Source organism: Neofelis nebulosa, chromosome 10, assembly GCF_028018385.1.
Source record: "Neofelis nebulosa isolate mNeoNeb1 chromosome 10, mNeoNeb1.pri, whole genome shotgun sequence".
Classification (NCBI taxonomy): domain Eukaryota; kingdom Metazoa; phylum Chordata; class Mammalia; order Carnivora; family Felidae; genus Neofelis; species Neofelis nebulosa.
The window spans coordinates 8,173,860-8,245,948 of NC_080791.1; the positions used below are offsets into that span (position 1 = coordinate 8,173,860).

The window sequence follows — 72,089 nt, forward strand, 5'->3', positions numbered from 1 at the left end:
CTCTCCCCCACTTGTGCACATGCTTTCTATCTCTCAAATAAAAAAAAAAATTAAATGAAAAAAATCAAGGTCAAAAACATTAAATCAAGATGGTATATGCACCCCTATGTTCATTGCAGTATTGTTTACAGTAGCCAAAATATAGAAGAAACCTAAGTGTCCATCCATAGATGAATGAATAAAGAAGATGGAGATATATATATATACATATATATATATATATATATATATATATATATATATATATACAGAGAGAGAGAGAGAGAGAGAGAATACACACACACACACACACACACACACACACACTCACACACACACTGGAATGTCACTCAACCATAAAAAAGGATGAGATCTTACTATGTGTGACAACATGGATGGACCTAGAGAGTATTATGCTAAGTGAAATAAATCAGAGAAAGACAGATACCTTATGATTTCACTTCTGTGTGGAATTTGAAAAACAAATGAATAAACAAAATATGGAACCAGACCCATAAATACAGAGAACAAACTGATGGGGGCCAGAGGGTAGGGTTGGGGGGACGGTCAAAATGGGTGAAGGGGAGTGGAGGACACACGCTTCCAGTTACGGGATGAGCAAGTCATGGGGATAAAAGGCACCATTGGAGGGAATATAGTCACTGGTACTATAATAGCACCATGCGGTGACAGGTGGCAGCTATGCCCGTGGTGAGCACAGCCCAACATACAAAGATGTGGAATCACTATGCTGTTCACCTGAAATTATTGTAACATCGTGTGTCAACTAAAGTTAAAAAAAATTTTTTGAAGAGTGATGCCTCATGGGAAACACTACAGGCCATTGTTGGCTTTGAAGATGGAAGGAGGCAAAGAGTGTGGGTAGGCTGTAGAAGCTGGAAAAGGGAAGGAAACAGAGTCTCCCCTCGGGCCTCCAGGGGAACAGAGCTGTGCCAACACCTTGATGGTAGCCCAGCGACACCCACTTCAGACTTCTCACCAGAACTATAAGAGAAAAAAAATATGTGCTGCCTTAAGGCACCAAGTTTGTGGTAATTTATCACAGTAACAGTAGGAAACGAATACAGGGGATGCCTGTTAACATCTTCTTAACACCTCTCAGAATGACAGTTCTTTGGCACAATTTTGAGAGGAAATGCTATTCTGTCTGGACCAGGGGCTCGCGTCGGACTGGCAATCAAGAAATATTCTAGATTGAATAATTCGTGTCTTAAGTTTATTTATTAAATAAATAATCTCTATTATTAAATAATAAATCTCTGCACGCAGTGTGGGGCTCAAACTCACAACCCTGAGATCAAGAGTCACGTGCTCTACCGACTGAGCCAGCCAGGCGCCCCTAATTCATTTTTATTGTGTGAAAATGATTGGTAGTTGGTCCCTGGGCCAGCCCGTCTGTTGGCCTATTTATCCCACTACCTGTGTGTTTTTCATTTTATGGTAATAATTCCCATCAACCATTTTGAATATTGAAGTAACAATGTGTTTCCTTTAAATGATGTTATAATAAACAGCGTGAAATAGATTAGTGCATCTCAAAGTTTAATGGACATGCAAACGACCTGGGAGAATGCCCTTGAACTATAAATCTGATTCAGTAGGTCTGGGGTGAAGACTGGAAGTATGTTTTTTTTTAATGTTTCTTTATCTTTGAGAGAGAGCATGTGGGGGCGGGCAGAAAGAAAGGGGGACGGGAGATCTGAAGTGGGGTCTGTGCTAACAGGACAGAGCCCAGAGCGGGGCTTGAACTCACAAACTGGGAGATCACGACCTGAGCTGAAGTCGGAGGTTCAAGGGACTGAGCCACCCATGCGCCCCAGGAAGTATGTATTTCTAACAAGTGCCCAGGCCGATTCCACTGCTGGTGATCCGTGCACTGCACTTTAAATAGCAAAGAAAAAGAGCAAGACCCATGTCAGACCCTGCTGGATTCCCTGCTCTGGGATCTTTGTGTTCTCACAGGTAGAATCAGTGACAAAACCTCTTGGCCCCTGCTGTTCATGATCTTAAGCAGAAGATATTCAAGCAATTTTAGTGTAATACTTCAAAGACTCCATTAGAAGCTTCTGGTTCTTAATTTCAAAGTGAATATATTCTCATGAGAGACCATTGGTAAAACAGAGGAAGAAAGAATAATTTTAATCATCTTTGGCCCTAGCACCCAAAGATGCACCCTATTAACATTTGAATCTTTTTTCTTTTCCTTTTTCTTTTCTTTTCTTTTTAATTTTTTTAACATTTATTTTTGAGAGAGACAGACACAGAGTGCGAGCCGGGAGGGTCAGAGAGAGAGGGAGTCACAGAATCTGAAGCAGGCTCCAGGCTCTGAGCTGTCAGCACAAAACTCAGGAAAGGTGCGATCATGACCTGAGCCGAAGCTGGACGTTTAACTGACTAAATCACCCAGGGGCCCCTGAATCGTTTTCTTTCAAGACTTATTTCTCTGTATAGTTTCCGTTTTACATATCTGAAATCATGTTGCATGTGTCAATTTTTTGTCTGAGGTTATATACATACGTACATACGTACAATGGCAGATTTAATTATTGGTCACAATTCTTCACTCCCCTCTAGTGGAACGATGCATCCCCACTGTTGCCATTCTGGTGAAAAATGTCCAATCCTTCACTCCCTTCTGATAGAGATAATGTATTCTTTCTTGCCAAGCTGAGAGGCAAAGAGTACTTACCTGCACCTTGACTTTGAGCTTGGCCAGGTGACCTTAAAATGCAGGTTTTATTATTTATGTATGGCAAGGCCCACAGCTGAGGAAATAACAGTCATTGGAAAGAATGTTTGTTGTCCTCACAGTTGTCAAGAGAAGGAGGCATGCCACACCACTGGGTACACAGGGAAGCACCAGACTCGGTCAGGAGGTAGAAGGCGTGAGGAGGAAATGTGGGCCAGAGCTCTGTTGTGGTTTCTGTGGGAAGGAATGAGCAGGACTGGTGAGTCTGAATAATTTCAGTGGGCTCTGTGGTATGGGGGCTGTCCCTTAGTTGTCTGGTCCCTGGCCCTGGGGAGACTGGGGCAAGGGAATATTGGCCTAAGAGAATGGTAATGGAGATGGTTGGGGTAAAGGCCTCTGGACTGGTTTGCCTAAGAAAGGTGCACCGAGGGCTCTTGTTTGCTATCTCTAGGGCTTAACTAATTCTGTAGAAGCAGTTGCTCCACGGTCAGCAAGACCCAAAGTACCAAAAGCACAGAATACAAGCACACGGTTAGTAATACATCATGATGCAAGCAGAGGCCTGGAATGTGCTGATGTGCTTGGGCTTGTTCGTTGTCGGTAAGGAGAAGAGCTCCTACAGCCACAGCTGCGGGATGACCACAAGCGGAGTGGACGTGAACCCCGCTCAAGGCCAAGAGCTCAGGCAGCTGGCGCCCAGCCCCAGCCAATCCCCATGAGAGAGGAGCTGATGTTTATTGCGACATGCCTCTGAGATTTTTCTGGCTGTTTGTTACTGGCATTATTGTGGCAATGGCCAAGTAAGACAGAGATTAGTACTAGACACGGGGTGCCGCCATAATAAATCCCAAACGGTGCGCCATCAGCTTTGGGACTGGGGAGAAGGCGAGAAGAAAATCGTTGTAGGGGCCTAGGAAAATGTTGATCCGTGTCATACAGTCATGAAACATTTTCTTTAACCATCACTTGCAGTAAATGAAAGAACAGAAAATGGATGCGATGAAGCTGGAATGATGAGGAAGTTTCAAGGCAGTGTTGACAGGATAAATGGCTCGTTGCTAATTTGAAAAGGTGCTGTAAGATACAAGACATGGGGGCAGGGGAAACATGGCTGGTTTGCTCATAGAATTGAGAGTAACAAACATAGCCCAGAAGTCCTAGGATTTACAGGGGCGAAAAATGAAACTGTATAGAGAGAAACATTCTCTCAGCTTGAATGAAAAGTAATTGTGACTCTTTGAGATATGGAAATACCTCTGGATTCCTCCTCTTGAGACCCCACTTCCTTTAGGCAGGAAGCAGACTGAGAAGGCTGCCCAGCCACCAAATGGGGCATATTCTCCAATGCTGTCGTCAGATGTGGCCAGGGAGGGAATTTTGGCAAAGAAGGACCTCTCAAATTGTGGAAACAAGAGCCTGGGGAAAAGTCCAAGGGGTCTGGAGAGCTGTTCCCAGGGAGCGGTAATGGGGTCCAATCCAAGAACATTCCGTGCCCCCAAGATAGGGAACCCAGCAACATTTGCCTACCAGGATTTCACAATTACTGTAAACTCATGACTGCTCTCGGCTTCTCACTCTCCCCTACTAGAACGGGGGCGTCCACTGTGGTCATCTCGTTCCGTACCACTTTGGTATGTTGCACATGGGAGAAGACAGATAAGTTGTCCATTCGGTCAAAGGTCTACAGACCGAGAGGCATCACATCTGGAGTTGCCATAGATATAGCAATGCAATCTTTCTAGCCTGATGCCATCATGGAACGAGTTTTGGGGGTTGTGGGGCTGGGGGTGAGTATATGTGGAAGGGATGTGAATAACAGTGATGGATGCCAGACTGTGGTAGATTGAGAGATTGGTGCGGATTCTTCATTGCCCTATAATAGAATTATGTATACACATTGTTGCCACATTCTCACGGCAGGCAAAGGGTACCTCCCCACCCCTGGACTTTAGGCTTGGCCCTGTGACTTGCTTTGGCGAATGAGAAGCTAGCTGCCTTGAAGCAAGCGGTCGCCTAAAATGTACTGTGTATCTACTCTTGCCCTCTTGCTCTCTTTCACTGCAGGAGTCGGCCATGAGAAGAGCTTCCCCCTGGTAGCAGGTGCCCCTCAGCCTGGGCTCCAACACGAACACAGTGCCTCGTACCTGAGCCTGAAACCAAAGCCGGTTTTTGAAGCCAAAGGCAGAGCCACACCCCAGCTTTCCTGCAGAAGCGTGCCTGAGAAGTAAATGCTTATTGTTGCCTGCCACCCAGAATTAGGGCCCGTTTGTGTTACACAGCTTTATTGAGCCATAGCAGACTCAGGCATGTATCTTTCCATGCCATTATGTGTTCTTTAAGAACACTAGGGTAAATATATCAATTCCACTGAGTAGTTTCACTTAAGTAAAACTGGATTAAGTAATCCCTGGATTCTGAGACGTTTAGGTTTATCCTCAGAGTTTTATTTTGCAGTGGGAAGGAGGAAGAAGGGTTTCTAGTCTTCGCTTCTCTTAACAATCCTGTAGTAACATATTGGTATGTAAATGTTGTCCATACTTTCATTTTTTTCTTCTAGGGTTCAACTGGGTAATAGTAGCTGCCTCCTAAGGTTGTTGTGGGGATTAAAAGACATAAGATGCACGGAGAGCCAGGCATATTATCTGTCAGACAATTGACACTCAGCAAATGATTGTTTTTACTGTTTTTGGTTGTAGTCTTAGAAGCTGAAGAAAAACTCAAAGCTCTTGACATCAAATGCAAAGTGGTTCTCCAAAAGACTCACACCAGTTTAGGTGGCTAGTAACAGCGTGTGAGTTTCGGGGCACCATCAAAGAACTGCAACCTTTTAAACCTTTCACGATTTTAACAGGTAAAAAATAGTATCTTACAGGGGCACCTGGGTGGCTCAGTCGGACGTCCAGCTTCGGCTCAGGTCGTGATCTCGCGGTTCATGCGTTTGAGCCCATGTCAGGCTCTGTGCTGACCGCATGGAGCCTGGAGCCTGCTTCAGATTCTGTATCTCCCTCTCTCTCTGCCCTTCCCTGCTCGTTCTCGGTCTCTCTGCCTCTGTCTCTCAAAAATAAACATTAAAAAAGAAGAAGAAGAAGAAGAAAGAAGCAGTATCTCACGGATATTCTAATTTTTACACCTTTTATTGAAGAGGAGGTGGAAATTTTTAAATTTTTATTTGTTTTTGAGCGAGCGAGCAAGAGAGAGGGAGACAGCAAGTGCATGCGGGTGGGCAAGTGGGGGAGAGGCAGAGAGAGCGAGAATCCCAAGCAGGCTCCACACCGGCAGTGCAGAGCCCGACCTGGGGCTGGAACTCACGAACTGTGAGATCATGACCTGAGCCGAAATCAAGAGTTGGTCGCTCAGCTGACTGAGCCGCCCAGGCGCCCTGAGGAGGTGGAGATTTTTTAAGTGAATTGCCTGATGTGTAGATGCTCTTCTGTGAATTATCAGCTGACATATCCGTTTCCATACGTCGTTATTGAAGGTCACTTGCCTGAGATTCTCTATGGTCACAGCTCATGGCCCTCACCCTCGTACTCGGTCCTCCTGGTGCATATCGTACAGCATATCACCTATGGTCTGTTGTCCATATGTTGTGCCGAGTCCAAATCCCTCACCTCTAAGTCTCCACTCTGTTTTATCCCAATTTTACCCCACCTCCTCCTAATTCCATTCCCCCTCATGTGGCCAATCCCCCCATGTCTGGGGAGGATCTATTCCTGAGCAAAACAGCCAACTTGATTAAAGATTTTCACCCCTACAGTGTGTTTTCAACAGATCGTATTCTCTCTTATTTATATGTTCCTATTCTATTTATTCTACTTCTGTCATTGCAACATGATTTTGCAAAGTTCTTTTTATATTTTGCCATCGAAAGGTCACAAACATACAAGGCTAGTAAACAATTACCTCTGTTTTCCGAACTCCCCTGCCTCTGCCCACACTGTCCAACACAACCCTGAATCTTCTCAAAACGCATTAGTGGAGACAAAGGTTATTGCTTGTAGCTACTTACGCTCAATAGTTCCCCCAACACCAACCCCACTCAACCAAAATGTCACAGGCATTTGCTCCTTATTCCTGAGCTTTTTTAGTCCAGACAGCAGGGTAGGTCTGTGTTAACTTATCCGGCTGTCGTAGGAGGCTCTTGAAAAGCCATTTACAAAGGATTCAAGAAAAAGAAGTCCTTGCTAATGTAAGACAGAATTCTTAATGTATTGAAAGAGATTATCATGTGTCACTTGGAAATTCAACCTCATTTTTTCGAAACATAGCTCTTCCCTAAGTGTTCGTGGTTGTGGGGCTTTTTCCCCATAGGGAAATATCTGTAGCACATTTTTAATGCCCGACCAGCTTCCTCCACTGCTCTACCCTACCTGGCCTGCTGCCTTTCCTCCTCGCCTGACATCCCCACGGTGGTGCCCAGGGAATTCAAGCCAATTTGAATATGTAATCATGTGGAATAATAAGCTGAACTGTACTCTCTGGGGAGTTCTCTGGCTGCTCCCCAGTTCTCTGCAACTAGTTTCCTAAGTGCCTTTGAAAGATGCTGAGAACACCATGTCGCTGTTAACCTTCTCACACTTTAGTCATTTTCTGCTCACACTGGCTAGAAGCCCAGCTCCAGAGAATGTACAGGAAGTGGGCAAAGGAAGTTTCTCTCCTTCTGAGATGCACTGGGGCACACTTTCCACAGCCCGAGGGAGAGATTTGGGCAGGCTCTGAATCAACGTATTTTTAAAGCATTCGTTATTCCGACAATGGAGTTCCATGGAACCAGCATTTATTCCTTTCATGTAAATCACACTGAGTGCTCCCGAAACATATCATAATACCAGGAAGTAAATAACTATTGCTTTGTTTTATGAATATGAGAAATTTCTGGTGAAGATGCCTAAATATTGTGATTAATTTCCAATTAGATAAGCTGACGTGTAGGTATTTACAACATCAAAGTATTTCTCTGATTGAATCCGTTTCTAAAATGTAACCTAAAAGGCAGGACATTCGTCTTAAATAGCAATTTAAAAACAGATGCCTTGGTATTCCAGAATCCGATTTCAATACTAAGGTGATCAGTTTGGAGGGAAGAACCTCCGCGTGGATTTGCTAGTCGGACTAAAGTACAAAAGCACCTGCTATACCCCTTGAATATATGATAACAATGAACAATACCAGTAAATATCTGAATGGTACTCTGTATTCTTTCCTCTGCATAGTCGCATCTATGCAGTCACATTTAACCTTCAAAGCACATGTCCAGGAGACGGATATTATTAGCCTTAATTGTGGATGTTGTTGGAGCTGAGACTTTCTTTTATTGCTTGTAACGGTCTAAGAATAAGTCATCTTTCTTGAACTTGGACATATCCACTCAGGTCAGAACTCGTGCAGATCGAGCTTGAGCTATTTTTAAGGGGGACTCCAAAAGGCAGCTGCAAAGCAAGTGTCACAAGCACATGCCTTTTTGACTCAGCAGTTGAGTTCTACCTCATGCTTTTCTCCTTCTCCAAACTCGTGGAGCAGTGGCACAGAAGGAGTTGGGGACACGCTGTGTTGGGTGATGCGAGCCCCCAGAGGTGTATGGTAGGTGAAACCTTGCACGGGGCTCGGAACAAACCCCATCAATGAACATTCACTGATAACGGGGTTCTGTCAACATTTCAGAGGCTGCCATGACGCATCATAGTCCTGACCCCAGAGCCAGAGAATGAGGGAGCCAGGGATCGAGACATCCTGTCGAGCCACAGTCGGAGGAGAAACTGGAATGAAAGAATAGTTGGGCCTCGCCTGGCAGAGGGGTTAGACACCTCCATGTCGCGGCCAGAGGTTTCCAGAGAGGAGGCGGAGTTCCACACGGAGGCATCAGATAAACGTTTTCAGTTTGGGTCAGTATTATTTCTTTTTTTTTTTATTATTTATTTTTGAGACAGGGAGAGACAGAGCATTAACAGGGGAGGGTCAGAGAGAGGGAAACACAGAATCTGAAACAGGCTCCAGGCTCTGAGCTGTCAGCACAGAGCCTGATGTGGGGCTTGAACTCACGGACTGAGAGATCATGACCTGAGCCGAAGTCGGCCACTTAACCGACTGAGCCACCCAGGTGCCCCGGGTCACTATTATTTCTTAAGAACCTTGCCAGGCACTCTCAGATCTCGAGCCCTTGTCCCTCGGCATCTGACCCCTGCTGCTGTCTGCCTCCACCCCTGCCCGTGGCTTGTGTGTCCTTTCTGGCCACACAGACCAAAGGGCCTCGCCTAACATCAGTAGAATTATACAATCTTAGAATTGGGAGGACACTTCCATGCAAATACCTAAGACCCTATCTAGCTTTTTGGTTTTTGTTTTTTAATTTTGCTGCTGCAGGAGTAGAGAATTTAATGTGGGTGCGGTGATAGCCTCACTCTGACACACTTCTCCTGGCATTTCCTCTTTTCCGAGCATATGGATGACCCTGAGCTCATCACCTCAGAGAAGGGATCCAGCTGGTCAGAAAGCAGAAACGGCCCAAGAGCGCTTTTTGTCTCCGCGTCTTGAAGGGGGGAGCTTAGAGTTTTGGACCTGGCCTGTAGACGAAACGTGTGGGAGAAGCCGGGGTCAGAGAGGATGGTGGGTCCAGGAGCCAAGTTTCCCTTCTTTCTAGGCAGTGCCCCCCGGGAGGTCGCAAGACCCCCAGAGAGCAAACGGCTTCTCCCAGACTCGGCCCAGGGGTCCATCACCTCTTAAAGTTTCCCCGCCCTTAAGTGATGAAGCAGAACATCTGCGCGAGGCCCGCATCCTGAAGGGCCACGGCAAGGGCAACTGCAGTCTCAGGGTGACGCGGCTCCAGCAGGTGACTCAGGCTCTGAAGCGCCCCCTCTTGGTGACCGGCCAAAGCACATGTAAATCCCTCTCGGGCCTTTGCCTCAACCCCACGGAAAGAGGGAGAAACCCAAAATTACCTGAGATTGTTCTTCTTTTTTTTTTTTTAAGTTTATTTATTTATATCGAGAGAGAGAGAAAACCCGTGGGGGAGCAGCCGAGAGAGGCGGGAGAGAGTATGTGAGGCAGGCTCCGCGCTGACAGCACAGAGCCCGATATGGGACTCAAACTCGCAAACTGTGAGATCATGACCCCGGCGGAAGTCGGGCGCTCAACTGAGCCACCCAGGCACCCCCTGCGATGGTTCTTCTTAGCCTGACAGTAGGAGGATTGAACATAGAGTTGAGTTACAAGAAATGTTATATTTCTGGATTAACTGAGTGTGAACTAAGACGCCTATGTCTCCTGTTCCTATAAAACACCGATAACCACATATAATAAAAGGTTGAAATGTTACATGTATTATTGACAATATTGTATCAGTGAACCCACCATCTGCTACAAAATCTGAAAGGTGTTTTTTCACGCGTACCACTGCCAGTTGAGCTTTATGTGGTTCATACGTCCAGGTGGAAAAATGTTGGGTCAGTTTCTTGCTCTTTCAAAATCCATTCTTGAAAAAAAAAAAAAAAAGAGGGGCACCTGGGTGGCTCAGTCGGTTGAGCATCCGACTTCAGCTCAGGTCATGGTCTCGGGTTTTGTGGGTTCAAGCCCCATGTCGGGCTCTGTGCTGACAGCTTGGAGCCTGGGTCCTGCTTGGATTCTGTGCCTCCCTCTCTCTCTGCCCCTCCCCCACTCACACTCTGTCTCTCAAAAATAAATAAATGTTAAAAAGGAAAGAAAAGAAAAGAAAATGTTAATTAAAGGTTTGCTGTCACTTTAGGGGAAAGAGAGAAGGAGAGGGTGGAGTAAGGTCTCCATTCCGTAGGAACTAGTCCTACGGTCTCTGTGCCACCCAGCACTTGGCCAGTCCCTTGGAGACGTGTAAGTGCACGTGCATCCCGGTTACAGGGTTCGCTCTGCAAGATTCGACCTGATGTTCCAACTGTGCTACTTTTGAGTCTCAGTTGTGTCAGCCAAGCTTTTGGCTGCCCACTTCCTATCAGAGTATCACTTCGTCTGAAATGTCATCACCATGTGAATCTGCTTCTTCAATAGCTTCTTTCCTCTCCTCATTATTCTCCCACATCACCATCTCTGCACACTCTCCTCCCTAGACCACTCAGCCCGTCTCCGCCTCTCCCTCCTCCACCCCGAGGTGAACGTGTCATCCTCCTACAGCTGAGGACTCCTGGACCGTCAGTGCTGGTCAGCGTCACACCCAGAGCCTGTGTTTCAGCCCCCCCACCACCACCGAGCCCTCCTGAGACACAGGAGCTTCTTTCCCCCCTCGACCAAGGTGCCACCACCCCCTTCTGGTTCTTCTCCGGCTTCCCTGACCTTTGTCTCTCAGTGCTCTCCATGAGCCCCTTTCCTCTTCCTTTAAATATTAGTGCTACTTTTGTTGTAGCCTCGGCTGTCCTCTCACGCCCCCCCCAAGATTCCCAGCCACAGTGAAAACTTTAACAACCACATGAGCTAATGATTCCCAGATCCACACGAAGGGGGTCAACCAAGAGATACAGATTCCACGGACTGAATACATGTGCAAGAAGTTGAATTGATATGGCTTTGGGGTTCTCGTCAAACTACACTGAACCACAAGGCCCAGGGACCCAAGAAATATGCACAGAAAGGGGGCAGAGAGACCTGTCCTTTCACTCTTGATGTTCCCCAGTGGGACAGTGGAAACAGTACTTAAGGAGATGAAATCCTGCTCAAGGCATCCTGATGATGGCTAGCTATTTAATGAGAGATGGTGGAACCTGGGGCACCTGGGTGGCTCAGCTGGTTGAGTGTATGACTTCAGCTCAAGTCATGATCTCACAGTTCATGGGTTCGAGCCCCGCATCGGGTTCTGTATGACAGCTAAGAGCCAGGAGCCTGCTTCGGATTCTGTGTCTCCCTCTCTCTCTCTGCCCCTCCCCTGCTCTCCCTCTGTCTCTCTCTCTCTCTCGAAAATAAATAAACATTAAAAAAATTTTTTTAATGTTGGAGGATGATCCAGGCAAAGACTAGGACTTCCCATTTTCATAGGAGAAGTGAGGATTTCATACCTTCTTCCTTTGTGGATTGCCTTTTCCTATAAATCTAAGTGGACCTGCCCCTGGCTTAGTGGAGTGAGGAGCGAAGGAGCTGACTGCTGTGGCCCCCAGTTACTCCAAGGTAAAAAAAAAAAAAAAAATTGTGAGCAAGCGTTCCACTACTACTGCATTCTCCAGAATTATTAAAATAAAGTGCCCTGGAATTCAGAATTGATGTTGAGAAAGCATTATCTCTGTATCAGATATAGAAACTGTATAATGAAACAATCTGTAGGCAAACTGTATCACCTCTCTGGATACCATTCCCTAAACAGAGCTTTCTTAGTTAATACGTAGCACATTACAGTCAGTAACCAGAGGAGTATATGGATTTGACTATTGCTATTAAATTCCATATATATAAGTGATAAAATGCAAAGTTGAATGAATGTTACTTCATGTTATTTATTGTTCTGCAAAACAGAGGTCAGTTGGTGTGGCATTGGACTGCCCTATAAAGCAGAACCAGAAATTTCTTTCTTGCAAGATCATGGAGAGGGAAATTAAGCGAAGAAATATGATTTAAATCCGAAAGCGACAGGTCAAATATTTCTCAAGCATCTCTACCTAGACTAAAATATTTAATCCTCTCAAAGCCATCTGAGGCATAGGTATTGTTAGGACTGTTCTTAGATGAAGAAACTAAGGCTTGGGAATTTAAGTATCTAACTGAATATTATACAGAGAGTGACTGGCAGAAGCAAGGTTCAAACACAGGTGTATTTTTTTAAGTAATTTATATTTTATTTATTTAAACTTTGTTTTAATGTTTATTTATTTTTGACAGAGAGAAAGACAGAACATGAGTGGGGGAGGGGCAGAGAGAGAGGGGGACACAGAATCTGAAACAAGCTCCAGGCTCTGAGCTGTCAGCACAGAGCCCGACACAGGGCTCGAACTCATGGACAGCGAGATCATGACCTGAGCCGAAGTTGGATGCTCAACTGACTGAGCCACCCAGGAGCCCCTATTTTATTTTATTTTTTAAGTTTATTTATTTATTTTGAGAGAGAGAGAGTGCACACAGGAGGGGCAGAGAGAGAGAGAGGGAGACAGAATCCCAAGCAGTCTCCACACTGTCGGCACAGAGCCCGGTGTGGAGTTCAAAGCCACAAACCATGAGATCATGACCTGAGCCGAAACCAAGAGTCAGACGCTTAACCGACCGAGCAGCTCAGGTGTCCCAACACAGGTACATCTTATGTGGGTATCTGTTTCCAAATTCTGTGCTCCTTCCTAGAGCATCTCATTTACCGACTGATCCATTTTACAGGTGACAGAACCAATAATTAGTTTCTTCTGTCTCTGGACAGATGAGAAAACTACAGCTCAGAGTAGTTAATGTGTCTTCCCAAATTTACATGATTATTTTATGCCACAGAATTCAAACCCACTTTTTCACAATGGATTTGCCACCAGAACTCAGATATCTTGGAAATTACCCCTCAATCTAAGCTAAAATGGGAAAGGAAAAGGTTCCTATTAATATCATTGTCACTGGACATGTGGATTGGGGTGGGTCCACCATCACCTGATCTACAAATGTGGTGGGATCGCGACAGAAGATCCACAGAAAAACTTGAGAAGGAGCCTCCTGAGGTGGGAAAGGGCTCCCTCAAGTATGCCAACATCTGGATAAAAGAAAGCCGGACGTGAACAGGGCACCACCATTGATATATCCCTGTAAAATTCCAGACCAGCAAGTAGTATGTGACCGTCACTGATGCCCTGGGACACAGACTTTAATCAGAAACACGATTACAGGCACATCTCCCACTGACTGCACTTCCTGACTGTTGCTGCTGGCGTTGCCGAACTTGAGGCTGGCGTCTCCAAGAATGGGCCGACCCTTGAGCATGCCCTCTGGCTCACGAGACTCAGTGTGAAACAACTAATTGTTGCTGGTAACAAAGTGGATTCCACTGCACCACCCTGCAGCCAGGAGAGGTAGGAGGAAGTCATTAAGCAAGTCAGCACCTGCATTAAGAAAACTGGCTACCAGCCCAACGCAGAAGCATTTGTGTCGATTTCTGTTTGGAATGGCAACAGCCTGCTGGGGCCCAGCGCAAACACGCTTTGGTTCAGCGATGGAGAGTCACCCTAAAGACGGCAATGCCAGCGAAGCCACCCTCCTCGGAGTTCTAGATTGCATCCTGCCACCAACTTGTCCACCTGGCGAGCCTTTGCATCTGCCCCTCCAGGACGTCTACGAAATTCATGGTATTGGCACCGTCCCTGTAGAGACCCGTGTTCTCGAACCCAGCCTAATGACCCCCTCTGTTCTAGTCAACATGACAACTAAAGTAAATTCTGTTGAAATACTCTTTGAACGAAGATCTTCCTGGGGACAAAGCGGGCTTTCACGTCAAGCATATGTCTGTCAGAGACATTGGTTGTGCTACAGCTGATGACAGTGAAAATGACCCACCGGTGGAAGCAGCTGGCTTCACAGCTCAGGTGATTATCCTGAACCTTCCAGGCCAAATCAGTGCTGGCTACGCACCTAGCCTGATTTTCACAGAAGCCCACATTGCTCGCAGGTTCATGGAGCTGAAAGAGAAGATTAATTGTCATTCTGGGGAGAAGCTGGAAGATGGCCCCGAGTTCTTGAAATCTGGTGGTGCTGCTGTCGTTGGTATGGTTCCTGGGCAGCCCACGTGTGTTGAGAGCTCCTCTGACTGTCCTCTGGGTCGTTTTGCTGTTCGTAATGTGACACAGATGGTGGCTATGGGTGTCAGCAAAGCAGTGGACTGGAAGGCGGCTGGAGCTGGAGAGGTCACCGGGTCTGAGAGCTCAGAAGGCTAAATGGATACTATCCCTGATACCTGCCACCCCAGTCATAATCGGCGGTGGAAGAATGTCTCAGAACTGGTCGCTTAAGTTTAATAATAAAGAAATGATTAATGATAGTGCATCATAAAACCTTGAGAAGGTAAGAGAAATGTTTTGTAGACCATTTGGTGTGTGTGTGTGTGTGTGTGTGTGTGTGTGGCAGTTTTAACTTATTAGCTTTTAAAAATCCGTACTTTTTAATGGAAACAACTTCACCAAAAATCTGCCGCAGAATTCTGAGACCCATTAAAGCAAAGTTTAATGAGTAAACGATCTTCTTTTGGTCAACACTATAAATCCCCACAGTACTACTTAAGTAAAAGACCTAGGTAAGAGTTGCCCACAGTCTATTTCTGCTGTTCATCTGCTGAAATTTCAAATTTTGATAATTCTGGATTAACATTTTCTTTTGGGTAGGAATTTGTGGGTTTTTAATACATTGTTTGAAAGGAACAATCATCTAGGTTTTTCTTAAGGTTTATTTATTTTTGCAAGAGACTGCATGAGTGGGGTGGGGGACAGAGATAGGTGGGATTGGAACAGTGGGATTGGAACTCAACAAACCGGGAGATCACGACCTGAGTTAAAGTCAGATGCTCAACAGATTGAGTCAGTCAGGTGCCTCAAATCATCTGTTTTTTAAGGACATGGTGAAAAGGTATGGGTGAAGGTCTGTTGGTGACAAGCCTTCATAGGTTAGGGCGGATAAGCAAAGATTATCATTGTTTATCAATAAGCTTGTTATAAGAAGTCCCAATCCTGCGACACTAAAGTCCACGTGTTGCATATAAAATTGTAGCTACGTCAATATCGAGTGAATCTGTTGGTATCATCTCAAATGTTAGTTTCCCACTTATTGGGATGTGCGTTCTCACATTAACAAATTTTGAAATAGTCCAAAGAACTCCAAGTGTGAAAGTTAAATAGTATTGAAGACTGTCCTGCTAGAGTTTGTTGTATCTAGATTTGGAGCAGAGTGGGTGGAGGGGGAAGGTACTGGAAGCTGGGGGAAAAAAAAGAGAGAGAGAGAGAGAGAGAATTCAAGCCCAGAACTTCTAATTCCCTCTCTAGGACTCTATCATGCACGTGACTGTAACTTCTCCTAAGTCTAGTGTTAATCATTTTTTTTTAATGTTTATTTATTTTTGAGAGAGAGAGAGAGCACGAGCAGGGGAGGGGCAGAGAAAGAGAGGGAGACACAGAATCCTAAGCAGGCTCCTGGCTCTGAGCTGTCACCACAGAGCCCAACGTAGGGCTCAAACTCACAAACCACAAGATCATGACCTGGGCTAAGTTGGACACTTAACTGCCTGAGCCACCCAGGCGCCCCTGGCGTTGATCATTTTTAATGTCTTCTGTAACCTTTGTCGAGCATTTACTCCTTAATCTAGATGATATCCTGGGTCATCCCATCTCTTAAAATCTAGATGAGACTACTTATGGTCTCCAACACACCTCACATCGAAAGCCCGGTGCCATTTCTGTGTATTCCTAGGGTCTTGTGTTCTCAGGACCACCCCTTGATTCCTCTGACTTTTTGTTCTCCCCTTGGCATCTCGCAACATTTTCTTTCTCGCCACTTGAGTTCTTGAACCACCTTCCTTACTTTTACACGTAAACAACAGATTTTGTGTAGCAGATTTTGTAGACAGTTCAGAGAAATTAAGAAAGAGATGGTTTTGCATTGCTGACCTCCAAGCAGTTAGAACTGAATGAATAATGGTCACCCTGTTCTATAAAGGCTTCTGACTGATTTCCTGTGATGCTCAGCCTTTCTCTCTCCTTTCCGTCCCCTCCCACCACCACCACCACCAACTATTTTTTAAATGCAAACTGATTCTACCCTCTCTTTGTTCTGCCCAGACTTCTGAATCCTACTGTAGACTTTTTTTTTCCATAGCCAAATGCTTTCAAGGTGTTTTCTTTATTGAAGACCATTTATTCCCAAAGGGAATTCTATTCTCAACTATTAAGAAAACAATAGGATTTTTTTTGGCTGACCACCAACGATACCACGGGTTCTGAGGAGTACAAGGAAGAAAATTTGCTTTCAAAGAGGAGACAATATAATAGGAATGTGAGTGCAATATAATGTGAGTGCACATAACTCACATTTCTCTCGGGCCTTGCCACCTTGTGAAAACAGAGACCACATACACGAAGTGTAACAGTTCAGTCTCTACAATATGTTCACGTCCCCTCCCCCCCAGCCCCACCAGGAACCTCCTGTCCTGACAGATACGAAGAAGGCCAATACAACAGAGATTTGGCCAGTACAACTAAGAAAATCTAACTTACCACGTGAGGGGGAAAGATACCTGGAGGTCGAAGAAGAGACAACTACTGGGATGACCACAGGCAGAATGTGGCCCACCTGAGGTTTAAGTCGGGGAGTTACATTCTGAACTTGAGTCATCAGGGTTCAATGGTAACAGCTTCTAACTGTCTGTTTAAGCTATTTTAGTTTTACACCCCTCCCACCCCCAAAAATGTAGCATTATCTGGGCTTTCCACTTCTGACCAAGTGGGAAGTATTAACACTCAGAATTCACCTGACAGTGGAAATCCATGCAACCTCAATGAGTAGGTGTCTGCCACAAACGATGAGAAAAACTAGCAAACTCAGTGAAAAGACAGTTTTGCACCCATTTGAAATAATGCTGCTGCCCCAGGTCTTCCGTTCTTTATCCACGGCCTCAAAATCTGAAGAGCTCTGAAGTCAAGAAGGTTCTATTCATCAAGTGTCTAGCAATGTCCTTTAGAGGCGAAACCCGACCTGTGCATGTGTGAGGCTGCTTGGAATCTTTACGCAGCTTGCTTCACGGGAGTGGTTATGTGTTTCCTGCACAAACATGAAAATGCTTGATTACACGGTGCTCCTGCAGCCTCACTGAGGGAGGGCACGTGAAATATAGAGCGTGGAACATACCTGTCCAAAGTCTGAGACATTCTGAATTCCAAAACACATCTGGCCCCAAGGGTTTCAGATAAAGGCTTGCGTATCTATCTTGGCATCTGCCAGAGGAAACTGGGAGCCAACCGAGAAGAAGTGACGGCCAATGGGGGAGGCTAGTATGGTCCCAGGGGTCCCATTTTCACGTGTCCTGCCTGGAACATGTGGTCCGTCAAAAGGAGAGAAGACTAGATACAGGACTGGGTTGTCGACATGTGGAGTCGGGTAGAAGTTGTGACCAGTGAGAATGTCTGGAAAACCCTGCTGAGTCCTTTAGCCAAAGCCAGACCGCCTACCGGGGCCGACGGTCCGGCTACTTCCCACCACCTGCACTGCAGGCAGATGAGAGCAGCACAATGTTCTTGTGAAAGTTTCCAAGCCCCTCCTATAATTTTAAGGTACAGGATCGTCTGAGTTATTTTTTTCATTGTTCCTTTGATTTTCAGAAAGGAGATTATTTTTAAAGGAAAAGAAAAAGACAGGTGGTGAATAAAGACTTACTAAAGCGATTCTCCCACCCAAGTGCTAACCAGGCCCGACCCTGCTTAGCTTCCGAGATCAGACGAGATCGGGCGCGTTCAGGGTGGTAGGGCCGTAGACACTAAAGCGAGTCTCAAACCTGACGGCAGCATGTCAGAATCACTTAGAAAAGATGTTTAAACTACAGATCTGTAAACTCAACCCAGCCCCATGCAATAAAGGGCTCCCGCAGGCGTCCCAAGGCACCTGGAGTTTTCAGAGTGCCCCAAGTAATTCTGGTGTGCAGACAAGAATGAGAATGACTGTCTTAGAAAAAAAAATGTTTTTTTAATTTTTAAAGAGGGAAAAAGAAAAAGACCTTTTCCCTATTTCTGTATAAGGAATGAAAGTCCCTAAGATCTAGAACAGCCCAAACAGGGTGGGGGGCATGCTGTGCAGTTCTTGTTTTAATCACATGTGCTAACCACACAAAGGAAGTTTCATTTCTGCGAAAACTATCAGTTTCTCTTTTATACGTATTGTTGGTGATCCTGGACACATAAAACATTTTTCAGCCAATGATTTCATCTTTCCCATAACTGAAAGCGTGGATGCACCCTGCACTTATGGGCCAGCAAGGATTAAGGGAACATCCGCTCCACGTCAGAGAGAAAACCGTCTTCCCACATAGTCCGTGGTGTGCTGGGCAGAATGTGGCAGAATCGGTGCCTTGACAAGGAGCCAACTTGTCTTCTGTTGGAATATCTACATAGTTAAAGGTTACATTCCTTCTGTGTCTGCTCAAGTAATTTGGTTCTCTCTTCTTTTCGGAACCCCCTCAAAATGAGGAAAGTTTTGTGAGCTAGTGCTTTCTCTTCATTTCATGTTTATCGCCATGAATGTTTGGTGACCTTGTGACATCTGACGATCTTCTTCCTCTGCTGCCGCGGGGCCAGGGCAGGGGGGAAGACTATCTGCCAAACAGGACCCATAATCTTTGTGTCGACCTGATCAGACATACCTTCCAAGTCACGATTTTTCTCTCTCCCTTTGGACTTTCTTCTCCCTTCTCCTCCAGCTGGTCTCCTCCTCGGGGAGGCTGCCTGGATCTCCAATTTCAGTTGGGTTCCCTGTTACTGTTTCTCAGAACATCATGTGCTTCTCTTTGATAACACTGCTCACAACTTAATTAAATGTTTATTTCATATCTATTTTCCTGCTGGATAATAGGATATTTGGGGTCAGGAAACAAGTCTGGTCTTTTTGTTTGTTTGTTTTTGTTCTTGGTTTGGTTTAGTTTTTGCTTTTCTTTTTTCACCAAAGCCGTGCCTCATACTAATGCATAGTGGATGAAAAATAAATATTCATTGCATCGATGAATTACATACCCCAAAGACTCAAGTAAGCTGGGGCCATTGGGTAGGTTCATCAGAAGATGACTATATCATATGATTTCACTCATATGAGGAATTTAAGATACAAAACAGATGAACATAAGGGAGGGGAAGCAAAAATAATAAAAAAAAAAAAAAACAGGGATGGGGACAAAACATAAAAGACTCAAATAGAACAGAGGGTCACTGGAGGGGTTGTGGCAGGGGGGATGGGCTAAATGGGTAAGGGGCATTAAGGAATCTACTCCTGAAATCATTGTTGCACTCTATGCTAACTAACTTGGATGTAAATTTAAAAAAAAAATTTTTTTTAAGTTGACTATAGACTTTATGAAAAGGTGTCAGCCAAAGCTGAGATAACTGGAAGCGAGAAAGCAGTAGACGGAAGAACCAGGGAAAGGGGGCATGTTAACTCACCTCTGAACAGCAGGGTTTGCAATTATCATGCTAAAAATGAATGCATTCAAACTGCAAAGCTTCAGTCAATGAATCACAACTAACATGAATGTTTTTATTTCAGAGTTGCACATACTTTATTTATATAATTGTGATTCAGAACGAATACCTTGATGATGCTTTATGTGCTGCGGCAAATGCTTAATTGCAGCTTGTTTTGTTGGCATTTATTTAAATGTCAGTAAAACTCTCTCCCACAGATATTAAATTTTGTAATTAATCATTCATGAGGCCTTCTTTAATCAACTTTTCCTTAAGTATTTCAGATTCTTGTCAGGCCCATTCATTTCCCCTGTGAAGATCTAAGAATTGGTTTTAGGTGATAAATTGACTGCGTTCTCCCAGAGCCCATTTTTCTTAAGCGCTTGAAAACATTCATCTGCATGAATCTGACTTATGAAGTGGGGCCCAAGCCACAGTAAACACAGTCGAATAAGCAGCACCTGTCAACCCCAATGCACGTGATGTCAGGCATTCTCAAGTTCCTTGCATTTTTATGACAAAATAAATTGATCTATACATTCACTGCATCAGTCAACCAACACTTGTGTGAGTGGCAACCATGAGTCACATCTGGGGATAAGATGATATATAACATGATATGACATACGATAGTATGCCTGCCCTCCTGGAGTTTATAGTTCAAGTGGAGACAGAGAGATGTGAGAGCAAACCGGGGCAGTAAAACGAGTTAGAGCAGCTATAATGGAGGCAAGTATAAGTCATAAAGAAAAGGTCGGAGTTTGGGATGATGGGGGGGATCAGAACAGCTTCCTGATTTGAGATGTATCTTTAAAAAATAAGTCAATGAGGGCATCAGAGTGGGAAAAATAATGGAGAGAAAGGATGATTGAAACATGATGAAAAACTGGATCAGAGACCCAGAGGCATGAAACAGCATGGCATCTTGGACATGCTAGTCATTAGGCATCTTGCAGGCCATTAGGCATGGGGGGGGGGGGTGGCGGGGAGTCTGTGAGAAACGAGACAGGAGAGACACACAGAGACTGGCTCACGGAGGGTCTTGAGGCCTATGCTAAGCAGTTTGGATTATATTTTCTTGGCCATGTATAACCTCTAGCGTGTTTTCAGCAAGGAGTGGCTTGGTGCGATAGATAATTTAGAGAGTTCACTCTGGCAGTTGTTTAGAGATTGAATTAGAACGCTTGGGCCCTGGAGACATTGTATTCATGTATTCAAACATTTTTAGAGTTATCTTTTAAGTGCCAGATACTGTCCTAAGCTCTAAGAATACAGCAACGACCCAAAGAGACAAGATGTCTGCTCTCACAGAGCATTCTAGCAGAGACATATAGACAATAACCAGAGAAGTAAACAGATAAACAAGAAAAATGGAAGATAATGTCCAGCCAGCCCTGCAAATGTGAAAACTGGCTGATAGGGAGTGTCAGAGGGCTACTTTAAAGTGCGTGGCTATGAAAGACCTCTCTGCGCCCAATCTGAATGACAAGGGCAGAGGTCATTCAGAGGTCATATGATTGGAGGTAGGACCTTCCATGAAAAGAGAACAGGGGATGCAAAATCTTTAAGTTGGAGAGGCTTAGCCAGCTCAAGAAGTGGAAAGAAGGCCAGTGTGCCCGGGGAGTGGCAGCAAGGAGATGAGGGGTAAGAGGTTAGGTTGACTAGAATTCAAAGGCCATGTGATCCAGACCTGGGACAATGTGTTTGAATTTTATCTTCAAGGCCATAGGAAGTCACACATATAAGTCACTGCCTGGTTTTAGGTGGGCAAGTGATATGGTCAGGTGTATATTTTTAAGTGATGCCTGGCTGCTTTGTCGAACGTGGACAGGAATAAAGCAGAGAGAAGTCAGAAAGCTCTTGGAGTAGACCTTGTGGGAGACATTCAGGTGGACTAGGGTCACCAGTGGAGATGGAAGGAAGCAGATGGAATTGGTTGTGTTTGTGTGTGGAGTGAAAAGAGACCGTGTGGTGGGTTAAATATGGGGAACAAGAGACAAAATGCAATAGGGAGCAACTCTCTTTAATGTTCAAACTGGCTTGCCTCATTCAGCAAACAGATCGTGCGCTCAGGCCCCCCGAGTGGGAGCTGGGGGCCTTTCCCCTTCCAACACAGTTCGGGTTTTGCTTGTGTTGTATCGCCTTGTGTCCGTTTGTTTACCAAGAAAGTGAATTCTCTTCCTTGTACTTTTCAGTTTGCCCACCTCCCTGGCTGGGAGATTATCTGGCGCTTACTAAATCTCTGACACGGGAGGCAATGGTTTATTCCCACCCGGTGGCACCACCGTGGAGGGAATGTGCCGGGAGACGTGGGGTCGCCGGCACAGCAGGGCCAGCGTGAACTCACGGGGCGTTTCCCAAGCAGCCTCAGCCTGTCGAGCCACACGGACTTCTGAGCACTGAATAGTTCTCTGTCTGAGTTTGAAGATGATACAGGGACTTCTCAGACATAGTCCCTGGTTTCCAGAGGCAGCGGTTTCGGTGGGGCAGCAAGACTAATGCAAACCAAAAGGATAAAGGAAGCAGGTGAGGCCACGTGCAAGAAAGTGAAGAAGACAGTTTATGAGAGCAGCTGCAGTTGAGATAAAGGCAGATTCAGGGCTGACTGGGGAAAACAAGGAGAGCCTTTTGCTGTGAACCGGGCCAGGAAGAGGGGGGCTTTAGATAAGGGGCGCAGAGGGTCCAGAGGATGCTGGGCTGTGATGGTGACATTACTGGGCACACCACACGTTGGGGTGCCCTGGGTCCGTGTCCTCAGACCTTTTGCCGTCTTCTGAGTTCTTCCCCATGGCTTCAATGCTATCTAATCTAGGGGTGCCTGGGTGGCTCAGTCGGTTTGGCCTCCGACTTCAGAGGTCTTGATCTAGCCATTTGTGAGTTCGAGCCCCGCGTCGGGCTCTGTGCTGACAGCTCAGAGCCTGGAGCCTGCTTCGGATTCTGTGTCCCCCTCTCTCCGTCCCCCTCTCTCACTTGTGCTGTCTCTCTCTCTTTCTCTGTCTCCCTCAGAAATAAATAAACATTAAAAAAACTTTTAAAAAGTACTATCTAATCTAATGGGCTGATGATTCTCCAGATCTAGTCTCCCCAAAAGTCTTATCCGTGTAATTACATGGCACCACCAGTCACTTGTTCCGTTGCTTAGGCTGAGACTCTAGAGTCATTCTTTTTTTCTCTAATTCCAGTAGAGTTAAAATACAGTATTGATTAGTTTCAGGTGTACAATTTAGTGATTGAACACTTCCATAAAACACCCCGTACTCATCCCAAGTGCCCTCCTTAGTCCCCTTCACCTAGTTCACCCATCTCAACCCCCACACACACCTCCCCTCGGGTAACCATCAGTGTGTTCTCTACAGTTAAGAGTCTGTTTCTTGGTTTGCCTCTCTCTCTCTCTCTTTCTCCTTTGCTCATTTGTTTTGTGTCTTAAATTCCACGTATGAGTGAAATCATATGGTATTTGTCTTTCTCTGACTGACTTATTTCGCTTAGCATTATATTCTCTAGCTCCATCCATGTCCCCGCAAATGGCAAGGTGGCAATCTTTTTTATGGCTAAGTAATATTCCATTGTATATACACCACATCTTCTTTATTCATTCATCAATTAATGGACACTTGGGCTGCTTCCATATCTTGGCCATGGTAAATAATGCTGCTGTAAACATAGGGGTGCATGTATCCCTTTGAATTAGTGTTTTTGTATTTTGGGGACAAATATCCAGTAGTGTGATTACTGGACCATAGGGTAGTTCTATTTTTAACTTTTTGAGGAACCTCCATACTGTTTTCCACGGCGGCTTCACCGGTTTGCATTCCCACCAGCAGTGCACGAGGGTTCCTTTTCCCCCACATCCTCACCGACGCTTGTTTGTTTCTTGTGTTTTTTAGTTTACCCCTTCTGGCAGGTGTGAGGTGATCTCTTATTGTAGTTTTGATTTGCGTTTCCCTGATGACAAGTGACGTTGAGCATCTCTTCATGCGCACAGACAAGAAGTTTTGGGATGTTTGTTTGTTGACAGCTTACTTTGCATTCTCAGGATGGTCTTAAATAAATCTGGAGGCATAAAAGAGGAATCGTAGTGACTGTATTTTCAATGTGAATTATTTACAATATCCAGAAGTTGCTTGCATTTACGTGATAATGTCAGAAAAGAAGCACTGATGTTATATAGAAAACATCAAAAATACATGTAGTGAAATATCATGGCTCAGTGTTATTCTGTTGCTGACCTGATTAGTAAAGCCAACGAGAATAGGAACAGGCAGATGTCCCTGAACCTTGCCTGGCATTTAATTTTATTCCAGTTCACATGTATGGTAATGTTTCATTTGTTTGTCAAATTTTCTATGTATCTACGTATTCAGGCTTGGCTTTTTAAAAGAGCAGTGTATACCTTATAACTTTTTTAGCAAGTAAATAATTGCAAGCAACTTTTTTGTGTAATTCAGAAATATTTCAGCGTGTCTTTCTAGGAGCTAGGAACTCATTTTTTAACACAGCAACAGCATTATTAAAAAGTAATTATTCCTCAAGATCATTAAGTGCCCACTCAACATTCAAACTTGCCAAAATATTTCACAATAGTTCAAACGAGGCCCCAAATTCACTCCGTATGTTGCATTTGGTTGGTGTGTACTCTGTAGATTCCCCCTTCCATCATTCTTTCTCCCCTCCCCCAGCCTCTTCCTTTTATACTGAAAGTGACCAGTGGGCCATGAACTATGCTAGATGCTTAATGGATATTATTCTGTTTATTCAGCACTGGAACCTGGTCTTCAAGTAGCTATTATAATTACCCACATACAAAGCCAGGAGATGAAGGCTTAGAAAGATGAATACACTAACAGAACACTAATATACTAATGTATTGATAGTCCTGAGGTTGAGTCTCCAGATCTACTCAACCCCAAAGCTCACGTTCTTTCTGCTAGCTATGGCCTCCCAAATCGCTTGTACTTGGGCCTCCAAAGCCCACAAGGACCTCTGTTTCATTTTGAAATGCTATCCAAGCAAACTGGAGCCCAGGAACCCCAGAAATCTGGGTTTCCGTAATGAATGCAAGAAAGAGCGTCAAACCTTCTAACTACTTTGATATTTCCAATTTTTCAGGACCCTTACAATTCCCAGGAAAGCAACAGCAATTACTGAGACGGTAGCTGGGAGATTGTCCTCCTGACCTCTGCTTCCAACTTCCAGTAGAAGCTTTGAGCTTTTCAGAGGTAAGAAGCCAATGAAGAGGTTGTTGTGAGGGAGCTGGGAGAGTCGCAGGACACAGAGATCCATAATGGCATTTCCCATGTTCATCTTCTTGTCCCCAAGTTTTGCAGATCTGGGCACTACGGAATAATAACTCTGAATATAATGGAAGTCAGGCAGACTCGATTTTTCTCAAAAAAAAATTAGTGCTTTAATTTTTATATATAGTGCTCATAATAAAACAAAGTAAGTTTAAATCACTTGCGATGTCTCAGACAGACAATATTTTGATCAGGGATTGCATTCTTCATCAAAAAGCCATCTCAAAAAAAAAAATGAAGACGTATCCAACAATATGTCAAAAAAACAAAAACACAGCCAACATATTTGTAAATGCTTAAAATAATAAAATAATACTCCTAGTGCTATCAATGAGCATACATTTACTTTGTATATTGACATTTAAAAGAGTCCCAATTTAGGGGCACCTGGGTGGCTCAGTCGGTCTGAGTGTCTGACACTTGATTTCAGCTCAGCTCATGATCTTGTGGTTCAGGAGTTTGAGCCCCATGTTGGGCTCTGCCCTGACAGCACGGAGCCTGCTTGAGATTTCAAGATTCTCTCTCTCTCTCTCTCTCTCTCTCTCTCTCTCTCTCTCTCTCCCCCCCCCCTCCCTGCTCGTGCTCTCTCTGTTTCTCAAAAATAACATTTTTAAAAAGCAGTACCAATTTACCAGACTGCACGTAGAACTTCCAAAAGACATAATCCTACTGAATCTCCACACTTAATCTCACGGTACTCGCATTCAGTCTCCCAGATGCGGGTTCTATCATTTTCATGTTACTTTTTGAGATACAAACTTTATGCCCAATCAAAAGTTGATTTTACTCCTGTATTTTTTCAAAGTACATCTAATGAGCCAATCTTAGGTAGCAGGTCCGGAGTGAGATACTAGATACCAGAGACCTGATGATTAATAAGACACTGCCATTAATTAATTAGTTAATTAATTAGTAAGACACTGATGATTAATAAGTTACTGCCATTAAGTGGCTCAGCCCTGGAGAGAGCCAACATGAAAAGGAACAGTGTAATATGATGAGTTCTGGGTGTATACCGTGATACTGGGTGGTGGGAAGTCTAGGGAAGCTGCACGGAGTAGACCATATAGGAGCAGATGGTGAAAGTTTGATGGTGGTGGTGCTGGTGATGATCCTGCTGATGGTGGTGGGGATGGCCCTAGCGGGGCTAATGAAAACGGTGCTGTCACTGAGCACTAGCTAAGGGCCCGTGCCTGTGCTGTGTTTGTGTATTATCTCGCTAAATCCTCACGACAGTCCATCGAGACCAGCTACGCTGACATTTATGCAAAAGAAATCACTGAAATCCAAAAAGTTAAGAATCTTATCTAATGTCATACAAGAGGCAGGTAGAATCAAAACCAGTGGTTGAACCCAAACTTCTGGTTCCAGCAACTACTCGCCTCAGCCTCGCCCTGCTCAGAAGCATGTCAGGTGGGCAGGGGGAGGGTGTGCCTCCCAGGCAGAGGGGCAGGGGTCAGGAAGGCTTTGGAGTGAGGGACGACAGTCCACATCCACATAAAGTGGAGACTGGTGGAGAGGAGAGTAAGATTATAATCTCTGCTAAAAGCTTTTTGTGTCACAGATAGATACACTAAACTAGATCTCACCACTTTGCAACCTGACTCAAATAGAGAGTCATAGAAAAAAAAAAAAAAAGAGGCCCCCAAAACACTAAACAAATAAAAACCGGTCATTCTAATGAAAGTGTTGGCGTTAGGGTAGAGTGATGGATGGAGTTCATTTACAGTGTAACTGAACACAAGATACATTGCCTTCTGTCTTCTCAACTGCAAACTACTTTCCAGCAGAAACTGATGAGCAGGTTACCTGGTTTATCATTTGCTTAATGGATTCATTCATTTGGCGAATACCTCTTGCCTGCCTCTGTGGGGCACACACTGGTGGGCACTGCAGGGAAGGAGGCAAAGAGGGCGTGAAGCCTCCCTCAACAAGACGTCACCCAGGAGCGGAGCCTGACGTCTCAACATGTAGGGTCAGTAGGGGTACGTAGCGGGCAGACAGCAGGCTTGGACTCCATCGTGTCCCGTGTCCTCGCTTCCCTCTAGTGACCCTTGGTCAGGGGCAGGGGTGTTGTCTCCAACAGCACAGTTTCGCACAAGGCACAAAATGCACCGTGGTTCGAATTTAGAAGCTGCTCGATTAAAAATTAGCTTCATAAGGGGATTGAGTCATCAGGATAACAGGAGACAGAAGCCGGTGGTGGATGATTCTTCAGAGTCTAATACCCTTTCTCTTTCGTTAAGCTCCCCACACTGCCTTGGGGGGCCCCTCAGGCCACGACTGGGGCAGTTCACCTTTACGTCCTCTGGGAATCTACCCGCACGTTACACTTCAGTTGATAGTGAAAAAAAAAGAAAAGAAAAATATGTGTTCTTAGGGACGAAAACAGGAAAAAGGATTAAACCCTCTAATTATTAGTGTGTAAAGCTTCCCACTTTTTCCTCAGTTTTCTTGCGCTAAAAGCTATCTGACAAGGTGTTGGTTTCTCAATGTAATACCTAGAGGAGTAAACAGTCGTTAACAAGATAAGACTTTGTTAAAACAAGTGAACAGATAATCCGACGGAAGAATTGGAAAACCAATAAACATCGAGAGTACTGAGGGGCGACTGAGCACAGAGGACAGGAAACTGCCAGCTGAGGGCTGCCCGGAAGTGCTTTACATGGAGGACAGAAACTGTGGCCTCTCCTCAGGAGACATCATGTGGTACCAGGGGGCAAGAGGATTGTGTACGAAGGTGGGCCGCACCTGCCAATGTGCCGTGAGAAACAGAACCACACGTTCCCTAGGTCTGGGATTCAGTGATTGCCCCTCCTAGCCACCTCTCGCTGTCTCTCAGGGTCCACCCTGTGAAGCCCCCTACAAAGCGGGTCCACAGCGCCGTGAGCATCAGACTCTCCGTGGAGGTGCCCCTGCACAGTGGTTCACGAGGACACGTCGCTCGTACACAGATCTGGCAAAGGATGACCCACGAAGCGTGAAAGCAGCAGAAAAGCAAAAGGGTGATGAATTCAAGTGAATCTCGGTGGTTTAGTTTAGGGTTTGATTACGTTTGTAATGAAACCGGCTTTGCCTACTCGTGCATCATTCCGGGAATGTTCCCTTCTCTGGCATCATCCCTTTTCCTTATCTTCCCTCTGGGCTGCTTCCAGCGTGTATACAAATAGGTTTATCTTTATCGCCTTATAAAAATGTCCTCTCTGGACTGGACTGCTCCCCTCCCCTACTCTCCATTTTTTCTGGTCTCCTATTGCAGCAAGAACTTCTGGAAAGATTTGGCTATTCACTATATCCTCCTCCAATTCTCTGTCGCCGCACTCAAACATCACCGCACTTCGGCCACTACCACTCCCCCCAGACTGCTTTTGCAAGGTCACTGGTGATGGCCACAGTACTGAGTCAACGCACAGCCCCCATCCCCTTGACGTACTGGCAACAGTCGATGCTTTTGATCGTGTTCGACTTCTTGGAAATGCTTTCTTCGCTTGGCATTCACAGCCAGGCACACCAGCTGCCTCCTTTACAGGTGTATCCTCTTCCCCTTGTCCAGCGCTTGGTTCTTAGACCCTCGCCTGTTTCTCCCTATTCTCCCCCCAGGATCTCGTGGCTTTAAATATCATCTCTTTGTTGATGACTGGCAGATTTATACCTCCATGCTGGACCTTCCCCTGGAACCCTTAGCTCATCCATCCAGCCGTCTACTCAGAAACTCCACTTGGATGTCTCAAAAGATCTCAAAAATGAATATGGCCCACACTGAATTCCTGATCTTCCGGCCACCCTCAGATTTGGATCACCCCAAAATCTTCCCCACCTCAGTCAGTACCACCCATCCTTCCACTTGTTAAAGCCCAAAATCTCAGCATTAACTGTAATTTCCTTAAAGTCAGAGTTTTTTCTTCTTTTCCCATAGGTAGAAGGACCCTAATAAAATGTCATAGGTCCCTTTGAGGAGGGACCTGGTGCCACAAGTACCATAAATCTTCCTCCCAGTCTCCCCCAAAAGGAATGTGATCATGTACCAGGGTGACTGTGCACGGTGGGTGTGGAAATACCCAGACCTTTCTGGGATTACTGAAGACTGGCTCTGAGTTGGCACTCATTCCTGAAACCCCAAAATGCCACTGTGGTCTACCAGACCAAGTGAGGGTCTGTGGAAGTCAGATGAGTGATGTAACTCTGGCCTAAGTCACTGGCTCACTGGGTCCAGATACCCAGCCTGTGATTATTTCACTAATGTCTAGTTCCCTAATCCCAAGTAAGCCTTATTTAATTGGAGTAGACATTCTCAATACCTGGCGAATCCTCCCACAGAGGGAGGGCAGAATATGATAGTTAATATGACAGACTTCAGAGCCAGCTTGCCTAGGTTCGGATCCTATATATGACAATGGCCGTGTGACCTTGGACAACTCTCTTAGCTTCTCTGGGTTTTAGTCTCCTAATCTTAAAAATGCCCTGTAAAGATGATATGAGGACCAAATGAGTTAGTATTTGTCAGATGCTTAGAACAGTACCTGCACATTATGTAAATGCTACATCAGTGTTGCTTAAGTAAATAAAACCCTTAATCCCTTTCTTGATCTCACACTGTCCCTCACATCGGTCAGGAAATCCTTGTGGCTTTGCCTTCAGAAAGTATCTCCAATTGGACAATTTACCCCACTCCTCACTGCTGCCAGCCTAGAGCCAGCCACCACTGCCTCTTGTCTGGATTATTCGCAGTAACCTCTTAACTGATCAGGCCGTCCGTTACCTCTCTAACCTCATCTCTTAACGTTCTCCTCCACATTGACTCCACTGCCCTCCAGCCACATAGCTGCTTGCTGCTTCTCAAATTCTCCAGACTTCCTCTCACCTCCGTGCCTTTGCGCTGGCTATTTCCTCCGCCCAGGATGTTCTTGTCTCGGATATCCTCACGTCCCAACACTCGTGTTGTGCTCAAACGTCACCTTCCTAATGAAGCCCACTCTGACCGTTCCTATTTAAACTGCAGTGGTATCCCGTGCATAGTCCCAACACATGCATACAAACTCCCTGCCCTGCTCTATTTTAATGACACTTGGTCACCTTCAAGGGCCCCTGGGTGGCTCAGTCAGCTAAGCATCTGACTTCAGCTCAGGTCATGATCCCACATTTCGTGAGTTCAAGTCCCGTGTCCGACTCTGTGCTGGCAGCTCAGAGCCTGGATTGTGCTTCACATTCTCCCCCCTCCTCCCTCTCTCTCCACCCCTCCTCTCAAAAATAAATAAACATTTAAAAATTTTTTTTAAAAAATAGCGCTTGGTCACCTTCAAAAATGTGTGCAGGTTACTGTATTTACTGGATCCCAAAGAAGATCATGAAAAAGTCCCAAAGGATTAAAGATCCACTAGATGGAAGGGACCGACCCAGATCACTGCTTGGAGAATTGTCCGGGAGAACCTCCATGAGCAAGGACTCACTGCTTGCCAGGCGGTGTGTCCCCAGTTCAGAGGAGCAGACTGCTGGCCCGCCTGGCTTCACCATCCTTCGCGAGCCCCCCCTCAGCTGCTCAGCTCATACCCCAAGAGGGAACAGGACCCGCGTAGGGAAACAATGACAGTAGTACCAGAGAGGGAAAAACAAGCAAAATGCACCCAAACTGGCATCTCCTTGTGAACAAGGACGGCTGCAGAAGAAGCAGCTTTCATTTTTCAACGAGGTTTTAAAAAATAATAGTAACAATAGTGCTCACAGAAATTCAATCTCAATTTGAGGAAAAAAGACTCTAGGATGCTCAAAGAGGGTTTTCTCCCCCCCCCCTTTTTTTTAACTTTACATATTCCAGCGCTGAATTGAAGGAGCTGTTATTCTCTGTTGGGGATTGAATCTGGGCATGTATGATGGAGCAAAGGATATCTTCACACAGAAAGTAAAAACACAGAGACATGGAAATCATTATGAGAAGTTTTCTAAAAGGGCTCAGGGGACAGATGCAGCGACCTAACGTGAATAATAGGAGTTCCGAGGGAGGGAAAGGCAACAGATGCAGGAATGCATTAATTAAGGAAATAATAGAAGACATTTCCCCTGGTTTGAAGAAAGACTTGAGTCTGCAAATTTAAAGTGCTCATGGAGTTTCGGGCAGAATTGATGGGGGGGTGGGGAATGAAAAATAAACAAAACACACTTGGTCAAGTCCTAGCAGAGTTCCTAAATTTAAGCGTGATATATATATATATAAATATATATATTTATATTAAATAAATTATAAATATTAATTAAATTAATTAATTAAATTAAATTAAATATATATATATATATACACACACACATATGTGTGTGTGTATGTATATAAAGGCTGTCAGACATGAAAACTAGATTACTTACAAAGGACAAGGGCCAACACCAATTGCATTCCTGCACTGAACAGAAGAAGACAGGAGAACTGAGGAACTCCACTCCCAGAATTGGCGGAGGAGGATTCCAACCCCAAATCCTATCCCTTGCTGAGAGAGCCACCTGCCGGGGGAGAGGAGGCTGTGAGCCACTGTGCAAAGATCCAGGGCCATGTCACTCGTAGATATTTCGTCTAAGGAAATACTTTGTGAACGACCCTTAGACAACAAAATGCAAATTATGATAACGTCTGCAGTGGGGCACAAGGTGGTGAGGAAAGAGCATGACTGTGAGTCTGTCTGTACACATATACGTGTGTGTGCCGTTGGCCACCCAGGTACACCTATATTTACGTCTGAATTGGAGATAATGGGGTGCTTGGGAATTTGTAAGGCAAGTGCGAAATAATGGTCATGCAAATAGAGGGAACATCCTACAAAGGCACCTGGGTGGCTCAGTCCGTTAAGCCTCTGACTTCGGTTCAGGTCGTGATCTCATGGTTCCTGTGTTCAAGCCCCACATCAGGCTTTGCAATGAGAGCTCAGAACCTGCCTGGGATTCTCTCTCTCTGCCCCTCCCCCACTTGAGCTCGCTCCCTCTGTCTCTCTCTCTCCCCCTCTTTCTCTTTCTCTCTCAAAATAAATAAATAAACTTTAAAAAATCCTACAGGAAAACCCTACAAACGTCTAAAAGTACTAAACTGTCTCGTGGATTCTTGGGAATGGAGGAAGGAGCAAGCAGAGAAGGGAAGAACTTTTCTTAGGTTTTTATCGGAGGCAAAGAGCGTTATCAAAGTGGAAGAAGGCAGTCAGAAAAGAAAACGCTTTGATGGAGAGATATAGCTTGACCCCTTGTTTTCACATCAATAGCAGGGAAAGAAAGGGTTCAGTAGAAATGAGCAAAATAGAATAATACCCAGAAGAGTGGGAAATTGTGCTAGAACCTCTGAATTTAATAGGCAAAATGGAGAGAATGAATAGTACCTTTATCAACCCACCGAAATTAAGGGGGAAAAGGGAATAACAAAGGAACATAAATGGCATGCATAAGGTAAGATGAAAGAAATAAAATCAAAGACATCTGATATTCCATTAAAGTGAATGGGCTGGATTCGTCTTTCAACGACAGAAAAAAAAAATTGCCAGATTGGACTTTAAAAAGCAGATGTAGGGGCGCCTGGGTGGCGCAGTCGGTTAAGCGTCCGACTTCAGCCAGGTCACGATCTTGCGGTCCGTGAGTTCGAGCCCCGCGTCGGGCTCTGGGCTGATGGCTCGGAGCCTGGAGCCTGTTTCCGATTCTGTGTCTCCCTCTCTCTCTGCCCCTCCCCCGTTCATGTTCTGTCTCTCTCTGTCCCAAAAATAAATAAAAAACGTTAAAAAAATTTTTTTTAAATAATAAAAAAATAAAAATAAAAAGCAGATGTATCTTATTTCAAGCCACCCTTACAGTGAAGTGATTTGTTTAATGTGGAAAAGAAAGGAAGAGGCAAGCAGATATTGGGAAAATACATTCTTTGAAAAACAAAAAGAAAGGAAAGAGGGAAAAGCAGCAATACAATTATAATTAGCAAAGCAACATTAAAGATTAAAAGCATTGAGGCGCCTGGGTGGCTCAGTCAGTTAAGCGTCCGACTGTTGATCTCAGCTTGGGTTTTGATCTCAGGGTTGTGAGTTCAAGCCCTGTTTTGGATTCTGCACTTGGTGTGAGGCCTACTTATAGATAAATAGATAAATAAATAAATAAATAAATAAATAAATAATAAATCGATTAAAAGCAGGACAAGACAAGAAGGTTATAAAATATCGACACCCTTTATGAAAAGGATGTAACAGTCCTAACTCTCTATATTCCAAATATCTAAAAAGCTAAATATATCAACCAAACACCTTTAGAAATATTTTAATAAGGCATAAACATTGATTTTATAGTGAGTTATTATTTGTTTTAGTGTTTATTTATTTTTGGGAGAGAGAAAGAGTGCGAGCAGGGGAGGGGCAGGGAGAGAGGGAGACACAGAATCCAAAGCAGGCTCCAGGTCTAAGCTGTCAGCACAGAGTCCGAAGCGGGACTCGATTCCACGAACTGCAAGGTCATGACCTGAGCTATAGTCAGACGTTTAACTGACTGAGCCCCCCAGGCGCCCCACCTTGGTCTATCTTTAAAGTGGCCTTTCTTTTCTGAAATGATAGCAGATGGCAAGTGTTTTTTAACGTTCTTGAAAAATAATATTTCCGAGACTATGACCCCCCCAATAAATTAATTCATGTTGAATATAAGATGTATTGCTCTGTGAAGCCAAGTGTGTGGGGACCCCTGTTCTCCATGGTTTCTTTTCTAGGGCTCTAAAGACTATCCACGCTACAAGGAAATCATGTTTCTGCAATTGCCTTGCACTGTGTGTAAATGCACTTGACCAGAAAGGGGAGGTGTCCAGTCATTTAAGGAACCAGATTTCCTCTGGAGGGTTGGGGGATGTAACAGTCCTGCCCTGGGAGTTTCAAAGAAAATTGCTGCATTGCAAAGCATCGCCAAGACTGATGATTCCTAGCCCTTTTTAAAATCCCTGAGGGGGGGCGCCTGAGTGGCTCAGTCGGTTAAGCCTCTGACTTCAGCTCAGGTCATGATCTCGCAGTCCGTGAGTTCAAGCCCCACATTGGGCTCTGTGCTGACAGCTCAGAGCCTGGAGCCTGCTTTGGATTCTGTGTCTCCCTCTCTCTCTGCCCCTTCCCCGTGCATGCACGTGTGCTCGCTCTCTCTCTCTCTCTCTCTCAAAAATAAACATTAAAAAAAAAATCCCTGATGGAGTCTGTCCCCACATTACCAACCCATGTCCATTACCAACTGTGTACTTGGTCTGCCCCCCCTCCCGCCCCATATTCTACTTAGGAATCTCATCATAATCCAATATCATTACAGAAGAAAAACTGTCAGATACACACAGAGAAGTCATCATTAATATGACAAAGTTGCCCCGAATCTGGCTTCAAAATTCAAAAGAAAGGGGCGCCTGGGTGGCTCAGTCAGTTAAGCGTCCGACTTCGGCTCAGGTCACGATCTCGCGGTATGTGAGTTCGAGCCCCGCGTCGGGCTCTGTGCTAACAGCTCAGAGCCTGGAGCCTGTTTCGGATTCTGTGTCTCCCTCTCTCTCTGACCCTCCCCCGTTCATGCTCTGTCTCTCTCTGTCTCAAAAATAAATAAACGTTAAAAAAAAATTTAAAAAAAAAACAACAAAATTCAAAAGAAAAAAAAATTGGAGGTTATAATTTTACCAACATCAGACCAAAGATAGACAAGTACCATCTCCATTTACAGTATCCTTTTTTATCCTCTAAGATTTCAAAATGATTTCTAATGTTATTATCATTTTGTGATTCAAATTTTAGGGACTTTATTTTTTTTTAATTTTTCTCTAACATTTATTTGTTTTTGAGAGACAGAGAGAGAGAGAGAGAGAGAGAGAGAGAGAGAGCATGAGTGGGGGAGGAGCAGAGAGAGAAAGAGAGAGAGAGACAGAATCTGAAGCAGGCTCCAGGCTCTGAGCTGTCAGCACAGAGCCTGACACGGGCCTCGAACCCACAAACTGAAGATTATGACCTGAGCCAAAGTCAGATGCTTAACCAACTGAGCCACCCAGGCGCCCCTTATGGAGCTTACTTTAAACCCAAGTGGAATTTGGAAATTTGGCTCATTTAACGTGGTGTTTCCCTTCTTCCCACCATGGGAGACAGCATGGCGTGGGGAACTTTGGTCTGTCTCACAGCAAGTATCTGAATTCAAATCATGCCTGAAAATTGTTTATTACCTGTGCTGCTTTCAGCAAGCTTGTAACCTCTCCAAGCCTCAGTTTCACATCTGTAAAATGGGTATTGTAAGACCAACAACACATAGTTGTGGTGTATCTGATGTGAAGTACTCAAGAAATGCTAGTCCTATTTTTATAAAAAATCTAATTAGACCTCCAATTTTAATTTTAAATGAACTTTCACAGGTTGCCTCCTTTTCTGCTTGGATTATTAAAAAAAAAATAGGGAGGAAGAGTTTAAATTTGCGTTTCAAGTTTGTGAAGAATTATACAAATGAATCTGGAGAGAAAAGATTTTACGCCAAATGTTTTGCCTCCTCATAACCCCAGATACCCACAAATAAGAACCACGGGTGATCCGAGCTTTAATTTTACACCACTGTCTCTTTAACTAAACAGTCCTTAGCACCGTGCTTTGGCGCTGAATCATTACTGACTCAGAGGTTTATAAATACTGCTCCTTGAATCACTTGGAATTTTCTTTGCTTGTCCCCTACTTCCCTCTCTAAGTTTCAGTCGGACCTGACCCTGTAAAGAGAGTGATATCTGACAAGTTCACTTCCCACACTACGGGGCCGCTAAGTCTCTATGACGTACATGCTGCGTTTATAAGAAGGAACATTCTAAAAATAAGCTTAATATATTCTCACTCAATTCATTAAATAGCTGATCCAACTTAAAGACAGTGAGCTGCACTCATCAGTTTTCTCTAACAGCTTACGAAATGTCAGAGACAGAGGAGTGCCTGGTTGGCCCCGTCGGTTAAGAGTCTCCTTGGGCTCAGGTCGTGATCTCACGGTTTGTGGGTTTGAGCCCCACGTCAGGCTCTCTGCTGTCAGCACAGAGCCTGCTTCCGATTCTGTGTCTCCCTCTCTCTCTGCCCCTCCCCCACTCATGCTCTCTGTGTCTCTCAAAAATAAATAAACATTAAAAAATGTCCAAAATTAGGACAGCACTCTTACTTCCTTCAAGGTAAATTGGAATGCATACATCTTTATAGGGGGAAAAATGCTTCAAGAAATAATGTAAATAGGGAGCCTGGGTGGCTCAGTCAGTTAAGCATCTGACTTCGGCTCGGGTCGTGATCTCATGGTTTGTGGGTTCCAGCCCCGTGTCGGGCCCTGTGCTGACAGCTCAGAGCCTCAAGCCTGCTTCAGATTCTGTGTCTCCTTCTCTCTCTCTCTGCCCCTCCCCACCCTCATACTCTGTCTCTATCTCTCAAAAATAAGTAAACATTTAAAAATTTTTAATAACAATAATATAAATACATGACATTTGAAATCTAAGCCTCATTTGGTAGAAATAGTGAAAAGATAACACTCAGTAAAAAACAGCCAAGGTGCCTTGTTGAAGGCAGCCGAAATGTGATTGCTGGTACATAAATCAAATAAGGGATTTGTTTGAGTAATAGCGGGTGAGGAATTACAGACAGAATGCACAAGTCAACACTGTTAGAGTCAACTCATCATCTGTGCTAACAATAATGTACAGCAGCAAAGATAATCCCCAAATCTTGCACATTGCTTTTGTATTATCACATTATTTGCAGTAGATTGTTTTTCCCAGTTATATTTGAGATTTGTTTGCTTTTTTGTGTATTCATTACCTGATAGCTGGCGAAAAATACCCAGCAGCACCCTCAAGGGCGCAGGGAAGCCAGGGAGATAAAATTTTGCCAGAGATAATCTACAGAACGAATTGTGTCTGCAGGCGAGTGGGAGGTGTTTGGAGGGAGGCCAGTCACAGTACTTGATGGCTCTGCTGTCTGTCAGCTACCCTACAGGTGGCCCGGGGAGAAGCAGGCTTACAAGCACACCTACTCACTGCAATCACTCTCCTTTCCTTCAGGGCCAAGCCCACCGCTCCAGAGCTCTTGTGGTTAGAGCACTGTAGATGACGGGTCTCGAAAAAAGGAGCGTCCCTTCTGTGACCCAGGTAAGAAAGGCTCACCGGAGTTCTGGGTGAGAGCCCCCTGGGCTTCTTTGGGGCCAGAGGAATCCTGAAACCATGGATCAGGAGACACGCTTGAGATGTGTGTTGGTTTGTTTTTCTGGCCCTGAAATCACCCTAAAAATGGAACGTATTGTAGAACAGACCTATCTATGTTCGGGGGCGGCAGAATCCACATAGAACCCTGTTTTCTGGTGTTCCGGGGAAAAGCTTTCATCTCGCGGGCTGTACTCTTCAGTATGGCTGTATACACAATAATTCATTGTGCTTTCGAACATGCCGGTGATGTTAAGTGTTCTGCATCATCTACAGAGCCTACCATTCAAAATCAGATACCGTCTTCGCAGAAAATCTTAGTTGACATTTTTATGGTCTCCAAAGAGGTGACATCATGATTGCAAAAATGCTGAGCGATCCAAAATCAAATATTTGCCGAGGGAGACAAAATTTTCCCCAGTAGTTCATCAGATTTCTTTAAAAGTCATAGCGATGGGCCAGTGGCTCAGGTTTGACTAGAAGATGCTAATCTATAGAATTCTGCAGATTCCGGGTACCATGGGACCTATTCCACGTGGACAAATAAGAGGATATAGCTTAAGATTTGGCCTCCGAGTGACTTGGGATTTCTAAGTGACAGCCCTCATAGCCACAGATTTTCTGATGATTAGCTAACATGTATTCTTTTGACTTGATTATTGTCTCCTTTTCAAGTGAATTTATTATTGCCACTGAAACCATTTATTTACCAAGAAAATATTTATTTTTCAAAAAAAGGATCACCCCCGAATTTGGGGGAGCAAAGTCCAAAGAAAACTAATACGAACCAGTTGAAAAATGAATGAACTTGGCCACATTGCTCAGAGTGACCAGAAAAAAGGATTTTCCAAGGAATCTTTCTGACTCCTAAGAAGGAGATGAATCACGATTTGTACAAAACCTCTCAGTAATATTTTAAATTCTAGGGAAGGTGACCCCGAGACAACTAGTTTCAAACCCTCTGCCCAGAAACGGACAAAATCATGAAAGTAAAATATCAGAAACAAGTCCTCAGTGCTGAAGTAACACATCAGCAGAGGATTATATGATCTATAAGGCAAAGGTGAAACAGAATCAAAAGATCTCACCAAAAGCCCACTTGGTTTTCCTGCCCTGGAGGTGGGGCCGTGTTGAAGGAAGAGAAGCAAGTCCTGACAGATTTCTCCAGAAATCCTAACAATGAGAGTGAGGGCAAGAGATCAGGGTGAGCAGCCTATAGGACACATGCACAGATTCAGAGGCTTCAAGGGCGGGGCAGGAGAGCAACCCTAGGGTTTAGCAGAAAACCTTGTAGCAATTCCGCTCGCTGTGTAATCAGTTTCCCAACAGCAGCACAGATTCGTTCCAACCTCGAGAAGTATTTTCCTGAAACAGGGACAGAGGCAGGACCCTCGATTCCATTGTGAACGGGCCAAAAAGGCCCTGAGAAAGATGAAGACCACCCCTACGGAGACACTTTTTCTATTGGAATTATTTTACTGTCACGTAGTTTGGAGCAGGACCACCAATGAAATCCTCTCCAAGAGAGATCTCCCTCCAAGTTTTCTCTCATCCAGAATTTTATGTACCTGGCCACTTCCTCCTGATATATTAAAATGCACTCCCAAATTAGAGATGATTTGGGGCGCCGTGTGTAGAGCGGCATGCATCCACAATGACAAGCCACGCTCCACGTTTGGTGAGTAAAAGCCCCAGGGAAGATCCCAGAGAAAGCTGGGCCCATCCTGTGTACTTGGAGTGGAGACCAGGCTGAGCAATAAAACAAATGCAAAAAAATTTCCAGTAGAATAATTTCAGCAAAGAGTGGAAACACAACTTCCGTGATACGTAAATTCCCTCCCTTCCTGAACCACGTGTGACCCTGTTTCCTCCCTACCATATTCAGGCTGCTGAACAGTCCACTGATAACATTATCTGACACCCAGGACTGCAGGTTATCTGTGAGAAAAAAAAAAAAAAAAAAAAACCAACAGACTGGAGTCACGTATCTCTGCAGCATTCAATGCCAAAAGAAAAGGGAACCCATAATTTTTAAAGGAAATAGTCATGACTCATGAGTTCTATAATTCAGTAAAATGTCCTTTTCATACAGCAATAACAGAAAAATCTTATCAAATATGCAAACCTTCAGAAAGTACACAGCTCATACTCTACTGAGGAAAATGGCTTGAGAACATTAACCAGTGGCAAACAGGAGATACAATTAAAAGAAGTTACAGGTGGGGGTTCAGTGGCATGAAAGTCCCCGATACGTGAGTTAAAACACATAACCAAATCCAAACGACCTGGCACTTAAGGTTGTAAAACAAGATGCAAATGTAATTCTTGAAAGTAGAGATAATAAATTCTAAACAACTACTGTTTTAACAATTCAGGAGTTATCTAGGAAGAACTCCCAGAGGATACCAAGAAACCCCTGCAAAATGGAAGAAATGTTATCCCTGATGAATTCTTCATCATAATAGGTGTCAGTCACGAGATATTATTTCATATTGATAAGCTGAGAAAGTTTGTACCTGAGGATTTAAAATAAATCATTAGTGAAACTATGGGGCACTCGGGTGGCTCAGTGTCAGACTTCAGCTCAGATTCTGATCTCGCGATTCTTGAGTTCGAGCCCCGCGTCGGGCTCAGTGCTGACAGCTCAGAGCCTGGAGCCTGCTTTGGATTCTGTGACTCCCTCTCTTTCTGCCACTCCCCCCTTGCATTCTGTCTGTCTGTCTGTCTCTCTCTCTCTCAAAAATAAATAAATGCACAAAAACAAATTTTTTAAATCATTAGTGAAACTAAATATTGGCTTTAATCCATAAAACTACGAAAGAAAATTAAAGAAGTTCCACAAACACTATGTCAAGATACAGAATAAATGAAGCAGAGAGAAGAAAGAAACATGAAATAAGAGAATAAACATATGTAATAAAAATAAATGTAAAGGAAATAATCTCACCATTAAAATAAACGACTTTTAAGTGGGTCAAATAAACAAAATCCACCTCTACATTCTTGGTAAGATATATACCCAAAAGTAACTCAGAAAAATTAAGATATATTATGTAATAAAGATACATTATGCCAATATTCACTGCAAAAAAAAAAAAAAGAAAACATCAGTTATAATACAAACATCAAAGTAGAAATTAAGGGAAAAAGGGTTAAATATTATAGTTACTTTTGTTAAAGAGTGAAAATTCACAATGAGGGGCACCTGGGTGATTCATTTGGTTAAGCGTCCAACTCTTGATTTTGGCTCAGGTCATGAACTCGTGGTTTGTGAGGTCAAGCCCCTTGTCAAGATCTGTGTTGACAACACAGAGCCTGCTTAGGATCTTCTCTCCCTCTCTCTCTACTCCTCCCCCTCCCCGACCCCGTGCTCGCTCTCTCTCTGTCTCTCAGAATAAATAAATAAAACTTTTTAAAAACAGAAAATTCACAATGAATGTTTTCTATCATAAATTGATGTGCCCAGTAACATGCCATAACATTATCATTTAAAAAAAAATTTTTTTAACGTTTATTTATTTTTGAGACAGAGAGACAAAGCATGAATGGGGGAGGGTCAGAGAGAGGGAGACACAGAATCTGAAACAGGCTCCAGGCTCTGAGCTGTCTGCACAGAGCCCGACACGGGGCTCAAACTCACGGACCGTGAGGTCATGACCTGAGCCGAAGTCGGCTGCTTAACCGACTGAGCCACCCAGGCGCCCCAACATTATCATTTTAAAGTTTAAAAATAGATTACTGTAGACCTGAGGAAATTAATATAAGTAGTGCATTCCTAAAGGATTAGGTAGATGAAAATAATCAATGAGCAATAAAATGGCTCAAACATCTTTATAAATGCCACATTCAGAGAGGACACCGGTACACCTCCTTCCAAGCTGCCGCGGAATATATGCAAAATCTTACCAGATGTTAGCCAGCAACGTAAGTTTTGACAATTTCAAACTGTCACAATCCCTGTCCGACCATAATGCAAAAATTACGTAGAAAAAAGTCATTAAAAGGAAAAAAGGATCTCCAGTTAGTTGGAAATTTTAACAAGAAAAAAAATGAAAAGAATGACAGGAGAGGGAGGGAGGGAGGGAGGGAGGGCCAGCCTGCCGCGTGGGGGGAAAGAACCTGTCAACTACTTGGATATTAATTGTAATAGAACCTTATGTATGAAAACTTATGAGATCTAATTCTAGGTCTGTTCTTAGAGAAAAATGCATAACTTTGCTTGCTTTCTTTAATTACCAGATCACTGCCCTTCTGGTCATCTTTTTTTTCTTTTCCTTCTTCTTTTTTTTAAATGTTTATTTTTGAGAGAGAGAGAGAGCAGGCACACATGTGGTGGGGAGGGGCAGAGAGAGAGTAGGGGGACAGAGGATCCAAAGTAGGCTATGCCCTGACAGCAGAGAGCCAGATGGGGGGCTTGGACTCACCAACCGGGAGATTATGACCTGAGCCAAAGTCGGACGCTCAACCAACTGAGTTACCCAGATGCCCTCATCATCTTTTTTTTTTTTTTTTTTTTTTTTTTTTTTTAAATTTTTTTTTCAACGTTTTTTATTTATTTTTGGGACAGAGAGAGACAGAGCATGAACGGGGGAGGGGCAGAGAGAGAGGGAGACACAGAATCGGAAACAGGCTCCAGGCTCCGAGCCATCAGCCCAGAGCCTGACGCGGGGCTCGAACTCACGGACCGCGAGATCGTGACCTGGCTGAAGTCGGACGCTTAACCGACTGCGCCACCCAGGCGCCCCCATCATCTTTTTTTTAATTCATCTTGAATGGCCATTTGAAGGACTATGACAACACAAGAAAAAAACAGGAAAAAAAAAGGTAGCCAAAGTGACATACAGATAAATCACAGAAAATTTTTTTAGCATGGCAAGACTTGATCACATCAATCATTGCAGCTTGCTTATGGGTTTCCAGGTTAGTGATCAAATGGCATGAAGTTTTATGATCCAAATTGTCACAGCTCTGAAAACAGACTTCCCTACTTCCAATGAATGACTGACCTTGGAAGCAGACAGCCATTGTGTCAACCAATGTAATCACATGGAACGACCCTTAGAGAACTTTCCCTACCTACCAGCCATTGTGTGAAGCACTTTTCATGTAGTAATTCATTCAATCCTCATAAGAAACGGATGATGCAAGGCACTGCCCCAATGTGAGCTTCTTTCCAAGTGCTACGTTAATGTGTTACTTGGAGATTTTCTTCTCTGCCCTCTCCATTTCCAGTTTATAAAAATGAGTGCCACTTTCCTAATCTTATACCTAAATAACCACCTAGACAAGCATGTCAGGCTGGCCTCTTACTTTTCCAGAAGTCACATGCCCTCGATTTCCCAGATCTGTTCCTGTTGTCTTAAAATTGTTAGAAAGAACCAAGCTTATTAAAATTGTCTTCTCCGGGGCGCCTGGGTGGCTCAGTCGGTTAAGCGTCCGACTTCGGCTCAGGTCATGATCTCGCAGTCCGTGGGTTCGAGCCCTGCGTCGGGCTCTGTGCTGACCGCTCAGAGCCTGGAGCCTGTTTCAGATTCTGTGTCTCCCTCTCTCTCTGCCCCTCTCCCACTTGCACTCTGTCTCTCTCTGTCTCAAGAATAAATAAACATTTTAAAAAAATTAAAAAAAAAAGAATTTCCTTTAAAAGTGTCTTCTCTGGATTTAACGAATGCAGTTGTCTCCCTTCTAGGGAATGTTCAATATTTTTCTCATTTGTGATGACAGAGATGAACCAGGGTCTTGACATATATGCAAATAATAGAACTTTTCCTTTTTAACTATATACTTAATGGAGAGCAGAACCAAATTAATAGAGCCAACAGACCTTCAAAGTAGCATTCAGTTCTGATACACAATTGTGGCTAACCAAAGAGCAGCTGCCATGATATTTTGCAGTGAATCTGGTTTTAATATTTTACAGATTATTAAAATTAAAAATTCTATGAGTATAGCTTAGCAATCAAAAATCGTCCTATGAAGCCTCTACAAATTGAGCCTGAGAGGTCACTGCAAACTCTCCTAGCTCTCTAAAGATAATTAGTTTCTTTTGAATAATGCTTAAAGGAAAATAGTCTTTTAACTCTCTGAGTGAGTTAATCTTCTGGGATTTTCCCTCCTAAACAGGAAATTTCTCTGAAACTATATAGAGCGAGGCTACAGAAAAAAAGGAGTGGGGGGGGGGGCATCCTCGGCTGATGAACAAATAAGAAATCAAAATTGCTTGGTTCATTCAGCTGCATGATGCCCCTTGTTATGTCTGATACCTACCATGCTTTAATTTTTGCCAGCTAGAAATGAGAGGAGAATGCTTTGAAAAGAAGTTGGACATGCACATATTCGGCTGCTCAAGAAAGCCCAGCAATAGCACGTTTTGTCAGACGGTGGAGTGGATTCAATAAAAAGGACCCTCCTAGGCTAGTGAAGAGACTTTTTTGGGCAGAAGAGGGGCATATCTTGTGCCAGCATTTTATCATCCTTTACGATCCAGCATCCATTGACTATCAGTAATAACATTTGTTGGTTTGTGCGTTCATTCAACATACATCCTTCATAATGATTTCTATCTATCATTCCTACTACTACTAGGGAATTATTTGTTAGGGTAATGGTAGAAGTGCTTATTATTTTATTATTATTGCTAATTATCAGGAAAAGAGTCATTTTCCCTCTCAGAACAACTGCGTCCAAACCAGAAGCTCTTCCCTGGCTCCAGCCAGGGCTCTTTTTGCCTAGAGTAAGAACAGTGAGGACGATGAAGCATTGTCACTGTGCTGGGGCAAAGTCAGACTGTAACAGCATCTAAGTCCAGTAAAACATAAAGGCACAATATCTTTTTTTGTTGTTGTTTTCTAAGATTTTATTTTTATTTTTTCCACGTTTTTTATTTATTTTTGGGACAGAGAGAGACAGAGCATGAACGGGGGAGGGACAGAGAGAGAGGGAGACACAGAATCGGAAACAGGCTCCAGGCTCCGAGCCATCAGCCCAGAGCCTGACGCGGGGCTCGAACTCACGGACCGCGAGATCGTGACCTGGCTGAAGTCGGATGCTTAACCGACTGCGCCACCCAGGCGCCCCTAAGATTTTATTTTTAAATAGTCTCTACACCCACCATGGGGCTTCAACTCACAACCCCAATGTCCAGAGTCACACACTCCACCAGTGGAGCCAGCCAGGTGCCCCAAAAGGCACAATATCTTAAGAAGACATATCGTAATCCTGAATTCAATACAGCACATGGAACCATACGCCTAGAATCTAAAAATCTGTCACAAACAGAGAATCTGGCCTCCCTGCCCTCTGAGGAAGACTCTGGAAGTAAGACTCAGAGCCCATGAGTATGGTAGGAGGACTGACCAGAAGACAGAGAGAGCTCACCAATTTGGGTTGCATCACATTGGTCTCATTCTACATCACAAAGGTTGTGTCTTTGTGGGGGCCTGTGATAAACAGGCTTTTCCAGAAAATGTCACAAATGCAGTCATTGAAATGATTACCTTTGTGTGCCGGCACACGGGGATACAAATACTGTGAAAGACATGATGATTTTTCATGTCTTAGGGTCTTCTTAACAAGAACATTTGGTTAGAACTTCCACTTCTGGTTGTGAACGGGCTCTGGAATTACCCTCCCACCATAAACAACTAGAAAAATGGACCAAAAAATAACAACAGAGACGGTTTCAATATTGAACAGCACAGCCCTGTGGTCTCTTCGAGAAGGGAAACCAATGAGGTGAGCCCTACAGTTACCTCCGCTTTTAGCCTTGGAGACAATTTCTGGAGGGCAGTGCAGCAAGGGGGAACCCAAGCAGGGCCCAGAAGTGTCATTGAGTTGAGGAGACAGACTGGGTTTGGGGAGACTGAAATGGCCAGAATTCACAGGGCAGAACACTAGAGAAGAGGGAGATACCTAGAGAAAGAGTACCAGACATCTGTCTGGGAGTCTGCTTGAAGTGTGAACTGAATATCAATCTTAACAGGCATAGGATGAGACTCCACAAGACCAGGAAAAATTAACTTCTGGGGGAATAAGTAATTACTAGGCAACTTAAAGCAGGAGGAGTCCCAGAGCTCACACAGGACTGGGAATCTTTCAAATTGCCAAAAGCCAGAGTAAAGAGATGTTGATGAATGCATAGGGCACTTAGCCAAGATCCTGGAGAGCTCACGTCTTGTAGTAGGACAGAGAAAAATTACTCTAGATATTTACCATTGAGGATTTTTAAGAAGAGCCTTGAGCTAGGGGCACCTGGGTGGCTAAGTCAGTTAAGCATCTAACCTCGCCTCAGGTCATGATCTCGCAGTTTGTGAGTTTGAGCCCCACGTTGGCCTCTCTGCTGACAGCTCAGAGCCTGGAGCCTGCTTCGGATTCTGTGTCTCCCCCTCTCCCTGCCCCCCTCCCCCATGCTCATGCTCTGTCTCTCTCTGTCTCTCAATAATAAACGTTAAAAAAATTTTAAGAAGAGCCTTGAGCTAACCTGCATGTAACTTAATTACATGCTAAAATGAAGTCCAACATTCTTTAAAGAAATACAATAAAATCCAGCACTCAACAATGTGAAACTCACCATTTCATCATCCAAAAAAATTACTAGAATAAACATAAGAAGAAGAAAACTGTGATTCACAATGAGGAAAAAATAAATTAATGGAAATATATTCAGAAATAACAGAGATGATGGAATTAATGAGCAAGAATACTAAAACAGGTATTATAAATATTTTCAATATGCTTAATGGCTTATAGGAAAAGATTAACACGTAAGAACTTCCAGATGGAACTTCTACAGATGAAAAATAAAATATCCATTAGATAGTGTTAATCTCAAATTAGACCTCGCAGAAGGAAAGATTGGTGACCTTGATGATGTAACAAAACTTTGTCCAAAATGAAACAAAGAAAAAGAGGAAAAAATTTGGACACTGGGTGACACATGGGAAGATATCAAACAGTCTAACATACATGTGTGTGAAGAAGTAATGGCCACAAATGTTCCAAATTTGTTCAAAACTATGAACCCAAGAATGTCAACAAATAGCAAGATTCATACACGCACACACACACACACACACACACACACACAAAACACCAAGGCACAACATAATTAAATTACTGAAAACCAGCAACAAAGAGAAAATCCTAAAGCCATCTAAAGAAAAAAAGGCACACTGTATAGAATGGAACAAAATTAAGAATGACCATATACTGATCATCAAAAACTACACAAGTCAGGGGCGCCTGGGTAGCTTAGTCGGTTAAGCACCGACTTCAGCTCAGGTCATGATCTCACGGTTCATGGCTTCAAGCCCCACATCAGGCTGTGTGCTGACAGCTCAGAACCTGGAGCCTGCTTTGGATTCTGTGTCTCCTCTCTCTGCCCCTCCCCTGCTCATGCTCTGTCTGTCTGTCTCTCTCTCAAAAATAAAATAAAAACATTTTTAAATTAAAAAAAAAAACATGCAAGCCAAAAGAAAATTGCATTATGCAGCTTAATAAATCACCCCAAATCTAGTGGCTTTCAACCACAATAATAACATTATTGCTCACAATTTCTGTGTCAGGAATTTGGGACTAGCTCGTTTAGGCATCTCTGATTGGGTATTTTCATGAGATTGCCACTTCCCAAGTGTATCACTCTGACAAGCCGGTACTGACCAGTTTAGTTTGTTTCTCTCCACGTGGTCCACTTCGTGAGACTGTTTGAGATCCGTGTGTCATGGTGAGTGCCTGCATCCAGAATGAGTGCTCCAAGGAACCAAGGGCAAGGTACTGACCAGTTTAGTTTGTTTCTCTCCACGTGGTCCACTTCGTGAGACTGCTTGAGATCCGTGTGTCATGGTGAGTGCCTGCATCCAGAATGAGTGCTCCAAGGAACCAAGGGCAAGATGCAGTGACCACCTAAACGGTCTGAGAAGTGACATATTGCAGTTTCAGTCATATTCTCTTGACCACATGGGGCACAGCCCTGGTTCAGTGTGGGACAGGACTATACAGACATATGAGCCCCAGGAGGTAGGGACCATGGATGGCCACGTTGGAGGCTGGCTGCCTTAACAGTAGAACAACATTTTTTGAGTGCTTGAGAGAAAAAAAAAAAAAGAAAAAGAAAAACCCCAGTACTTTATACGTGACAAAAATCTTTCAAAGATGAAGGCAAAATAAAGAATTCATCTAATAAAAACTGTGAGAAGTGCCACCAGTGGGCCTGCACTGCAAGAAATATTAAAGTAAGTGCTTTTGACAAAAAGGAAAATTATACCGGATGAAAACTTGATTCTCCCCAAAGGAATAAAGAGTGCTGGAAATGATAAATATATAGGTACATGTAGAAAACGTCTTTTTCTCAATTGTAAATTTACAGAAAAGGTAACTGACCATTTAAGACAAAATAATAATAATAATAATGCATTGGAGTTTATAGTGTATTTAGATATAAAATGCAGAACAACAATAGCACAAAGAATAGGAGAAGAAAATGAAAACACGCTCTTGTCCAATCCTTGTAGTATATGTGATGTGGCATAATATTACGTGCATTTGCATATTGCACACATTACAGCAACCACTAGAAAACACGTATCAGTAAATTTCAGGAGAATTTTACTTGAGATAAAAAGTGATATTTCAGCACAAAAAAGAAGTCATTTCATCAGGAAGACACAACAGTGTGGGACCCGGGTATATTTGATTTTAAAAAAACGTGAAAACGGAGGAAGTGAAAATCTACACAATGTAAAGGAGAAATAGACAAATCACATCTAAAGTTAAGAAGATCTAGACACAGCGTTGGTGAGGATGTGAAGCCACTGGAACCGTCACTCCCTGCCAGGGAGAAGGTAACAAGGTACAACTCCTTTGGAAAACTGGCAGTTGTTTACGAACTTCTTTGGGTTCATGTCACCTCACTGGCCAAGTGTGTGCAGAAGTAATCAGCCCGACTAACACCTGTTGCAGATGCTGTTGCTGAGGACCTACTTGACCGCCAGAAGCAGAAAACTCTAGAGAAGACAGATCTAATCCATAGTGATCCAAAAAGAGATCAGTGGTTGTTTGGGATGGGGGTGGGGAGGATTGACCCGGAAGAAGCATGAGGGTACCTTTTGAGATGGTGACCACATTTATCAAAGTTCATCTTGTGAACTTAGAGCGTATGGCTCATGTTGTCACCTTAAATAGGTCAAATAACTTCTCTATGTCGCAATTATTTCAAAAGGTAAAGTAAAAGCCATATACTTAAGATACACACACACAAAAAGCTGAGATTTAGCATGCCTGCGGTGAGCTGTTTGAAAAAGGGTTTTATTTACAAATGAATAGTTGTTGCATATAATTTTCAATTGTGAGTTTGCTTTCAAATAAAGGTGTTTCTGCTGTGAGGTACTTGAAAGCACTCCCTTGCAGAATCTTTTTTTTTTTTAACTTTTTTTTTTTTTTAACATTTATTTATTTTTGAGACAGAGAGAGACAGAGCATGAACGGGGGAGGGGCAGAGAGAGAGGGAGACACAGAATCGGAAACAGGCTCCAGGCTCCGAGCCATCAGCCCAGAGCCTGACGCGGGGCTCGAACTCGCGGACCGCGAGATCGTGACCTGGCTGAAGTCGGACGCTTAACTGACTGCGCCACCAGGCGCCCCTCCCTTGCAGAATCTTAAAGGAAAATGAAACTGGGACACACAACTCAAAATCTATGCAATGTTCTCATCTGAGCAACAACACCAAAAAACAATAATCATCCTCGTAGAAAATACCAGTCCCACTAAAATGACATTTTATTCCTACTAAATAAAGCAATGCTATTATAAATAGGGGAATCTCCCCCAAAAGCTCAAGTTTTTATGATGAAGGAGGGTGAAGAAGGACTGAGTTTCCCCATTTACAGAGAGAAAGGGCAAATGCTCAAAGATCAAAGGACCCACAGTTAAATACTTCTAAAGTAGAGCTTGTGTCCAGGCTGGGGGAGGAGTAACAGGACAGACGGGCAACACACGGACTGCCATATTCTCTCACACTCGCTCTGTGCAGCTCTGTGAGTGGATTTTGCCTTGAGCTGCATTTCTTGGTTGCAGTTGCTGGAGAAAATCCACATCGTCAAAGAGTGTGACTTTCACTTTATACAGGCACCGTTCTCCAACTTACCAATCATGCGTGAGCCGATCGGACTTACAGAAACACGTGTCAGAGGAGCAGAATAGACTGTGCTTTTTGTTTAATCTTTGAGCTCAAAAGTCAATTCCTCAGGAGGACTTTTCCTGGCCTCTTGCCCCAGCCCAGACCAGAGCTGGCCGGACTCACATTCTCAGAGCTGTCTGTACATTTCCCTTATGTTTATGTCCTTGTGAATTACCTTCCGTTGTCTGACTCTGCCATGGGTTGTCAAGGTGGATTTTTACTCACTACTATAGCCTTAGCACCTACCATAGTGCTTAGGCTCAAGAGCTAACCCAATGTTGGGTGACAGAAAAGACTTACTTAATTAATGAAATGTTATAGTACCATTAAAGAAACACGTACTTGCCCTCAGCTAGGGTCTTTATAAAATTAAACTTTATAGTACTGTTCTTTTTCCTTGTGCCCTTGTTTTCTTTGTGTTTAAAATAAGAGAGAGAAAGCCCAGATTATGGGTGGATCTACCCTGTTGGTGGCAGTGACAAAAAACAGTGGGCAGATAATGAGCTTGAAAGATGAAGAAAATAATAATTGTCACTGTGGTTACCAGTTCCCTGTTGTAAAAGGTTATCAAGTGAGCCTGGTTAAATCAATGTGAGCCCCACCTGGCTTCACCTGTCAAACTAGGGCTGCATTAAGAAAGCCATTGAAAATAATATTATTACAACAATTTGTTTCCATAAAATTAGTTCGGTGATTTACCACGTACCTTACTTCTCATTGTAAATGGTAATACAGGGGAATGTGTCTCACACAGATTAGACCACAGCACCTACACAACTTTGTAACGAGTAGAGAAAGAAAAGGAATCAATACAACAAATACTGCTTTATTTTTTTCCCTTCCAAAGTGCTACGCCCTTGTCCTTTCTTCCAGATTCTACAGAGTACTGGGGTGTCTCACTGGCTCACTCGGAAAAGCATGACACTCTTGATCTCAGGGTTGTGAGTTCAAGCCTCACGTTGAGTGGCGAGCCTAGTTAAAAAAAAAAAAAAAGATTGTTCCAAAATTCTACAAATTATTGAGGTTGAAATTATCATAGAAGTCACTGATGAATAAGCTAAGGCCCAGAGAAACAACATATGATTCTTCCCAGGATCATCCAAAGACTTTATGGAGAGCTGGGGTTAGAGTTCAGATGGTCTAACTCCCTATTCAGTAGAACTGAGTGAGTTTTAGTTGATCCCGAGTCTTCTGTGTAGAGATTTCTGCACATCTTCCTTCTTTCTCCTCTTTTTAGAATAGGGTTTTGATTTCTGAAAATGTGCCATAAATCATGACAGTCTGATATGAAAATCTAATGCTGTTCTTCTTCTGTATTGCAAGTTGCCAGATTATTTCTTCTGTGTATAATGGGGGAAATGGGAAATTGATTTTCAATGGGTGTAAAATTTGTGTTATATAAGATGAGAAAGTTCTGGAGACCCACTGTAAAACCTAGTACTTACAGTTAACAATACAGTGTTGTGCAGTGCCAGATGTGTTAAAAGAATAGAGCTCACTTTATGTGTTCTTACCACACACACACACACACACACACAGAGGGAAATTTTTGGAGGTGATGGATATGTTTGGTACCTTCATTGTGGTGATGGTATTATGGGTGTAAGTTGTATGCATATGTGTAAACTCATCAAGATGTATACATTAAATGTGTGCAATTTTTTTGTATATCAGTTATACCTCAATAGAGCTAAAATTAAAAAAGAAAAAAAATCTTTCAAAACAAAAACCAGAAACAATGAAGTCTGCACATGATGCATGGCTGAGGCATTACTAATCAGTGATTAGTAATTGGGGCATTAGTTAGTGTCCCCCAAGTCTCTCAGATGTACTTTCAATGAAAGGTAAATTGTAATCATAGTTTCACAAACAGCTAAGCTAGTTCAAAGAGGGTCATTTGAACGCTATTGATCAATGGGATTGGCTTGGAGTTGACATTCAAACACATAATAGCAAATATATACTTTGCAAGCATTTTACATGTATGTATAATTTACATACAATATATACCATGTCAAGCATTTTTCTAAGTACTTTACAATAATCCTATAAGACTATTGCTGATTTTATCTCTACTTTAAAGATAAGGGGTATGAGGCACAGAGAGTTTTAACATTCTTTTCTAAGGTCACACATGAGCAAGGATTGTTAGAACTTGGGATTCAAACCTGCACTGGCCCCAGAGTACATGCATTGAGGAATTCTGCATGAATGGATCAGGACGCAATTCAGAGGGGCAGTGTGACAGCCGTGGAAGTCCGTTGCTCAGATCTCCATTCATTTGCAAGAAGTTCAATACCTGTAGGCCTTAGCTATTTCAGGGTCCACAGACTGTGAATGGATGCCGCTCTCTTTCGGGGCAGTCCCCTGCCTCATCCGTGAGATGAGCATACAGGACCCAAAGCGGGACTGCTGAAATCAGCAAGCTTTCTGGATATAATGGGAGCTCCTTACTGGGTTAACAGAGACTCTCAGATCTGCACGGTGGCCTGGGGCTGTCCCTGCTCAATCTTGCTTCCTTTCCATTCCTGCTTTCACAGATGGTACCCCCAAGAAGCTCCTCGCACCAACTCTGTCTCAGCATGCACTTCCCAGAGGAAGGAGCTGGCAATCCCGGGCAAGTGTCCGACTAAGATCTCATCCGCAAGGAAAGAGTTGGACACCGTAGTAACAAAAATCTGAACCTGAAGGAGATGAGTGCAGACCCCAGTGCGTCCAAGTTGTCTGACCAGATGGCGTCACTGTGTCACTTTAACACTACACCACCAGCCTCGAGGTGCTTGGCCACTTCAGTGACAACGCCTTCACCCTCCCTGAAGAACTGATTTCAACCTTATGCTCGGATACCTGCTTTCCTTTTGTCATTTCAACAGCAGCAAAGGAATGAGCTCTGACTTAACCGCAGAACACTGACATTTGGGCAGTGGCCTGTGCTCCTTACTCCCCCAGCCCCGCTTAGAAGAGAACACAACGCCCTGCGCCCCACGCGACTCCACAACTGAGCGGACACTTTCCCATTTAAGAGGCAGACATTTTGCCTTTTCAAAAGGCCACTAACCTTTTATGTTCCATCAAAAAAAAAAAAAAATAGAGGCTTTGTTTAATTGACTCCCTGGTAAAAATTAGAGAGTCATCTCGTTGGAAAGAGAGGCAGATGGCAAGTCATTCGGACTTCTCTACCCTAGGTTCAGCCTCCTGGAAATAAAGGTAGATTGCAAATTATGGTTAAAAGATAAAGGCAGGAGATGATCTACAATGTTTTAAGTTGTGTGAACAAGTATGAAAGACACCTTCAGGGAGAGACGTTGCAGAGTCTTCACAGAGTAGACAGGCACACCGCCACGACAATGGCAGTGGTAGTTAAGCTCCTCTGATGGCAAGCGATAGATGGCAAGTCCAGCCTAGGGAAGCCAAAGGGAAGTCCTGGAAGAACGTGGGGCTCAGAGAAAGCACGGAAGGCTGGCAAGCGGGAGCCAGAGCGGTGATCATACAAGAACAGTATGATCAAGGAGCCTTGTTAGGGCGGGAAGAAAGTCCAACTACTTTCAGCGTTATTGTCCTTCTGTTCAAGATTCAAATTCCAGGCAGAGAACAACAGATTGGCCTAATTTGCATCATTACCCAGTTCTTGGGGAGGAGTAGACAGGACTCCTATTTATAATCCCAACAGACAGTAGCTGCTGGGGAAGAGATAATTCCTAACAAGGAAATGAGGTTACTTAAAAAAAAAAAAAAAGGGCGCCTGGGTGGCGCAGTCGGTTAAGCGTCCGACTTCAGCCAGGTCGCGATCTCGCGGTCCGTGAGTTCGAGCCCCGCGTCGGGCTCTGGGCTGATGGCTCGGAGCCTGGAGCCCGTTTCCGATTCTGTGTCTCCCTCTCTCTCTGCCCCTCCCCCGTTCATGCTCTGTCTCTCTCTGTCCCAAAAATAAATTTTAAAAAAAGTTGAAAAAAAAATTAAAAAAAAAAAAGGAAACAAAAGAAGAAAGAAACGAGTGCTGAATAGTCATATACCTTTACTTTTTTGAATATAATTTATTGTCAAATTGGCTAACATACAGTGTATACAGTGTGCTCTTGGTTTTGGGGGTAGATTCCCGTGAATCATCACTTACATACAACACCCAGTGCTCATCCCAACAGGTGCCCTCCTCATTGCCTGTCACCCGTCTTCCCCTCTCCCCCATCAACCCTCCGTTTGTTCTCTGTATTTAAGACTCTCCTATGTTTTGCCTCCTTCCCTCTCTATTTGTAACTATTTTTTCATGGTCTTCTTTAAGTTTCTCAAGTTCCACATATGAATGAAAACATGTGATGTCTGTCTTTCTCTGATTGACTCATTTCACTGAGCATAGTACCCTCTAGTTCCATCCATGTTGCTGCAAATGGCAGGGTTTCATTCTTTCTCATTGCCAAGGAGGATTCCATTGTACATATAAACCACTTCTTCTTTATACACTCATCAGTTGATGGATAGTTGGGATCTTTCCCTAAGGTGGCTGTTGTTGAAAGTGCTGCTATAAACATTGGGGTTTACGGGCCCCTCTGAATCAGCACTCCTGTATCCTTTGGATAAATACCTAGTAGTGCTATTGCTGGGTCATAGGGTAGGTCTATTTTTAATTTTTTGAGGAACCTCCACACTGTTTTCCAGAGCGGCTGCAACAGTTTGCATTCCCACCAACAGTGCAAGAGGGTTCCCATTTCTCCACATCCTCTCCAGCATCTATAGTCTCCCGATTTGTTCATTTTAGCCACTCTGACTAGCGTGAGGTCATATCTCGGTGTGGTTGAACCGTCAAATAACTTGAACTATTTAATAGGTTATATCACTTTCCAGTTAGTACCAGTGAACAAATTCTTGAGGCCAATCAGCCTCCAGCTGAAGGCACAGAGTGCAAATAAGAGACGCCTATTAGGACTATTGGATCAGTTCTTTGAGAAAGATATAGATAAAGTAGAGTATCTTTTGTGGGGGGGTGGGGGGAGTATCAGGATGGTAAGAGAACCATCCTGATAAAACCATAGGATAAAAATTATTATACAAAGAAGAGTTGAAGGAATAGGAATTTTTTGTCAGGAAGAAAAAGTCTCAGGAGAGAGAGCATAGCTGCCATCACATACTGGTCATGTGTCATTGGCTTTCACTGTCTTCCCAAGGAGTAGATTTGAAACCATTGATGTTTGGAACCAAGGGGTAGATTTCAAGTAAATGGGATTGAGTTTCAGTCTGCCTTCCCTGGCTGCCAAATGCTAAAAGAATTCCTATTGTAAAGAAACAAAACAATACCAAAAAGTTAGACAGAGCTGAGGTTGAGAAATTATACAAAAAGATAATTGAGCTTGATAGAACAATAGTAACAATAATGGCTATATCTTTAGCACATACTATATGCTGGGCACTATGCTCTATTCCTTAAATGTCCCTGCCTCTCAAACGTTCACACCCCAGCATCCTTAATGACAGAAGAAAGAGAATGCTTTCCTCCTGATCCATCCCTCCCGGAGTTGGGGGGGGGGGGGCAGGGAGGGCAAAGCAAAAGAATCAGGGCAATGGTAAGATTGTCAGTAGTTCCCAGGTTCTACGTTAAAAATTTATGGGACTCTTTAGGCTGCTTCATAAGACATCAGTGTGTAAGTTTACAAAAAAAATACATTTTTTTTTTGTCACCAAAATTTAATTTGAAACAATGGGTGCTACCCTGTATTTACCGTACGGGCTTGTGTAGGGGCCTCCTGGAGCATTATTGCATCAGTCTGTGGGTATGCATACTCTAGTTTCTGAAGGGAAGTCAAATATTTAGGAAAGAATTTTTTTTTTTCATATTTAGAATTGTCTGAAGATGAATGGACCACCTAGGGCAACTTACACATGGACAAGATGACTTCCGGGCCATTAAGGGTGAGTTCAAAACCAAGCCTGTGAACAGGAATAGAGTCCTTCAATCACTCCTTTCATTTATCCATCAGAGGTTCTCTCAACCCCTGTCCTTCAGAATTGGACCGGAAGGTCCAAGCATAGTGGCCATGGCCAGCAGAGGGGAAAATAGCAAAAGGTCAAGGACCCATAAAAGCTGTCAAAAGGCTACCAAGTAGACTTCCTGACAGATAGGAGGAACCCCCTACTTTGCTACCGAACTAAATATGCGCCAAGTCCCGTTTCTCCCATTCTTACGGTACACCTCAATATGTGTACCGTAAAACTTGTATTAGTGAGCCAACAAAAATATTACATTTCCTAAATTATTCAAAGAGTTTGGAGCTGGAAGGAATCTTGAGATTAAGGTAGTCTAACTGTTGCGGGGTGAACTGGGGAGACCCGGGCCCTGGGGCCTCAACCCAGCCAGGCCCTGAGGAATCGTGGAAGCTTCCTGATCTTGTCACCAGAAAGAATTCACAGCGGCACAGCGGATGAGTAATACACATGGGAAAGTTTATTAAAGCAAAAGGTACACTCTGGAGAGAGAGAGCAGGTGAGACCCAGAGAGAGAGAGAGAGAGAGAGAGAGAGAGAGAGAGAGCTGTGTCCTCAGGGTTTGGGTTTCTATCTTTCATCAGCAGTTGTTAACTAAGGGAGGAATGTTCATCACTTAGGGCCAGGAAACAGGGTTTCAGCTTTTTCTTCCTGATTTGGTCAGGGGTTTCCTGTCATGGCACCACATCTTGGGCCTGTCTGGTTGGATGTGGCTTCTTGCGGAGAGCTGCCAGGACAGGCTCTGACTGTCCCAACAGCCAGCCATGACTTCGTTGCTGACCTCCAGCTGTCCTATTGGAACCTAGCTAAATGCCTACTCTAACCTAGCCTCCCTCCTTTGACAGTCGAGAAAGCTGAATTCCTATCAAGTAAACTGGCTTCACTGACATCACACAGCTTTTAGGGGCAGAGTTGGGCCGTTTTATTTCCTAGTGGAGTACTGTTTTTGCAATGACAAGGTGGACAATAACGGAAGGAGGAGCTTTAAAATGGTACGCTCAAGGCACAGCCCACGTCCTGGCCCTGTGACCTTGAGCAAGTTGTTTATCCTTTCTGATCCTCAGTGTCTTGTCTGGAAGTGGGAATAATACCCACTTCAGCGGATTCCTCTAAGAATTTAAAGAGGGGATGTTTGCAAAGCAGTTAGCAGAGTGCCAGGCAAACAGAGGTTGCCTACAAAACTACTTTTGTTCTCCAATTTCCAGCCTTTCTTGCTTGGTTGTTTCCCAAGCCTTCCTGCTGATACGGCCCCCATGGTTTTAATCAGAAGCAGGGACTTCCCTCTCTTGTTTCCAAATCATACGATTGAGAGAGAGACACACACACAGAGAAGGAGGGGGAGAAATGGAGCCAGTGCGGTGAAATATTAACAGTTGGGGAAACTGGGTGAGGAGAATCTCGCATTTGTTTGTAGTTGACTTGCACGTGTTCTTTTTAAGTTGGAAATCTTTGCTGAATAAATTAGTTTTTAACAGAAAGATAAACCCCACACCACTGCACGTTGTTCTTCTTCCATTCCAAAGCCCTACTGCATAGCAACTGGACTAAGGTTCTTAACCCCACATGCGTCTGAAACTCCATATTGATAAGTGCGCCCTCCCAATCCCTTCTGTTCCAGAGGAAGTTAGGTTTGTGATTCCTCTTTCAGTTGTCAAACACATGAAACAAAGAGGAACCGTACCCAGGCCTCGGGCACAGGCTGGAGCTCAGAAGTGCCTCGGTTTGAATGATAAATATACAGTTACCCTATGTCAACCACTGATGAAGACGAGGTCACGAGCTAAATTGGAAAAGTCCCGATGTTTGGGAGAGTAATCGAGACTCTCTGTTTCCAAAATAGCACAGAATCCAGCTGAGAATAAACCCAAATCAGTTTCCCTTTCACAGTGATTTAATGCCGCAGTTGAAAAAAAAATTGATTTTGGAAGACATGTCCACCAGCAAATGAATCAGATACATGTTTTTCTTCATCTGATAAAGCCCCAAGATCCTGGTCAGCCGTCCATTTGGTAAGCAGAGATGGCTCCTACGTGCATTATTTTTAAGTTTAGGAAGAGCCCTCTGTGTTTTGACATTTAAGTAATCTGTGGACCATTTCTACAAGGGAAAAGGAGAACGATAGTGGTATCATCCTGATGAGCATTTTTTTCCTCTCGGCAACACGATCTTATGTGTTGTTCCTTGACGCATAAGGTGGGAGTGCAAGGATAAATCCAAAGCAACTTCCCTGCCCTCAGACCTCAGCCTATAAGTCATTCATTCACTCGCTTAGATAATAAGAACTTGCTGAGTTGCTCTTAACGCCCAATTTGCTGTGCTAGAAGTTGGCTTCCTGCTCTCAGTGGATTCACAGCCTAGTGGAGAAGACACACATGAGCAAGCGATTATAGGGAAGGTGGTAAGTTCTCTGTCCGGGTGCTGTGGGGAAACACGCGAGAGGGGTTCCACCCAGCCTAGAGGGGGCTTCCCAGGGAAAGTTGCATCTAAGCCGAGACCGGAAAGCCAAGGAAGAGTAAAGCAGGCCAGCTGAGCAGAATGTTTTCCAGACAGAAGAGACACTATGTCTAATTATCCGGAGGCTAGAAATTCCAAGGAAGGGTGGGATGAGGAGAATAATGAGACTAGGAGACAGACTGAAAACGCCAGATGCCATGCAAACGCCCTTGCATGGAGGACAGGACCCCTTTCAACATGGTCCACATGGCTGCTTTCCTTGGCTTTGCTCTGACACACAGCCTTTCCCCTGGTAATAAGACTGCCTGGATCAAGTTGACTTTGGGAAAACCTGTTTTGAGGGTATGACTTTTCTTTGGTGGCTTTTCCCTCCCCTATTCAAGTCTGTTCCTCGATTTTGATAGTATAGCAGAAATAATTACCATTCATGGAATATTTCATATGTGCCTGGCACTCTCTTAAGTGCCTGACAGGCATTATTAAACCAATTCTCAAAAATGACCCTAGGGGCTCCTGGGTGGCTCAGTCAGTTGAGCATCAGACTCTTGACTTCAGCTCAGGTCATGATCTCAGAGTTTCATGGGTTCAAGCCCTGTATCTAGCTCTGCACTGACAGCACAGAGCCTGCTTGGGATTCTCTCCCTCCTCTCCCTCTCTCTCTCTCAGAATAAATAAATAAACTTAAAAAATGGTTAAAAAATAAACCCAAGGGGTGTTATTATTTCCCCTATTTTACAAACAAAGAAATTTGGGATTACATACGCCAGCTAGCTAACTTTCCTCAGGTCACAGTACTAATCAACAGCAGATAATAGATTCCATCTGAATCCAGAACCCCCCTTCCTAATCATCCTGGTACCCGACCCCCAGTTTCCTAGTTTGTAGACCATTCCCTGCAGAGATTTCCTCTCAAGTATGTATCAACTAGCAAATTAAAGGAGGTAATTATGGGCCCAGTATCTAGGAGGTATTCAAAGTGCTAATGGTTATCTTAACATTAACTGATAGAATTAGATGCATTAACTGTGATTTTTGGGCAGAGAACTCTTAAGACTACAAATGCCTTCAAGGCCCAAAGCAATGAAACTATTCTTACAGAAAGGTGACTGGCACTGGCATAGGAAATGGTAGCCGTGGTACCCCCTTAAATCACACCATGGAAACAACGCACTACCTTCCCGCCTGTTGCTACGCTATTTCCTCTTGGATGATGCTTCTGAGGTCTTAGCAGAAACCCACGCTGCCACCACCAGTTTCTTTCCATGTCTCATGAATCAGGGTGTTCTACAGGGGGGGCAAAATTAGGCCTTTTCCCAAACCGTGATTGTAACAGCAGATGGAGAAGTAGGAATTTCCAGCCGCAGTCAGGAGGGAAATTTAGAACACCTTCATGCCATAAATGTTCTGAGTATTCTGTAATCCATAGAGCCTGTCTGGTGTGTGTGTGTGTGTGTGTGTGTGTGTGTGTGTGTGTGTGTGTGTGTAATAAACAACAGAACTAGCTGTATTTAGAAAAAAAATACTTCACCTTTTGGAACCTAATTTTCTTCTATTCGGAAAAAAAAAAAAAAAAAAGAAAGAAAGAAAAGCTGAGCGAAAATGATCCCTAAAGATCACTCCAGGTCAAAAACTCGTAAGAAACAAGCTTTTTGTCTAAAACTTGTCTGGGTATATGCGTGTAGATATAGAATAAGGTGGAAAGGAACCTGAGGGATCCTCCAGCCCTGCGAGACTGTCTCACTTCTGTTCTCTTTCCTTATCCCTAGCATAAAAAATACTCAGAGGTTTGCCACTCTTGACCCGCCCCAATCTGATTCTCTAATCCTTCCTAACGTTGTCTCTGACATGTGGTCAGTGATTGGTACACAAACCGCAGAGGCCAAGAAGATTCCCACTACTGGGAACAGCCCCCTTATTTTTCAGATGCCTCCAGTTGCTAATGGCTCATCTTACACTGAGCCAAAACCCACTCCCCGTAATTTTACTTCCCAGAGAAAAACACTTTAGGCCACGTGAGAGGTGGGCAGGCAAAAGACAAGGCGACCCGGGATTTAACAAGCCACAGAGGGACAAGGGCCCTTATAGGTCTTCTTTGGGCATCCTTCTCATCAGATACGTTAAAAGTAATCTCTGTGAGGAGAGAAGACAAACATACTGACCTTGTGAACAAAAGGGTATGGGACGAAAGTGAGCCAGGCCTCCCTATGAACAGGGAGAGCGTTCATGCTTTTTTATAAATAAAGGAAGAGAGGGGCCAAGGTCCAACCTATAAATGACCCAAGGGTCCGTCTAGTAATGAAAGAGAGAATGTGAAAAACTCTAATGAATCACTGTTTTGATTCAGGCTACACGGCAGACAGGACAGTGAAAAATGTGTCCCAGGAGTAAAGGTCGTGCCTATTAAGACAAGTGTGGAGTTGTTTGGAACACAGTTTCCCTGTGCTCTGATGAAAAGCCTTGCTGGTCATTCTCTCCAGGGAGTGTCCCTTTCACTACCTACTGTCCCGGGAGGAGGAGAGGAGGCTGCGTCTGAAAAGATAAGTTGTAAGTAAAGTGCAGCATAGAGTGGCCACCTGCCAAGGGTCAAGGCAGGGGTCGGGGGTTACGGGCATTATTTTATTGGTCCCTTTTTGTCCTTCGAAGGCATGGAGTATTTCTGGTTGTGCATAAGGAACGCCGTTCTTGGGACAGAAGGCTTCCGCTCTGACTGGCTGCAAACTTGAAACAATCTCTCACCCTCTCTGTGGCTTAGGTGTCTGTCCCTGACCAAAAAGTGGAAGGTGCAACACAGGTCTTCTACCAGGGATGTGTATTTACTGTATTCGTATTACTTCCTCTATCATGGATGCTCTGCTCCCAAAATTCTGAGAAGGGACTGTGCAACCTTCCCTCCCCAAGTCGTTGCTGCCTAGCCAACAGCCATAGTGAGGACAACACTGGAGAGGGGGTCCACATTTGCTGGAGTCCCCATCCAGGGTCTTTCGTTGTTCAGAGCACCAACCAGTCCCGAGCTACTGAGGGAGCAAGCTCATTCCTGAGATCATGCATCATTCACAAAACCTATTATCACCTCCCTCTCTTGGGATTTTCGGAGCTTCCTAAACAAGTTCAAAGCCATGGTCAGTTTTCTCCATATTTTAGGGTGACCTTACCCACAGTCTATACTGGACTTGATGTGACCACCTAAAAAAAAGTTCCCAAAGGCCTTGAAACCAGAGAATAGATTAGTGTACCAAGGAATCCAAAAGTGGCCACAGAAACAAGCCACTTAGCTCACTGGTGTCAGAAGACTGGCAAATATTTGTAGCTAACCGTACGAAATCTCAGATCTGATTTTTTTTTGGCACTCCTTAAATAAATGTTTCTTTATTTCTAAAATATATTTGGACGTCTTGAGTTTAAAAAAAAGTAGCATCAATTTAAAAGCTTGATCCTTGCCTTTTTTTTTTTTTGTTCTTATTTGTTTGTCTTTATTTGATTGTGGTAAGAACACTTAACACGACATCTACCTTCTTAACACATTTTTAAGTGTACATGTTGTGGGTCAGATCTCTAGGATGCATTCATCTCGCTTAACTGAAACTTTATGCCTGTTTCCCCCTCCCCTCAGCCTCTGCCAACCACCACTCCACAACTTGATTCTAATAATTTTCCTGTGTTGTAAATACTTCATATAAGTGGAATAATGAAGTATTTGTTTTTCTGTGACTGGCTTATTTCACTTAGCGTAATGTTCTCGAGGTTTCTCCATTTTGCCATATGTTGCAGAATTTCCTTCCTTTTCAAGGCTGTATAGTATTCCCGTGTGCCTATATACCACATTCTCTTCCAGTGGGTATTTAGGTTGTTTCCACATCTCGGAGATTGTAAATAGTGTTGCAGGGAATAAAGAAGTGCCAGTATCTCTTCCAGATCCTAATTTCAATTCTTTTGGATAAATATCCCAAAATGGGATTACTGACTCATATGGTAGTTGTTTTGTTTTTTTGAGAAATTTCCGTACTATTTTCTATAGGGTCTGCTTTTTTCTATTCCTACCAGTAGCATGCAGGAATTCTGACTTCTCCACATCCTCACCGGCATTTGTTGTCTTTTGAGTTTCGTTTTATTTTTGATAATAGCCATCTGGACAGATGGGATGTGATATCTCATAGTGATTTTGGTTGGCATCTTGCTGGTGATAAGTTACATTGAGTACTTTTTCATAAACCTATTGGCTGACTACCGTACATCTTCTTTGGGAAAATGTCCATTCAAGTCCTTAGCCCATTTTTCAACTGAATTATTTCAGACCTAATATTTTTTGTGAGATCTTTCTTAATTTCACTTGTGCCAGCAAAAGCCAAAAGTAATACTGGAATGAAACAAAACTAAGTGGTTTATGGTCAATGATCCTATCTTCTCCCCCACCCTCCTTCATGTGACTCGTCCAGAAAATGGACTCTCCATTTCCAGCAGCCCTGATGGGCCATGAGTGGACCATGGGTAGATGGTCCATGGGACCCTGCTGCCTTCTGGATTGCTGACTGTACACAAAATAGATACATGGATATTCATCTGTCTCTAAAAGTTGGCTGAGCTCTCAGTAATCGTAGTAAAGCGTTTTAGTTTTTATAATTCCATTTTGACCATGGCCAGATGTTCCCAATTATTTTAGGTTTTAGAATTTGCATTCAGAGCCAAAGAACATGGAAATGCAGCAGTACAGAAGGCCTCAAAAAGAAACCACTCCTTTCCTTCCCATTTTGTTGTTCATACTGGTTTCGGCACACCATAGAGTCCATAGTTCAGTCTCATTACTAACAGAAATATTGACAAAAACTCACTGATTGACCTAAGTACATACACGTCAGTAAGTCTATGTTAATTATAGTAACCAAAAACAATTCCTTCCTTGTGACTTTCATGAATCATACAAATTATACATTATTTAATTTCTCTACTTGTCCAAATTAATTCAAGCACATGCTATAGCACTACAGCTAATTAATAATGTATTCTGTCTAGCTCCATTAAAGTCATTTCTATTCATCATTCTTGGCCAAGTAACCCAAAGACCCTTAAGTATTTCAAAGTATATTCTAAAAAGAGTTATTGTTTTTTTCCATTTTAGCACCTAATTTCCCCACCGATCCATGCTTCACCTGTTCTTTCCATTTTTGCATTCACTGTCTTCTCGGATCCACGTCCCATGTTGTGGTTTTCTGTTCCTTTTTGACTTGTCTTATCTCTGTGGCTGATAGTTTCAACTCCTTCCCATTCACCATTTGTATCCTTCCCCCCTGACATCTGCTGCCACGGGCTGCCTTTTGTGTCCCCGGCTTCAGGGCATGGCTTCCCTTCCATTTTCCTTCCCCCTTACTGTCCTCTGTTCTGCCAACCTCTTTGTCTTTTGTACTTCCGGCCAGACGCAGCTTGGGCTTTAAGAAGCCAGCATTCTGGTCACAGCTAACGATCCAACAGCTCTTTAAGGCTGCAGGCGGCTTGTAACATTCAAGCAAGAAAGAGAAGTGCAGGGAGAACACTGTGCCACAACCCTCACGGTAATGTCAGTGTCCTAGAAACGTAATAGGGAGCAACTCTCTTTAGTGTTCAAACTGGCTTGCCTCATTCAGCAAACAGATTGTGCGCTCAGGCCCCCCGAGTGGGAGCTGGGGGCCTTTCCCCTTCCAATGCAGTTCGGGTTTTGCTTGTGTTGTATCACCTTGTGTCCGTTTGTTTACCAAGAAAGTGAATTCTCTTCCTTGTACTTTTCAGTTTGCCCTCCTCCCTGGCTGGGAGATTATCTGGCACTTATTAAATCTCTGACACAGGAGGCAATGGTTTATTCCCACCCGGTGGCACCACCGTGGAGGGAATGTGCCGGGAGACGTGGGGTCACCGGCACAGCAGGGCCAGCGTGAACTCACGGGGCGTTTCCCAAGCAGCCTCAGCCTGTCGAGCCACACGGACTTCTGAGCACTGAATAGTTCTCTGTTGGAGTTTGAAGATGATACAGGGACTTCTCAGACATAGTCCCTGCTTTCCAGGAGGCAGCAGGAAAGCTAAAGGAAGCAGGTGAGGCCACGTGCAAGAAAGTGAAGAAGACAGTTTGTGAGAGCAGCTGCGGTTGAGATAAAGGCAGTTTCAGGGCCGACTGGGGAAAACAAGGAGAGCCTTTTGCTGTGAACCGGGCCAGGAAGAGGGGGGCTTTAGATAAGGGGCCCAGAGGGTCCGGAGGATGCTGGGCTGTGATGGTGACATTACTGGGCACACCACACATTGGGGTGCCCTGGGTACGTGTCCTCGGACGTTTTGCCATCTTCTGAGCTCTTCCCCATGGCTTCAGTACTATCTAATCTAGGGGTGCCTGGGTGGCTCAGTCGGTTTGGCCTCCGACTTCGGAGGTCTTGATCTAGCCGTTTGTGAGTTCGAGCCCCGCGTCGGGCTCTGTGCTGACAGCTCAGAGCCTGGAGCCTGCTTCGGATTCTGTGTCCCCCTCTCTGTCTCTGACCCTCTCCTGCTCGTGCTGTCTGTCTATGTCTCTCAAAAATAGAGATTGAAAAGAATTTAAAGTACATTATCAATTTCATAGTCATGATTATATGAATGTATATTGTATCGCATCAAAAGGTGCCTGTCTGGTGACTCTAAGTGGTGCTAAATTTGGTCACTGAGTTGAGGTACTGATGGCCAGATCTTTCCGTTGTAAGGTACATTTCTCCTTGTATGATTGGAATGAGTGAGTGAATGAATGAATGAATGAATGAGTAAATAAATAAATACATAAATAAATACATAAATAAATAAAATCTGTGGCATGATATTTTGGCAGTGGTTTGTAACTGGGCTGCTGATTAGAAATCACCTGGGAACTTCTAAATATTTTGATGCCCAGAATCCATTCCAGACCAATTCTATCAGAATGTCTGGTGCTTGGACCTAGATGTCATAGTTTCCAAAGCTTCTCAAAGATTGCGGCAAGCGGTTGACTTTGAGAATCCCTCATCCAATGGTTTTAGCAACTACCGCTGATCTCTGCCAGATCTTTAACTTAATTGTTTTCCTTAGGGATTGAAAAGTGGTGATTTCCTAATTCTATAATTCTTTCTCCCGATACATGTTTAAAAGTTTTTCCTAATCAATGGGTGATTGTCTATTCTAAAGTACAACTGTACTGGAAAGGCAGGATAAATGCTCTTACTTTGGGAAACCCACGTGGTGACATCACAAGGATGTCCAAGAGGATAATGGGGGATCTGTCAGGATCCTGTGGCTCTCAAACCCTCATTCCAAGAATCATCTTCTTTGTAATCTTTGATATCCCTGTTGTGTGATGCTCACTGCTGGTTTTCTGTTTGGTCCCTATATTTGTTCCCTCTGGCCACTGTAACAAATTAACACAAACAGGGTGGCTTACAAAATCGGAAATTTATTCTCTCACAGTTCCGGAGGCCAGAAGTCTAAAATCAGCTTCAATGGGTAGAAATCAGGGTGTTGGTAGGGCCATGCTGCCTCCAGGCTCTCGTGGAGAATCAAGTCCTGGCCTCTTCTAGCTTCTGGTGGTGCAGCTGGCATTCCATGGCTTGTGGCCATGTCATCGCCATCTACACTTGTCTTCATGTAGGGTGAATCCAGGATAATCTAGGGTAATTTGGCTCTTGCGCCCGCATATGCACGCACACGCACACACACACACACACACACACACACACACACACAGACATACACACACGATGGATGTATTTGGTATTTTGAGGAGTCATTTTTCAACCTACCACAGTGTTCAGAAGACAGGCCAGATGAGTAATCAGTCAAGGTGTGTTTATCTCATTCTTCATTCTTTCTCTGTCTCCTTCTAAATCTTGTTAATATTACCTCTTCTCTTACATCCCACTAGAGACTGATCCCCCGCCCTCACCCCCGGATAGAAAGATAGAGAGATGGGCTCAAACGTGCATGCTGGTCCTCAGTTCTGTTCTGCCCACCTACCCATCACCAATGAGAATAACACACAGAATGCCTGTCTTCCCACATGTATTAGCAACTCAGTTTCTTCAGCCTCTCGCCTTTGGTCTCCTGTTGCTGTGCCTCTCTAAAAATGATGTTTGGGACACCTGGGTGGCTCAGTTGGTTAAGTGTCTGACTCTTGATTTCGGCTCAGGTCATGATCTCATGGTTTGTGGGATTGAGCCCCACACCAGGCTCTGTGCTGACAGTGCAGAGCCTGCTTGGGATTCTCTTTGTCTCCCCTCTCTAGCTCTCTAGCTCTCTCTTTCTGTCCCTCCCCTGCTCATGCTGTCTCTCTCAAAATAAATAAACTTAAAAAAAATAAAAATAAAAAACTAAAAATGATTTTTGTTTCCACGGAGAATTCCTGTCCACAGACTTCTGTCTCTGACTTTTTGTATGTTATCTTGTATTTCTCGAGTTTACGATAGTCTTTTTCTTTTCCTTTTTTCCTGGGAAATGTTTGCTCCACAGTTAATCTCAGCATGTGTCTTCCTCATAGCCCCCTGCACTCCTGGTTGAAGATTGGCAATGCTTGATTTGAGCAGAAACAAGAATGTGATTCTCAGATAATACCCCACTGGATTCCAGACCTGTGTTATTTTCTGCAGGACAGGTTAACCTTGCCTTTCTGGCAGTTGGCTAGGCCCATCAGATCTCACTGGTTCCACCCTCTTTCTCCCTACTTGAGTTCTCAAATGGCTCTATTTAACATCAATATTTCTTTCTGTGTTCCTGGCAGGTGGTAATTCATCTGTAAATGTTCATTTGGCCTTGAACGTCTTTCACAGTATTCGGCTGCTATCAGAGAGAAGCAAAGAGCAGCACAGAGGCACCTACCAGCATGCCAAAAAATAATTATATCCTTATGCTAGGCATCCTTTCCAAGAAACTTCACACCAGGTTTTTGAAAAAATCCTCGGCTTTCCAGTTTCCCAGGGAGGTAGATGAGTGCCCTCGCGTTTTATAGGGGAACAAGATGAGACTTGATATTTAACTGTAGCAATCAAGGTATTAAATTACAGGAACTTTTTTTTTTTGGTTCTGTTCATTTGTAATAGCCCAAATCCTTCCTGTCAGGCGAAATGAAGCCTATTTTTTATTAACTCCTTTGAATCAAGCCAGTATCACTACCGTGCGACTCTTTGCTGTTGGACCTCAATTCTTTAGAAAACTTGACAAAATGGAATATGCAGATAGCTTAATCTTCCGGTGACTCAAAAGAAAACTATTTTTATCCCTAATCTTTATTATTAAATGTCTCCAAAATCTAAGTCCACTTTCCAGTCTCAGTAAGCAGGGATCATAATTAATTCTGTTTCTACATGACTAGGGACCTTATGATATCATGGGTTGAATATTCTGAAGAGTAAATTATAACTAGAGCAAAAGTTCTTCATCTGGGATTTATGATTGAGCCTCACAGTTTACGAACTGTCTTAAATTGTATAAAAAAGATTGCACGTTTTGTGTGGGATAATCACCTATCACTCATCAAAATTTCTAAGGTGCTCTAATGAAAACAGACTATTTCTTTAGAATATGCAATGTATGTAGAGCATGATACTATTTATCAAAGGTGTTTAAATCTGTCAACAAGCAAACAAACAGACCCAACTACATAGTTCTTGTTCATGGATCCATATCATTGTAGTAAAAGTATAAACCAAATTCAGAATCGTACTTCCTCTCTGCCTTACTCTGCTCAGCCTGCTACAACAAAACTCCATAATCAGGGGGATTAAACAACAGAAGTCTCTTTCCTCACAGTTCTGGAAGCTGGGAAGTCTGAGATTAAGGTCCTGGCTGGCGAGTGCCTTCTCCCTGGCTTGCAGACACTGCCTTCTCACCCTCCTTACATGGCAAAAACAGATCTCTGCTTTCTCCTCCTCTTCTATTAAGACACCGGCCCTGGGGTTACTGGGGTGGCTCAGTTGGTTAAGCATCTGACTATTGATTCTGGCTCAGGTCATCATCTCACCGTTCCTGAGTCTGAGTCCCAGGTCCGGCTCTGTGCTACCAGGTCCAGCTGTGCAGAGCCTACTTGGGATTCTCTCTCTCCCTCTCTCTCTCTGCCCCTCCCCTGCTCTCTCTCACTCTCTCTCTCTCTCAAAATAAATAAGCATTAAAAAAAGACACCAGCCTTATTGGATTAGGGGTCCACTCTAATGACCTCCTTTGACCTTATTACCTCCTGTCTCCAACTACATTCACATTGGAAGGTAGGACTTTAACATAGGACTTTTGATAGGACATACTTCTCTCCATAGCGCTCTGGCAAGGAGAGATGCCAAGGGAATGAACCAGAGGCTACATAGAGACTTTTGACTCAATGTGCAATGTTTTTTATTTAAAAAAGCAAAAACAAAAACTGAAATGAGCATGAAAAAATGTTGAGATCTGACTCACAAGTAGGAGATACGTGAGCCTCTATGCTGAAAATTTAAAAAGGGAAGGAAGGAAGGAAGGAAGGAAGGAAGGAAGGAAGGAAGGAAAGAAAGAAAGAAAGAAAGAAAGAAAGAAAGAAAGAAAGAAAGAAAGAAAGAAAGAAAGAAAGAAAGAAAGAAAGAAGAGAGGAGAGGAGAAAAGAAAGAAAGAAAGAAAGAAAGAAAGAAAGAAAGAAAGAAAGAAAGAAAGAAAGAAAGAAAGAAAGAGAAAAATTTATTTCTCTAGAAGGTCAGCTCCATTTTGGCAGGGATTTATTTGTTCTGTTCCCTGTTGTGTTCTCACTGCTTAGAACACTGCCCAGTCCAGAACTGGTATTCAGTAAATATCTGTTGAATTGAATGAAGGGAAATGAATAGAGTATTGACTAGTGTCTTCACCCCACCTAAAATATTCAGCAACCAACACCGTGGATGTTATGTCATTCCACATGCTGTGAGAAGGCCCGTGTCCTCCCCAAGGTTTCCTGGACGTATGTGTGTTCTCACTGATACCTTTCACCTCAGTGGGCCATCCCCACTGAATTCTGTCTTCTTGGATTGAACATACAGTGCACCCCAAACAACATAGCCACATTGCTGTGCAAGGAACAGCTTACACCTGAGTGTGAGACACCCTGTTTTTCATGCTTCTGGATCACCTCTGGTGACCCAACACCTTCTCCCGCTGTTGTGACTCTCTTCCAGGGCCCCCGCCCTTCCTGGGAGCTGCCTGCGCAAATTTAAATTCCTCTTGCTTTCTTTGGCAGAAGCAGGTCAGATCCCTATGGTTCTGCACTTCCTTTCAGGTCCCTTGTTACGTGGGCGTTGACTTCCATGACCAACCAGTCGGTTTCTGCATTTTTACTAAAGGAAAGAAACATCAGCCTAAGCACAGGGAGGTTTGCGGTGTGTTAAACAGGTGGGTCTGGGGAGTCCTCATTGAAACTGTGAGATTTCAGCAAACGCTTGAAGGCAGTGGGGTGGCTGGCCATAGGTTTTCTGGAGGAAGAAGCTTCCCGTAAGGTAGAGCAAAATCGCTGCAGCAGGAGAGGGTCCGGGGCCTTCAGGGAGTCTTGAGCAAGGAGGAGGGAGCAGGGGACATGGGAAGGGAAGGGGACGCTGATCCCCATAGCGCTAAAGCTGGTACCAAATGCTGTGGACTCAGACTTTTACTCTGAGTCGAACGGAGCCATTTATGGGTTGTGAGCCAGAGAAGTGATACGATCTGATTTGAGTGTTCAAAGGCCTCTGCCTGAACAGGCTAGGAGAGTGTCTGGGGTGCAGAACAGCTAGTACAGGATGTTGGAGCCAAAGCAGAGGATCCCAGGCAGGGAAGCCTGGTGAGGGGAGTCAGAGCCACGAGTGGGAGAGAAGGAGGGTGAGTGGTGGTATCTCCAAAAAAGAACCAGAATTCTTTGGGAAAAAATTCCCGAGTCCAAGGGCCAGACAGGGCAAGTACAGGTGAGTCTGGAACATCTTGTGCCAAAAAAAAAAAAAAAAAAAAAAAAACAAGAGAGTGTTAAAAAAAATGATGGGCACATGGCAAAAGGATCCAGAAGCCAGCTGGAAAGAGTTCCCACTAACCAAATTAGGGACGATTTGAGCATTAAAATAAGTCGTGGTGGCCATATGTAAGATAGGAATCAAATGGCAGCATAAATAAAATGTAAAACATTCTAAGTTAAAAATTAAACAGAATTGAGGCGCCTGGGTGGCTCAGTCGGTTAAGCGTCCGACTTCAGCTCAGGTCACAATCTCACACTCCGTGAGTTCGAGCCCCGCGTCGGGCTCTGGGCCGATGGCTCAGAGCCTGGAGCCTGCTTCCGATTCTATGTCTCCCTCTCTCTCTGCCCCTCCCCCGTTCATGCTCTGTCTCTCTCTGTCTCAAAAATAAATAAAACGTTTAAAAAAAAAATTAAACAGAATTGGAAACTGTGAGCCCACACTGATACAAAAAGAATACATAAATGTCAAGTGTGTTGAGGAAAGGGATATGTACGTGACTGTCAAGTACTTCCAAGCAAAATACTTACTAATTACAAAGGACACAATAATAACTTTATAGTGGAGAAGCTTGGCAGACATTCCCTGATCAAATTGAAACTCATCAGTAATGGAACAAATTGAAGTCATATACCACCTGATAGGACGTAATGAGAAAAACACAGCTCACTTCTGTAATACTCCCGTAGAGCTATATAATTTGAATCTGTTTATGAGGAAACACGGGACAGACCCTTACTGAGAAACAGTTTGCAGAATAGCTGGTCTGTGATCTTCAACAATATGAATGGCTTGAAAGTCAAGGACATCTGAGAAACCGTTGAAACTAAAGTTGTCTGAAGAAACGTGACAACTAAGTGCCACGCAGGATATAAAACTGGATCCTTTTGTTATGAAAGGCATTATTGGGACCAAATTAGTGAAACATAAACGTGGCCGGAGGATTAAGTTATAGGGACATAGCATGGTTAGTTGCCTGATTTTCCTGGTTGTGTTGTTACACAGGACAATGTCCTTGTCCGTAGGAAATACATACTAAGGTATTTGGGGGGGGTGGGGGTGGTGATGAGGCATCAGGTCAGTAACGTGTGCGCAAATGGTTCGGGAAAAATAAGTTCTTTGTACTGAACTTGCACCTTTTCTGTAACTTTGCGATCATTTCAAACTAAAATAATAATAATAATAAAGCCGAAAGAAGGCTCAATGCTGAGGCCCTTGGGAGGCTAGGACTCACCTGGACTGGTGAACATGGGGATGGTTTCAAGCAGATCGTAGCTCTGGAAGGAGGGGTCAGATGGCAGAGCTATATAAGTAGGAGTACAACGTATTGAATATTCTGCATGATTTCCTGGTGGATTAGATATAAGGAGGTATACGAGAATCCAGGGTGGGCCCAAGTAACTGGAAAGATGGAGGTAACATCAGCTGAGACAGAAACAGGTAAGCTACAAGAAGAGTGGATTTGAGACTGGGTAAGGCAAGAAAGAATAGGAGTTCAGTTCTGCACACGTTGATTTCATGTGACTATTGGACATCCAAGTGGAGATACCAAGTGGGCCTTTGAAAAGACAAATCTGGAGCGCAGGAGAGAAAAGCTCGCGATGAGGTATAAATTTGGGAACAGGCAACATATAAGTGGTATTTAAGCCACGGATCTGGGTGAGGTCATCAAGGAGAGAGGCAGCTGGGTGGCTCAGTCCGTTGAGCACCCAACTTCAGCTCAGGTCATGATCTCATAGCTCGTGAGTTCAAACCCCACGTTGGTCTCTGTACTGACAACTCAGAGCCTGGGGCCTGCTTCATATTCTGTGTCTCCTCTCTCTCTCTCCCTGTCTTTCTGTGTCTGCCCCTCCCCTCTCCCCTGCTCCCGCTCTGTCTCTCTCAAAAATAAAAATAAGCTTTAAAAAAAAAAAAAAGGACATAGGAGAGAAGAGAGAAAATAAAGGAGAAAAAAAAGAACCATATCCAGGGGCTTATACACATAATCCCCCAATATTTATTACTTTGCAAAAAGAATACAACAGCTTTATTCCTGATGGCCAAAATTTGGAGACAACCAAGGTGTTTTTCAGTAGCTGACAAGGAAATATTATTCAGGGCAAAAAGGAAATGAGCTATCAATTCATGAAAAGACCTGGTGGAATCTTAAGTGCATATTAGGTGAAAGAAGCTAATCTGAAAAGGCAACATGTTGTATGATTCCAACTATATAACATTCTGGAAAACACCAAGACACTAAAAAGATCAGTGTTTGCCAAGGGCTGGGGACCAGGGAGGAAAGGGATGAATAAGAGGAACACAGAGGATTTATAGGCCAGTGAAGCTATT

At 43.8% G+C, this 72,089-nt stretch overlaps 1 pseudogene; it reads left to right on the forward strand.

Annotated features, from left to right (window-relative positions):
- Positions 1-13,510: 13,510 nt before the first annotated feature.
- LOC131486781 (elongation factor 1-alpha 1-like) lies at positions 13,511-55,994 on the forward strand (annotated as a pseudogene).
- Positions 55,995-72,089: the final 16,095 nt, after the last annotated feature.